The sequence below is a fragment of the Polistes dominula genome, unplaced genomic scaffold (genome assembly GCF_049000335.1).
Source record: "Polistes dominula isolate Pdom_NZ unplaced genomic scaffold, Pdom_raw_medaka contig_269, whole genome shotgun sequence".
NCBI classification, from domain to species: domain Eukaryota; kingdom Metazoa; phylum Arthropoda; class Insecta; order Hymenoptera; family Vespidae; genus Polistes; species Polistes dominula.
This window is the reverse complement of record NW_028300869.1, coordinates 581,143-653,231: the sequence shown is the minus strand read 5'-3', so window position 1 is coordinate 653,231 and position 72,089 is coordinate 581,143. Positions and strand designations below refer to the sequence as shown.

General features: G+C 35.8%; 3 protein-coding genes and 4 pseudogenes across 3 annotated transcripts; 2 read left to right on the top strand and 5 right to left on the bottom strand.

Annotated features, from left to right (window-relative positions):
- LOC149033726 (uncharacterized) overlaps positions 1 to 2,579 on the bottom strand; it is a 5,966-nt pseudogene extending 3,387 nt beyond the window's left edge.
- On the top strand, positions 915 to 1,481 carry LOC149033728 (uncharacterized; annotated as a pseudogene).
- On the top strand, positions 1,483 to 2,133 carry LOC149033727 (uncharacterized; annotated as a pseudogene).
- Positions 2,580 to 7,172: 4,593 nt separating the features above from the next.
- Positions 7,173 to 22,005, bottom strand: LOC149033725 (uncharacterized; annotated as a pseudogene).
- Positions 22,006 to 45,420: 23,415 nt separating this feature from the next.
- Positions 45,421 to 47,244, bottom strand: LOC149033724 (uncharacterized). Its single transcript, XM_089170989.1, has 3 exons — positions 47,236 to 47,244; positions 45,911 to 47,178; positions 45,421 to 45,856 (listed from the first exon to the last, which is right to left on the bottom strand). Exons 1-3 carry the CDS (start codon positions 47,242 to 47,244, stop codon positions 45,421 to 45,423), a joined length of 1,713 nt encoding a protein of 570 aa, XP_089027115.1.
- LOC149033723 (uncharacterized) lies at positions 46,610 to 49,723 on the bottom strand. The gene is made up of 2 exons (XM_089171024.1): positions 47,708 to 49,723; positions 46,610 to 47,571 (listed from the first exon to the last, which is right to left on the bottom strand). The coding sequence occupies exons 1-2, from the start codon at positions 49,009 to 49,011 to the stop codon at positions 47,292 to 47,294; spliced, it is 1,584 nt and encodes a 527-aa protein (XP_089027150.1). The 5' UTR covers positions 49,012 to 49,723; the 3' UTR covers positions 46,610 to 47,291.
- A 2,036-nt stretch (positions 49,724 to 51,759) lies between these two features.
- LOC149033722 (uncharacterized) lies at positions 51,760 to 54,523 on the bottom strand. The gene is made up of 5 exons (XM_089170984.1): positions 53,951 to 54,523; positions 53,664 to 53,832; positions 52,254 to 53,589; positions 51,938 to 52,187; positions 51,760 to 51,825 (listed from the first exon to the last, which is right to left on the bottom strand). The coding sequence occupies exons 1-5, from the start codon at positions 54,521 to 54,523 to the stop codon at positions 51,760 to 51,762; spliced, it is 2,394 nt and encodes a 797-aa protein (XP_089027110.1).
- Between the last annotated feature and the right edge of the window lie 17,566 nt (positions 54,524 to 72,089).

Genomic DNA, 72,089 nt, shown 5'->3' with positions numbered 1-72,089 from the left:
TATTTATAATCCGTATATATATATATACGGAAAGAAAAGTTGTTATTATTGGATGCAGATAGGGAAATGGACGTGAAAACAAACACTACATTAATAACAATAGGATTGCTTGAAGATATAAGAGATGGGATAGAGAAAGAGAAAATAACAGATAGAATTGGTTTTTTGTTGTATAGAAATACGAAAATTAGAAAGCATTGTATGTAATGAGGACAAACACAAGAACAAGGGAAAATAAATGAATGAAATGAATGAAAAAAGAATAATGAGGATAAGAAACCATGCAAGATATGCGAGAAAATGAAAAATGGCACCAGATATCATCCCGAAGACAAATGTTGGTACAAGATAAATGAAAGTGAAAAAGAAAAGGGTAAGTATCCAATGGTATCCAAAAAACAACAACTCAATAATAGAAGTAGATTTAAACGCAGAACAAAATACCTAATAATCACACCATTGATTAAACAAAAAATGTTAATAGAAAATACTTTAGAAATAGAAGGGACTTACGATCCAGGATCACAAGTCTCTTTAATAAATTCAAAATGAATAAAAATTAGAAATAAAGGAAAAGATATGAATAAAACATTTTTTAAAATAGTCAATGGTATGACACAAACAAGAGGTTTAATAACAATTAAGATACAAATTTTTCAATTGGAAAAAGAAATAGATGTATATTAATAGAAAAAGATTTGGACTCTCTCTCTCTGGATGAAAACCTAAAAATATCACAAAAGACAAATTTAAAAGATAGAGAAATAAAGGAAAAGATTTTTCAAAATAGTGAACAAGACTAACAATACGTCGCAATAAGTTTCACATTTTATCTTTTATTCATTTTTTTATCTATTTTGATTTACATTTTCATATTTTAGTTTTTATTTTCTCCGTTGAATATTTACCTCAAAATGTCAAGACGTTTGAGGAGTGCGAATGTATTATTAGAGAGAATAAATGATATCGATGCAGAATGTTTTGAAGATGATCAGGAAATTCTGGATATGGAGAATGACAATACGGAAAATTATGATCCACTTGAAACCAACTCGAACACCGATGAGAACGAAGAGAATACTTCGAACGTACGTAAACGACGAAATAGAAGGAAATTTTTAGTTAGTTCTGATAGTAAGAATGAGGAATAGGCAAGCGAAATTGCGATGGACGGAACTGTTTGGCAGAAAGTAAAAATAGGGTCTAATCCTGGAAGAGTACCTGGTCATAATATTTTTAGGAAAACATCAGGCCCGACTGGGTACAGTAAACGTCATATTATGAAAGGCGAAGTTAGGATGGCATTTTCTGTGATAATTGATAAGAATATAATCGAACATATAAGAAAGTGCACAGAGGCAGAGGCGGCAATTAGAATGTTGGGATATAAATGGGAACTGTCTACTGCAAAGTTATATGCATTTTTTGCAATTCTGTATGCACGCGACGCATATGAGGCTAAGAATATAGATATAGCACTTATTATTAGAGAGAATAAATGATATCGATGCAGAATGTTTTGAAGATGATCAGGAAATTCTGGATATGGAGAATGACAATACGGAAAATTATGATCCACTTGAAACCAACTCGAACACCGATGAGAACGAAGAGAATACTTCGAACGTACGTAAACGACGAAATAGAAGGAAATTTTTAGTTAGTTCTGATAGTAAGAATGAGGAATAGGCAAGCGAAATTGCGATGGACGGAACTGTTTGGCAGAAAGTAAAAATAGGGTCTAATCCTGGAAGAGTACCTGGTCATAATATTTTTAGGAAAACATCAGGCCCGACTGGGTACAGTAAACGTCATATTATGAAAGGCGAAGTTAGGATGGCATTTTCTGTGATAATTGATAAGAATATAATCGAACATATAAGAAAGTGCACAGAGGCAGAGGCGGCAATTAGAATGTTGGGATATAAATGGGAACTGTCTACTGCAAAGTTATATGCATTTTTTGCAATTCTGTATGCACGCGACGCATATGAGGCTAAGAATATAGATATAGCACTTCTATGGAATAAAAAGTTGGGCCCGCCTTTTTTCTCAAATACTATAAGTAGACATGACTTTACGAAGATTATGAGATTTATTCGATTTGACTTTTTTCGACTTCATATAATTTAAATGGACAAAGCTAGAAACAAAGATACCTATACAACATAATAAAAAGAAATGCATACGGCGCCGGTTGCAATATAGGAAAACAATCGAAACAATACTTATTTTTTAACTATATTACTATAAAATATGATATTTATTAGTTTACAAGAGATGAAAAAGTGAACTTACCTTTTTGCATGTGGAATACATAAAAAAGTAGCAGTCTCGTTTATTTTGACTGTGCTCCATTTCTAAGAAACGATGAAACGATTAGTAATCCTATTCTTTACTAGACAAAAAATCTAAATCTAATCGTTATTTCTATTGTCTGCTAACAAAGAATCAAATTAAGAAATCAAAATTAGGATTTCAATGTTATCGGATGGAATAATTTTGCAATTATCACGCAAGTGTCACGCACTTCGATATTACGAATATAATATCACTACTGTCGATTCTTGAACCACCATAATGGAGAGCTAGAAAAAACGACCGGAGCGCCCTTTGACCATCATGGCGTTGCCCTATTACTACTTGTTCATCCGTTATTTATGTTTCCCATAAATTGCACGTTTCGTGCAAATTGAACAGTTTTAACGTATCTTATTTTTAATAATAAAGACTAAAATGTTATTGTTGAAAGTAAAGAAGCTTATTATTGCATGCAAATACAAATAAAATAACATTTTTTAAAGTTTTTTTTACTTTTCACTTATGTATTTTGTAAATAACTATCATAACTACATAAACGTAAGATTTTTTATATTTGGCTATAAACAGTAAATTATTTATTTAATAAATTTCAATTCTTTATCGTTTTTATTGATTTTGACAATTTAATTTACAATTAGTATAGAAAAGTAGACATATATTTTATTTTGAGCTTATACAACTTGTGCATCTGCAAACGATTCTCTGAATAATATCATTCTACGATCTCTATCATTATTATTATTTTGATATTGTTCTTCATAACCATGTTACTCTAAATTTATCCCTACATGTATATTATCCTCTTCAAAGTTATCAAAATTATCATGTTAATCGATGCAATATTTATGCAAAATACATGCTGCTGTAACAAGCTCCGATACAAATGATAATTCTCTGTACATAGTATAGAATTTAATTGGTCGAAAACGGCTTTTTAATAGTCCAAAAACATTTTCAACTAACATTCGTGTAGATGATTGTAAATAATTAAATACTTTTTGTTGAGGAATTAAGTGATCATTATCTCGAAATGATGGAACAAGCCATGATAGCGATGGATATGCAGAATCTCAATTAAAAAAAGTATTATTTGGAAATACGTTTTCATTATTATTGTGAGATTCTTCATATAAAGGTGATCTTCGTAAAACTCGAACATCATGTAAAGATCCTGGCTCACCACAATAAATATTAGTAAACTTCTTACTAGAATCAACTACTGCTTGAAAATTTATAGAGAAATATTTTTTCCGATTACAATAATATGCAGTAATAATTACTGCATCCTCAGAAGGCTTTGCAATCCTTATATGTGTACTACAATCGATTGCCCCTAAGATATTTAATATATTTTTGTGTGTGTAAAAACCTTCACATGTATTGATTATTACATGATTAGTCTAAAGCCAATTGATAACATCATCTAATTTCGTTAGAATCCAAGTTATGACAAGGCGAATAACTCGGAATATTGATGAAATTGAAACATCAAATTTATTCGATATAGTCTGCAATGGTTCTGTATTTGCCATAAACCTCAAAAATATTAAAAAGCTTATTTCAACGCATATGGGTTTTATTATTTAGTAACAGCTTTTTTAAATGGAAACGTTAGGTCAGAAGTATATGTGAAACAACCAATCGGATACGATGATGGAACAGATAGGGAAAGTCCGAGAGCCTGGTATGAGTGTTTTGACGAATATATAAAAAGATTGAAATTTGAAAGAAGTGAAAGTGATTATTGTCTATATATGAGGTATGAAGTAAGTGAAACAATTTACTAAATATTGTTTTTGGATGATCTATTGATCTGCGGAAAAAAACGAAAAAAGACTAAATGAGATAAAAGTTGAATTATCTAACAGATTTGCTATGAAAGATTTGGGAGAGATAGACCCTTACTAAGGTATTAAGATTGAATGTGATCGTTTATATGGTAGTATGACATTAGATCAAAGTGATTATATTAACTCGTTGGCAAGGAGATACAATATTTTAAATGCGAAGCTTTATTGTACTCCAATGGAACAAAATTTAAGTTTGGAGCCGGCACAGGCAGCATCAAGTAATTTAAAATATAGAAACTTAATTAAAGCATTATTATATATTGGTTCGGGAACAAGATTAGATGTGAGTTATAGTGTAAATTATCTAAATAGATTTCAAAATGCATATGATGAGACTCACTATAGATATACTTTAAGGGTATTAAAATACTTATATTTAACAAGGGATCTCAAGTTAACTTATAAGAGAAACATAAATGATGATATAATGAATTGTTTTGTTGATGCTGACTGGGCGGAAGATAAAAGTGATAGAAAATCTACTACGGGATATGTAATATGAATATATGGAAAAGTAGTATACTGGAAATCTAAGAAGCAGGGAAGTGTAACTAAATCATCAACAGCTGCTAAATATGTAGCATTATTAGAATCTGTAAGCGAGATTAAAGTTATTAAAAATTTATTAAAAGATTTCAGGGTTGATACTAAAAACCCGATAAATATTTACGAGAATAACTCTGGAACGATCGCGATAGAAAAATTGGGAAATCTTACAATAAATTCGAAATATATAGAGGTTAACTATTACTTTGTAAATGAATGTTATGAACAGGGAATAATAGAAATTGTAAAGGAAGAATAGGAAGAAAATATTGCCGATATTTTAACTAATGCGTTAGCACGAAATAAGTTTGAAAAATTCAGAAAAAAACTTGGAATTATTTAGGTGATTGTTAAGCAAAAATTTAAGGAGGTATGTTGGAATATTAGTCAAAAGATAATTTTATGCTTATTGTTTCCAGTGTCTGTTACGTCTATCGGTATTCCGGTGTGCCTTACTCTGCGGTACTGGGAATGCTGATGTAATCAGGGTTACTGAGAATCCTGACGGAAATGTGTCAGCGACTTTGTTGTGTGTATGGGATATATAGGCTGCAGGGTGTCGGCAGCAGCCAGTCGTATGGTATAATGTAACATAAGTAGATTGCTTGGAGTGTAACCGGCGCGTGATAAAGAATGTAACCGTAATTATGTGTAACCATTATTAAATAATAAAACTCTTTTAAAACCATTTTTCCACCCCTTTTTTATTAACAATTATATTTAAGATTCAGATCGTGACTAGTCACACTTTCATAAATTTCTCGGTAAGATATCAGAAATATTTGATAAATGGTTAGCTCATAAACGTGTAGTTTTTATGATTGTATATGATCAAAAACTACAGTGGTTACTTAGTTGTCCACAACTTTGGAATAATGATTGGTACTTTACAAGAAAATAAAAAATAGTCGATAAGGTGGAAGTGAGCATCCCTTTCTTTACGATTATTAAGCGCATTGACGATGAGAGAATAATTTTCCATGTCTTTGTGAATCGTTACAAAACGTACCATCATTTTATATCAACAAAATATACATATAATATATATATACATATATAATTATATATGAATTATTATATAATATGTAAGAGAGTATATTATTATAGTATATATATAGGCCACAATATACTGTGGTTTTTTTTTTTTTTTTTATAAAATGTTTTTTTTTAATATATATCTAAATTATTATTTAGAAATTATAATAACACACAAAGTAATACCACACATAACAATACATAAAATACATAATAAACGAAAAAAAATACAAAAAGTAATATACAATGTATAAATATGTGTATACTTTGTTGTATATCTCTTTGACTTTTTCTTAATACTTTCACTGATGAAATTAAAAGAAACAATTCTAGTAAGAGAAGAAAATTTGATTTAATCGAATCATAAGGATGAAAATTAATCGTGTTGACTTTTTTAGGAAACTAATATGATATTTTCCGTTAATCAGTTATTAACATACATGTTCGATTACTATGAACAAAAAGATGAGATTATAAAAATAATTTTTTTTTTTAATTGATTGTAAATTGAACAAAAAATATTTCAACTTTTTGAATACTTCTTAATATCTTTTTTAACATAAGAAATCATTAAATTATATTATTAAACCTTTGCATTGTTATTAGCGCCATTTGTTTTCAGTGCAGCTAAAAAACAGTTATAAAAGTGTCGCTTGTGTTCAATGACTAGAATCTGTGATTTAAATTTATTATTTTATAATATATAATATATGTTAAGAATAGCGTAAGAATAGCGTAAGAATAGCGTATATACAGGACGTTATGTCTTCTCACTCTAACTTCCGCTACTCCTTATCCCTACTTCTTCTGCGGGCCGTAAAATCGCATATTTTGTACAGGGCGCTTGTACGCCTACGATCTATTTGTATCCGATCTAGCTCTGGGCTAGATGTGCAGTACATTCCTTTTCACTGTTTCTTATAATAAATATTACATTATATTTTTCTATCATAGCTCTGCGTTATTATTTGTCAGTTTGTCATTTTTAGTTACACAACTTACAAAGAACTGACCACTATTTCAACTATCGGAATTTCTTTATTTCGACTATCCGTGTTTTTTTTTCCTTTATTCTTTCGTCGCCAAACCGCTTAATACTCTCCTACATGTATATATGTATACGTATATTTTTTTTATACGTGTTTATTAGACTAGAAATATATTTTGTTCAATATCAACGCATGCTTTCTTTTTAGTCGATTATTATCACCTTAGTAAATAATCGATACTTACCTTTTTGTCTTCAGGTGAAATCTTTTTTCAAATCTTTCAGATTTACTAAAAGGATAATATTTCAAAAAAAAAAAAAAACAAAAAAAAATAGTTTGACAAAATGAAAAGAAAAGAAAAGAAAAGAAAAGAAAATTTTTCTCTAACGTATATATTTACATGTATATACATCCAAGAATATAAAATTTACATAGTTTATGTACATATATAATATAAAAAGATACAAAGTAAGAGAAAAATGATAAAACAAAGAAGATGAAAATAAAAAATGAGAAGATAAAAAAGATGAACGCGCGATGAATAAGAATAAGTAGTAAGTACTAAAAATGATTTTTTCGTCCGAGCTAATCCAATTGCACCTGATAATCTTCGGAATAATTAATCAAAGTAATTATTCATAATCTGTGAGTAGAGCATCTATTTCCTTGATAATATCATCAGAGGAAATATCAATAATATTGGATAATTCGTCTTCGTTAATGTTTTGCAAACTATCATAGAAAAACTGGCTATCTTTTGAATCTTTCATAGTAGTGTCTATTAACATGGATTTTGCTTGTTCATTTTTAACATAATTATTATATGCTTTAAGCTCGTCCTCGATTATCATTCTTTTCTCGTTCATACTGCTATCGCATAAAGGTACCTGAACTTCTTTTGTTTTATTATTGGAATCATCTCTCATGTTAAGTCTGACGTCAAAATTTGAGTCAAAGTTAAGACTCGAAGTTAAATTTTGTTTAATCCTTTCATTGACTGCACCAATCTCGTTCATTTTTTTATTGTCAATTAAGACAGACGTTTGATCAGACGTTAACAACAAATAGTTATCGTTTATAATCGTAGGAATTGTTGTAGGAATATTACTTTCCTGTTGTTCCTTGAAAATGATGTATTTGTTAGTTGCGATATTATTGAGATTTCTCTTTGCTGATCTTCGTAATCTTAAAGGTGGTACTTTGGTCAGACTTTCGGTATTATTGTTATTTAATTTAGCTTTAACCCTACGTTTATTTTCATCAGATTCTGTCGTTCCTTTATCCGTTCCTAAGACTCCCTTAACGCCTTGATTGTTAACGGATGTTAACGTAACGTTGGATGTTCGAAGGATATTCGAAGTTAAGTTGTTTGTTTTAGTAGAATTTGCCGAGAGATCATTGGTTGGAGCAGTTGAAGAAGTCTTTTCATCGAACAATTTGGACAAATTAGATTTAACGTTTTCTAACAATTTAACGTCTTTCTCCATTGTTTTCAATTTCTTGCGTCTACGTATTTCCTCCAATGATAAAATACCAAAGTTCAATTCATCGGTAATATTATCTTTCTTTTTATCGTTATTATTAAGCTTCATTCTTTTCTTCTGTGGCATCATAGATTCGTCTTCCTCGACGTTATTATATTGTAAATTTTTAATCTTGACCGTTCCGACGATTGTTATATCAGCTCGAGTTTTTCTTCCAATATCTCGAGTTGGTACAATACGTTTGTTTATTTTTGTTTTATTATAAGCAACCTTGCGATATCGATATTGAATTTGCTCATCATAGTTGTAATAAGCCGAAATTTCCGCTTGTATCTTCTCAAGCCTGATCATATCGTAGGTATTGCGGTAGTTCATCCTTTGCTTTGGTTGAGTCTTTACTGGCGAGGGTATGCTCTCATTGTCCGAATCTGAAATAAAGAATATTAAAGAACAATAATGTTAAAGTACTTGAAAATTCAATTGTTAACAATGGACCGCGTAGTTTCGCTTTTTTTTCCCTAACAGCCACTACAATATGTAGGACTTATATGACTTCTAGATGATCTCTGATCTATTTATATTATTTACTTTTTAAATATATAAAAATAAAAATTTGTTTTTCTAATTTGTTTGTTAGTCACGTAACGAGACATACAATAAAGAATAAATATATAAATATATAATAACTTTATAATAAAGAAATACTATTTAAATTAATTACTTTATAATAATAAAAACATTATAGTTAAAAAAATAAGAATAAGTTTATAAAAAGAAAGTGGATAAAGATTTACCAGAAGAATGAGAATGTAAAAATGAGATGTCGATAAGTTAACGCTTGATGACAAAAATAAGGTATCAAGTTCTCTACTGATGTTTGTTTGTACATTTAGATTAATTTTTTTTTATAGTAATGTTACTAGGAATTCTAAGTCTATTAGAAACGTTGTTCAGAATTTGTAGATTGTTTAAAATGCTGATGCGTTTTCTAAATGCATTCAGGAGATTCAAATTTGTCAGTCTGCAGGCTGGATGGAAGGGTGAGGGTAGCCGGTGTATTATAATATACATTGAAAGATAAATGTAAAGACTCATACCTTCTCCTAATTTGATGATAAGAGGAGCGATGGCTGGTTTAGCTATGGTACTGCCAATTTTTCTTCTGTTTCGAACGGACTCAGTCTCATCTGTAAAAGTTAATTTATATTTTCAAAATAAACTTAATCCACATTAATAACCTATAAAAATAATAAGTACCATCAATATTTTTAAGACATTAAACTCACCTGGACGATTTACACAATCCTGATTTATGTGCTTTGTCGTAATATCAGTTGCTATGACTGGATTAATCGGATTATGTATAGTTCGAACATTCTTGTGAAAAAAAGAACAATGCGTTTTCCTGCATCCACTTGGTTGCGTCTCCCAATAGCATGGAATTAATTTACGGTTTTTCTAATTATCAAACAAAAACAAAAAATTAATAATATTCTATATGGGGTATAAAAGTACTACTTTCTACGTACGATTAACACGTTGATTGCTTAGCTTAGATAGTTCTCAAGATAATCTTCGTCATGCCCACGCGCGTTGCTATACTCTACTACACAACAATGCCGGTGTATAATTATACTGTATCAATAGTTATTTTCCCGTCGGATGCATTATCAAATTTTTTGGATTTATCTTATGTACGGGACTTGTAAGAGAAAATCCTATATCTAATTATTGGTCGAAAAGCAAAGTGTATAATTTTTATTAAGCACGTAATATTATGTCATGAAGCAGATTTGAACTACTACTTAGTAATTTTAATTTTTATGATAATATGTCCATAATATGTCCCTGAGAATCGATTTAGAAAAATACTTCCAATACGTGTCGACAAACTTTAGAAAAAATATCAAGAAACATGCATACCTGGGGAAAACATTGTCATCAATGTAAAGTCATATTAAATGGTTCATGGCGCGGAGGACCAATATTAATACAATATATACCGAATATAGCACATAAATACGAGAACAAATTATTTAAATTATGCTCAAGCGAAGAGATAAGCTATATATGGCTGACATGGCAGTCAACGTGTTAATGAAACAATTAAAATTTTAAAATAATATATGCTTACATTCAATTCCATATGTTTAAAGCTACAACGTTCGTTATGGCAATTTCCCTGCTGCCAATCGGAGCACATTGTTTCGCAACCCAAAGCAGATGGTTCATGTCTAAAAGGACAGAGTTCACCCTGAAAAATACAAAATAATATGAAATAAATGAAAAAGCTAAATAATTCCTAAATAATAATATATATTGTATATCCCTTATTTATAATCCGTATATATATAGTTATACGGCTAAAGAAAAGTTGTTATTATTTGAAGAAGGGAAATGGACGTGAAAACAAACACTACGTTAACTAACAAAGGATTGCTGACAGTGGTGTTCACACGATAGAGGATGGGAAGAGAACACATAGAATTGGTTTTTTGTTCCATGGTATAGTAATACGAAAATTAGAATTGCATTGTATGTTCTCTGGAAAAAAAATCCACCATTTTGAACAGTAACAGAATGGTACTCATAGAATAAACTACGAATCGTTAAGCATTCCTAGTTACAGAATTTATTTGAGAATAAATGAAAGAATCGTAATAAAGGATCTTACGTTAATTTTATGGTATAAAATAAACTCGAGAATTAATAACAACAATTAAGTTAGAATTTGGAAACAGAAATAATTAGTTTTCTAGTTGAAGTGCGACTTTGAAAAAAAAAAAACAAAAAAAAAAAGAAAAAAAACGTTATCAAAATAAACAATTAAATGTAACTATAGTTTAGACATTAAAATCTTGTATTAGTTATTTTAGACTTTCATTTATTTTTTTCAATCCCAAACAAGCTTTGAGGGTCGATGTATTATAGGAATAATGATTCGAGCGATGTTTTGAAGTGATCGGATCTGGATTGGAGATGACATCGGAAATGCCTGAAACAAGAAGGAAGTCGACTACGTACGACGAATAGGATTTTTATATTTGATATAATGGGTCCGATTCGGCGGAATGTTTGGCAAAGAAAGTTAAACCTTGGAGTCCCAGGGCATAACATAAATTTAGGATGGCATGTGATAAAAAGAATATATTGAATCAAAAGTGCATCAGAAACAATTGGAAATATGAGAACAAGCATACTAATGTAAGATGAAGTAATTTACATATGCAGAACGACAATATCGTAAATTATCCCCCCCCCCACCGAACGTACGTAAACGACGACATAGAAGAAATTTTAGTTAGTTCTGATAGAAAGAATGAAGAGTACAAGCGAAAATTCGATACGGAACTTGTCAGAAAGTATCTTTCAAAATAGGGTCTAAAAAAAAAAAAAAAAAAAAAAAAAAAAAAAAAAATGAACACAAGAGGAACTCTTAGCTATTATTGATTCACTACAAAAAAAACAAAATAATCTATTAATCTAATGTTAGTTCTAGCTCTCAAGGAAGCAAATTAGGGAAATCAAGAATTACGATTTCAATGTTATCGGATGGAAATTTTGGCAATTTCCCCCCAAGTTTCCCGCCCTTCGATATTACGAATATAATATCACTACTGTCGATTTTTGAACCCCCATAATGGAGAGCTAAAAAAAACCACCGGAGCGCCCTTTGACCATCATGGCGTTGCCCTATTACTACTTGTTCATCCGTTATTTATGTTTCCCATAAATTGCACGTTTCGTGCAAATTGAACAGTTTTAACGTATCTTATTTTTAATAATAAAGACTAAAATGTTATTGTTGAAAGTAAAGAAGTTTATTATTGCATGCAAATACAAATAAAATAACATTTTTTAAAGTTTTTTTTACTTTTCACTTATGTATTTTGTAAATAACTATCATAACTACATAAACGTAAGATTTTTTAAAATTTGGCTATAAACAGTAAATTATTTATTTAATAAATTTCAATTCTTTATCGTTTTTATTGATTTTGACAATTTAATTTACAATTTAATTTTGACAATTTTTTTTGTAATTAGTATAGAAAAGTAGACATATATTTTATTTTGAGCTTATACAACTTGTGCATCTGCAAACAATTCTCTGAATAATATCATTCTACGATCTCTATCATTATTATTATTTTGATATTGTTCTTCATAACCATGTTACTCTAAATTTATCCCTACATGTATTGGAGAGGATGAGGTGAGGTCTCCAACAGTGCGTAGATCAGTATCGTAAAACAAGAGTAAGCCGTTTAGGTATGCCAGGTCAGATATAAGTCTTTATTGTTTCTTTCTACAGTCAATTACTTTCTTTCGTCTAGTCGCTTTCTAAGTCGGATTCGAACTGAACGTCGTACGGCAAACTCCGGCCCGGGGAGATCGGGCCCCCGGCGCGGTGCCAGTCTCGGACGACCGCGGCGCTGCTGAGCGCGCATCGCCACATGTATATTATCCTCTTCAAAGTTATCAAAATTATCATGTTAATCGATGCAATATTTATGCAAAATACATGCTGCTGTAACAAGCTCCGATACAAATGATAATTCTCTGTACATAGTATAGAATTTAATTGGTCGAAAACGGCTTTTTAATAGTCCAAAAACATTTTCAACTAACATTCGTGTAGATGATTGTAAATAATTAAATACTTTTTGTTGAGGAATTAAGTGATCATTATCTTGAAATGATGGAACAAGCAATGATAGCGATGGATATGCAGAATCTCAATTAAAAAAGTATTATTTGGAAATACGTTTTCATTATTATTGTGAGATTCTTCATATAAAGGTGATCTTCGTAAAACTCGAACATCATGTAAAGATCCTGGCTCACCACAATAAATATTAGTAAACTTCTTACTAGAATCAACTACTGCTTGAAAATTTATAGAGAAATATTTTTTCCGATTACAATAATATGCAGTAATAATTACTGCATCCTCAGAAGGCTTTGCAATCCTTATATGTGTACTACAATCGATTGCCCCTAAGATATTTAATATATTTTTGTGTGTGTAAAAACCTTCACATGTATTGATTATTACATGATTAGTCTAAAGCCAATTGATAACATCATCTAATTTCGTTAGAATCCTAGTTATGACAAGGCGAATAACTCGGAATATTGATGAAATTGAAACATCAAATTTATTCGATATAGTCTGCAATGGTTCAGTATTTGCAATAAACCTCAAAAATATTAAAAAGCTTATTTCAACGCTTGTAGGTATCATCCCAAAAGAATTTTTGAGAATAAAAGTCGATGTTTCAAGTTCATCTACAAAAAAAGGTTTCAGTAATATATTATATAGTATTGTGACGTCCCAGAAGGGGATGTCAACGAACAAGAACAATTTCAAAGATAATTTCTTTTGACTCGGTCACGCCACCGGCGTTTACTCGGTCAAAGGAAGATGTGGCCTTTTTTGGGTCAATCTGTAAAGCCAGACTTTACCCGGGATCTGGGCTAAAAGAGAGAGTAACCCACCAAACGAGTAAATGATAGTGTTTTACCCGATGTTACTATTGCTTTAAGATGTTTAAGATTTCCTGGAAGATGGCCCTTCCTTGGTCGTTTGATCGTCAGACCCCTGAAGCTGCTCGGGTTCCGTAGTGCTAGCGCCGTGTAGGTAGGCAACAGGATTGGTGTATGATGAGGAAATTAATTCAACTTTGCACAAACACTTCCAATTTTACGAAAATAACAGTATATTACTAAATAAAGTTAAAATTACACAAGATCTTTATTAACAGTAAAGCAAAATAAAGTACTAATATGGCTAAGTTAGAAGTTAAGTTTAGTCGCGAAGAGTAAGTAAACGATAGATGCTGTAAATCGCTAACAAAGTAAAGGCTAATTTTAATGCGAACTCTACTGCGGAATATGGTAGACTGCCGGCAGGGAAGAACACAGTTTTTCCCGTCAGGCCCAATCCGAAAGGGTGGGAACACCTCCCACTTGCGCAAAATACCTCCCTCACTACCCACTTTCATTCGGTAAACTGCAAATTTTGGGATATTACATGCTGCTGACTACGATTCCTCGAAATGGAAAAATATCAGTTTCTATCGACTGTGGATTATGTTAATTTAGAAAAATATCGTTTTTCGTCTAAACAGATATCAGTTACGGTTACCCGTAGATTTTACAAAAAGTCACGCGCGTTCTATCTTTGAAGCGTGATCTCAACTATAATCAGCAAGAAAGTGGATACTGTAGGACTGCAAAAGTCTACCCTTTACTTACTTTTTCACGATCATGAACGACAATGGATCCTTGCCATCACATTTACGTGTGATCAACTAATGCCAATATCGATGGTCGTTCATGAAAGTGGTTATAAGACAAAATTAGGAGTACAATTTTACAAGGTACGAATATAGCTAAATAGTAATCGACTAACGACTTACAAATAGGACACTCGCATAATTGGCGCAGCAAAGTTCGAAATTAGTCGTCACTGGGACGTGACAGTATAAATAGTTAAAACTCAAAAATATGAATTCTTAAAATACGAACTTATCAGATGATATGCAGTGATGATTCGCGATAATCGAAAATTTTCTTTAAATTCAGCATCCGTCCAAGACTTTACTACATTGAGATAATTTTCTATTCTTTGCTTTCGACAAGCTGTTATCAAATATTCTATCAATGGCTTAAATAACTCATCTGTTTCATTTTCATAAATATTTTCAATCAATATATCATTTAATAATGAACTAATTGATTGACTTAAACTGGAAGTACTAGATAAATCATCATCATCACTATCATCTGGGTAAGGTGATTCAATAAAAAAGTATATAATTCTTTTAAAACTCATTTAAAAAAATACTCAAAACATAAAAAAATGTTATAGAAATAATCAAAATCCAAATTACTTATAATATCCGTAAATTGTTTTCGACCAATTATTATTTTATACCACTTTATTTATACAATTATGAGGCTGCTAGGTCTATGTATATATTTTTTATTCAACAGTAAACTTAGCGCACTCTGCTGGTGCACTTAAAACTAATTTACGTTCCAATTAAGCATTAGCACGATACGATACTGTGCGTCACTGAGTCGCATTATGCTGTGTAATTGGAAAACTACCATTTAATACAATATTTTTCACATAAACTGAAAATTGCCAAAACCTGTAATCATATGCATGATCGACTTTTACGTTAAAGTTTAAATTGCTGTAATTACTTATTCGTTTTTTTGATACTGTTTTGCCTACTGCTAACATGAAAAATGTCGATACCGTCGAATAAACAATTTCCATTTTCAAATTCTCTTAATTCGTGTCGTATAAGTAGACGTTTCTATGTACTTCTAAACTGAAAGGCATTCCGATTATTATTGAACCCACCGCAGCTACGAATAACTCTAAAAAAGGTCTCTAAGTAATCTTGTGATAGCTTGTAAGTCAATAAATAATCAAAACCTAATTTTTTCAATTGATAAAATAGTGGGAATATATTATTTAGGCATATAATCATACCAATGAAGCCTGTTTTTCGATTAGTTTGTATAATTTTTTTATTATCGACGGCTTGTAAACAATTAATATATTCTTCAAATTTTTTCGCTGCATTTTTTAACTTGTCAATGTTTGCATCATTTAGTGGAACATTCATGGTGTCTTTGGCGAATTTATTTTTACAATTTAACATGTCACTCATGTCATTAAATGTGTTCTGACCAAAGGACTCTTCAATGAAAATTCCTCTGATCATTGATTGTATGCTATGAAGTGGAGAATAAGGGATTAGGTTAAGGTGTAAAATAAAACACGTGATTGAGCCAAACAAAGAAACAATGCTTTTTTTATTGGCTCGTCAGGGAAAAAGCCTTGCGGCATAAAAACCCTGGATGTTGTTTAATTATAAAAATGAGAGTCTACCACGTGGTATTACCACGCGGGAAAATACCGTCAATATAAAATGTATATAATGGAAAGATCTCACCTCTCGCTCGCTTCGCTTACGTTCCTTAACTAATTTAACTTAACTCCTTTGATTTCGATGTATATTCACAGGCTTCCGATAATAGACTGTAAGAATGTTCTTTTTTACTGGCCCAGCAGGGTGTACCGACTGGGAGTGAGAAGTGGGGAGGCGAGAGGTGGGGGTAACTAGAGGGGCGCTTCGGTAGTTACGAGTAGTTGATCGATGCTCACAATGAGTATCGATCGAGAGTTTTAATCGATGGAGGTGGATGCGCGCGAATTTTGAATACTGTTAATTACCGTATGATCCTTTCGGATCGTACATACTCCCCCCGTTGAGAGTGTAACGATCAATGATATTCCTAATACATGTGTTGTGTTGTGCGCTTGTTATCATCGATTTACAATACTTTCGACCTAGGTCATTGAATCAGTTAAGTATATCGCTAGTTGTATAAGTTATTGAACATGTTCATTTGATTGCTTATGATATAACGCTGGACGTATTCGCTGAATCACTCAGCGTATCTCTGCTGACTTGGTCAGCATTCTCGGTTAATCGCTGGCCAGGCGACCTTCTCGTACGTACAAGGAAATAGTTGTGTCTTAAAGACAATATAAAAATAAGAATGGTTTAACAATGGACCAATAGTTGTCGCGTTGTGCTTGACAATTCTATGAACCGTCTTCACGGTCATCTCGTGTGTAGTTGAATTTTGTCAATGAGCATGACGGTTGTATTCCTCTGATTTTATGCTGGGGTTGGGTTTATTTCTAGCGTTTTTTTTTTTGGAATGTGTTTCCATGAAGACAATCGATTAGCTGGAGTCTTAATATGATTCTCCTTCGACAATGTCGTAAACGTTCCTTTAATCTAAAAGAAATGCTCAGGCGTTAGTATGGTTGCGTCATTTAAATCTGACGAAATAAGGCTTAACGGGCGTTAATTTAAAATAGCTTCGATTTCGATAATGAAGGTGGTCTACTTCTTCATATGCGAAAAGCAGTTCGCCCACGTTTCGTCTAAAATGATGTTTGAAAGATTTGACTGCAATTTCCCCCAGACCTCTGAAATAAGGTAACAGGGAATGATTGAAAGATCATGAGATTTTACAATCTACAGCGAAATCATGGATCTTCGCCTTATACTCGTCCGACTCGAGCAAGGCATACAGTTTCTTTAACTGGTTATTAGCCCGGACGAAGTTGGTTCCATTATCAGAATAAACGTGAGTTGGAATAGTTTTCGACTTACAAACCGCTGGAAAGCGGCCAAAAAGGCATCTGTAGTCAGATCGCTGACTAGTTCGATGTGTACAGTCTGGATGGTCATGCAGAGGAAGATGCACCCGTATATTTTAACGCGACCTTTATTACGGTACTTCTTTTCTTTCGCGTAGATTGGACCGAAGAAATCTACTCCGACGTGGGAGAACGCAGTTGCTTCCTGCACTCGCGGGCTTGGTGAATTCCCCATTTTATACTGGATGCCGGATGCACGGAATCGAATGCCATGTACGCAATGACATACGATTCTTCGCACTTGATTCTTACCGTCGAGGAGTCAAAAACGTTGTCGAAGGGCATAGAGGGTAGTCTGTATACCGGCGTGAAAGTTTTGTTCATGGAGCTTTCGGATGAGATCGGTGACGTGGTGATGTGAGGGTAATAATACCTGATATTTTTCGTGGAAACTTAAATTTGCGTTCCGCACTCGACCCCCCCCCCCACTAAAATTAAACCTTCTTCGTCAAGAATCGGATTTAACGCAGCGAGCCTTGCGCTCTTGACTCCCCCGCTGTTTTCACCTTTCTCTTTCGGCGTGACATTGTAATTCTTGCACGATTTTAAAAAACGCGTTGTTCCGTTTCTGTTATTTCTGCGGTAGACAATTCTCCCTTATATGAGTTAGTTTTAAGCCATCGTCAGCATCGAGTTACAATTTTTAATAATCACGTGTAACTAGAGAATCGCTGAAATATGCTTCTTGATTCAATTCACGTCGTTAATACCGATAATCTCTTTACGTCCGGCAATTAGAAAAATTCCCTTTCTATGCATCGTTCTTTTAGGAAATCGCGCGGAAGCATTATCGGATCGTACAAAATATTTTATAAAATATAGCAGTAGTCTGAGATTTCGCAAACACTTGTTGTACCTCGTCATTATCGATTTTTTTTTAAAAAAGTAGAGAACAGTATACACTGTTACTCAATGTTTGTATCGCCAGTTTTACATTCATTTTGAAATTGTAATAATTGATAAATTTATTTGTTAATTTATTGGCCAATCTCAAGCCTTCTTTCGTCAGTAATTTCAATAATTTTTTTATATAACGCCAGGCTATTTCTTAACTAATTTGATCAAATAGCACAAATCGTAAAATATATAACATGTTTCGTTGGAGAATGGATTAGTAAAATAAGTTTGAAAACTTGGGCCATATATTAAATTAGCACCTAAGCAATCACACATATTAATGTTTAAGGCAGCTCCATCAAACGTTATTGAATAAACTGTACAATCAATTTCATGCAATTCTTTCGACGCTAACTTTATTAGATTCGCTCTTTACTTACTATCAAATAAACGAAATAAAAAATACTCTATCGGGACCTTCCAACTATCATTCAAGGAAACAGCCATAAAGACTATGCTTTGGTTGAGTAAAAATGCAGAGTCATCGCGAAACTCCGGATCTCAGGAGAAAATTCTCCTTTAAGGGGTTATACCTAGTTACGAGGCTCAAAAAAGACGACTTTTTATGAATTTTTTGTAGAAACAGTTTTCAGTTATCTATTACAAGTGATGGTAATTCAAATAGATCCTTCTTTTAAGAATACAATAGCGCGTCGATCATGAAAAAAAATATTGATGTGCATCGCTCCTGCAGATGACCTCCCGAAGGACCTCCAAAAAAAAGTGTTTGACGGTGTGCACCATTTCAGCAGTTTGGATTACTTGAAATCAAAAAATCTAGTAAATTCTTTTAAAGTATAGATTATTGCAGGTATTAAACGGAAGGAATAATAAAAATTTTGATTTTTGACAAAATGGCGTCTATTTGAAAAAATCTTTCGTCTTTGACTAAAGTTTTCGCTCCAAATTGATAAAAAAATATATAGTAATAAGTTTAAAAAATTTTTTTTTCTTTCCGCTTAATACCTTAGAGCTTATCTAAGAAGATTGTTTAAAAATTGGAGACCTATCTGATAAGTCATTTCTGAGAAATCGTGTTCACCGACTTTGAAACAACGTTTTGAAAAAAACGCGTTAAAAGTTTCAGAAGTAGTTTACACATAGTTAAAAAATTTTTTTTTAATTTACATAGTATCATCTATTGCAGAGCAATAAGAGAGACCTTTCGCTGTATCGGTAGCTTTTAATAAGTCCTGCTGGTGTTGTCATCGAGCAATTTTTCCTTCTCGCGTGCTCCCATGCGCTCTCGCGTCGGAGATCATCACACGCTCTGCGTCCTCTTTTTCGACATAAACATGAGCTGCGGTGACTAATGAAAGTTCTAATGCACTCATAAAACACAATAATGATTTTGAACCTTTATTAAACATTCCAGCTACAATGTAAGCCGCTATTTCAACAACTTTAGAGTTACATGGGAAAATTTTTGGAGTTATTTTCCATATTAACTGATTATAACTGTAAGATTTATTTAAGTTTAAAATATATGTATGTATTATAATAGAACAAATGTTTAATTATTAAGGTTTAATATAGTAATAAAGAGATAGAAAAGGAAAGTAAGTAACAATAGTTAGAAATCTTAAGTACACTCGTATTACACTCTTTCACTCACAAATAGTCGCACCGAATCAAGAAGGCGAAGATCGCATTCTTCGCCGCGCTTATATACTCATTCACCCCACCAATGGTCCCAATCACTTCCGTCAATCATTCTCGAAATCTCCAGACTATTCCCGACCGATTAAACAAAAGACCTTTTCCCGATTTCCGGTTCGGGAATATTCGAGAGACTTCGGGGTGCACGCTCGCTTTTCTTTCTTACTAGCCACACTCATATTCATACTGCTGCATGCACTCACACTTATACCCATATCGCTGCGCGCACTCACACTCATATCCATATCGCTGCGCGCACTCACACTTATACCCATATCGCTGCGTGCACTCACACTTATACCGATATCGCTGCATACTCTTACACATCTTTCATATTCATCAATTGTTTTCACGCACACCATACACTCGCACTCTTCGTCTTTCTCTCACTCTCACATAACTCTCATTATTGTTTTGTGTAAATCCACCAACACACCTTTTCCATAATTTTACGTTGCTAAGGTCTTCATAAATTGGATATATAGCTTCAGCAACATTAGCTGGAAAAGTTGGATAATCATGGGACAAACAATACATAAAGAGACGTGATATAGAATATCGGAATGTTATTTCTTTTTATGGTATCGTACGTTATTAGATATAAATTAGATTTTTAGTTAGAAAAACTTATCACATTCTGCATTTCAAAAAAAAAAATTTTTTTTGGTAAATAGACAATATTTTTATATTTTATTATTTTCGGTAAATAAATGATAGGCCCTTTGGAATTTCTTAATATTTTGGGAAACAATACGTTGTGTCTGTTACCTATCGTATTTCATGATATTTTATTTCATTAGCTTATAGTAGGATCTGTTTTAAAGAAATTAAATATTAAAAAAAAATAACAAGTTTATTGTCTACAAAATATTTGGTACTGAACAGAACTGAACGCACGACCTTACACTCTGACGTGGCCTTACAATTTCAGTTATATCACCGAAAATATTTATCGGATTGGCTTCAAATTTTCAGAGAATCAACTTAAATATATGTACATTTCGAAAATGCCAAAATATCGATTTTTTATAAATTCTAACTAGGTATAACCCCTTGACTTTAACCGTGGATAAAGCCTCATTGTTACCGGTTGATATAGTCTGTAAAACATAAATATTTCAATTTCAGTTTTATAGTTTTTGTATTGAATATAAGTACAATTACAAAAGTCAAAATAATCTTGCTACCCATAGTTACACTTTAGCATCTCCAGTTCAATTAGTCACCATGTTTTTCTTTTTAAATGTTCAACGATTTTTTCTAACGAACATATTCGTTTCTGTAACTTGCAATTTTTTTCCCTTAGCGCCTTGATCATTTTTGATTTCTTTTTATCAGTATTACGAACGAAACTTAAAATTCTTTTAGTTCGTCTCGGTGTTTTAAAGTCAGGTGTTCTGATGTCATAAATATACCGCGGTTCAAAGACTCTTCTCTTCGGCGTAGTTTACCAGCTTACTTTAGCTGCAAAAAGATAATTTTTTTTGAATGAATAAGACATGAAATCAAGAACATTGAATGATCATTACATTGTAATTATTATTACGTCGTTTTTTTATTATACTTACATTGTGCAAAGATATAATATATTTTACTGTCTAGTTTAGCATTTGTAATAACCAAACGACGTCGTTTTATAACATCATTAAACAGTTCGGGAGCTAAAAGATTTTATAATATTATAGTCATTTACAAAAAATGCTTTGTGTGCATATGTAGAAATCGTAAGAATATTAATACTCACATTTATTTTCTTCGTTGAATGCATGTAAAGGTAATGATAATTCTTGCACATCTTTTGTTTCAAGTACATCATGAAATGTTCCAACATTAGCAATTGCATCATGAACATTATTCATCACGGTTTCAATTGAATTAACATGAACAATTACATTGCCAGATGTGTTAACATTTACTACTACATTATTTGATTCACTGACATTTTCAATCGCACAGATCATGTTGAATGTATCATTTGGTACTTACGTATTAACACCACCGCAGCAAAAATTCCGCTAATGCGCCAACAAAGAGCAATCTTGTTGTTCGCACACAACAACCTTGTTGTTAGCACACAGTAACCGTTAGGGTTGCGTCAGGGTTTCGTCAGGGTTTCATTAGGGTCCTCCTCGAAGGTCTACCACCTTGTCGTGGTGAGGAGGCTTAGGTGCTTCCGCGGCCTTTGTGAGGGATTATTCCTTCACTCTGGCGGGGAGCACTGACCAAGAGTAGACCAAGGTAGCGGTCATCATTGTCCTGTGGTCCAGGCAGGACAATGCTCTGGCTCAAGGTTCCGCCCTTGCCTTCGCTAGGCATGCTTAACACTCACTCCTTTTGCTGAGTGTAGCATGATCCTGAACCCTTGTTCCTTTCCTCGTAATAGCTCATCCCCTCCTCTCCTACTCTCAACTTTGGAGTCTGACTCCATCCTATATCAAACATGAATATGGAAGTGAAAAATATGATTAAAAAACGGAGCGGGAGGGATACCCGATCCACGGCGGCTTTAGGGGGTGGTCTGACAGGCCCCCGGTCGTCGTCAGCCTACGACTGTCATGAGTTTGAGGCAGGCAACCCGGCCTCAACTCTGGAAAAGGCGACGGGAAGGCCTCTGCAGGTAGGTAACCTGGCCTGCAGTGGCAGCTATACTACAGGAAACTTAGCTGGCGATGATGGCACTGATATCGAAGAGTGGCAGAAGGCCACTCAAGCCATCAAGAAACTTGGTCTGAGTGGTGCGGTTACTATAACTGCCTCTCAGGGCCAGAAAAGGAGAAGACAAATTACTATGTCTGACGAGGAGGAGGACTTGATGACGGAATCATCCAAATCTGAGATACCATTCTCGAAGACGTCGGTTCGTTTACTAGAACCGGGTCGATTGGCGGAAAAGGCCAAAAATCTAATCTCTGCTGCGGAAGAAGAGAGAAAGAAATCTAAGAATATGAAGGGAGAGGTCTCAGGGCGTATGAAGAATAACCTTATGGGTGCCTTGAGCCTCGTTACAGAGATGGAGAGACGTCTCATTCAGGGGGAAGAAACCCTCTCCGAGAGCGTGGCGATCAGCTCTCTGAGAAGAGAACTGAAAGAGCTTGAAGCCCGCCACGAAGCGGCTCTTGAAAAAATTAAGTCGCTGGAGCGGAGCCAGAGAGCGAAAAAGTATACGCTGCCCCCCTCCACTGATAACATAAGTGACAAGGTCCTTGCGGAGGTGCGGGCCCTTGCCAAATCGGTGGCAGACTTGCAGCGGTCGAAAAAGGAGGTGCCAGCCCCGGCTACGGTTGTACCTGCGGCCCCGCCCGCAATTAAATTTAACTTTGGACGCAAGACGGATGGTGCATTCGGGTTTGGAGCGGGAGCGGGTTCGCGCCCTGTACTCTTCACACCGCGCACAAGTGGAGTATCATGCCCGACCGAGGGTAGTCAGCGCCCTAAGCCTGGGGTTGCGCCGGAACCAGCGTCCAAGAAGGACGAGTTCTTCACGGTGGCGCTGGGCAAAAAGAAACGCAGGACAATGGCTAAACTTGCCAAACCTGCATCTTACCAGGGTACCGTCCCCACGGTTGGAGGAGCCCCCACAAAAGGGAGAAGTAACACTGAAGGTGTTAAAAACGCTCCCACCAGGGCTAGTAACAAAAAGAAACGTGTAAGGGGAGTGGAGCGATCCGCAGCTGTCTCCCTCACGTGCCCGGGGGAGTTATCGTACCGGGATGCCGTACTCCGAGCAACGGAGAAAATAAACCTCAAGGAGCTCGGGGTTACGGACATGCGGTATAGGAGGGGCCTCACAGGCTCCTTAATATGGCAAGTCCGGGGTGCCAATGCGGACAAAAAAGCCGACAGTGTTGCTGAGGCCCTCAAGGGAATCCTCCCAGAGGCAAAGGTAGCAAGACCTCAGCGTATGATCGATGTGCGGCTCACTGGGCTTGATATCGCCGCAACAAGCACGTCGATTAGATGCTCTCTTATGGAGATTAAATCGGGCATAGACCCAAACACAATAAAAGTCGGAGAGATTCGCGCGGGCCGTGGGAGAGCAGGGGAGGCAACAGTTTCAGTCCCTGCTGCCATGGCTCAGGCTGCACTTAAAAAAGGGAAGTTAGTGGTCGGGCTCTCGACTGTAAGGGTCAGAGAACTCAAACAAAGACCCTTAAAATGCTATAAGTGCTGGGCCAGAGGGCACGTGGCAGCCGGCTGTCCATCAACATCTAACAGGGATGGCCTATGTTTCACGTGTGACAAGCCGGGGCACAAGGCCAAGGGTTGCATGGAGAAGAAACCCTGTTGCCCGGTTTGCTTGTCTGCGGGGCGCCCTCAGACAAACCACCGGGCTGGATCCTGGGACTGCCCAGTCGTCCCTCCCAGAAGGGAGGGGAAGGCAGTACCCTCTCTGGAAGAGAGTACACATGATATAAATAACGTGTCCGGTAACTCAGCCGCAGTGTTGGAGGAGGTGGAAATGGCGGTCAACACCTCTGACACTGAGGGAGTTGAAGAGGACAATACGTCCAAAGAAGACCCGGAAGGCCAGATGGCTGTAGGCGAAAATATTGATAAAGAATGATAGAACAAATCATTCAAATAAATTTGAATCATGCGCGCCAGGCACAACATCTCCTGGCTCAACGCATGACTGAATTAAAAGCCAGCATTGCGGTTATCTCTGAGCCGTGGTGGGTTCCTGAGGAGAATGGAAACTGGTTCTCGTCCAAGGGAGATGACCCGCTCTCTGCAGTGTTGGTCAACCAAAGCAGAAGGGCCTGCAGCTTAGTACGCCAGGGCGTTTATTATGTGGCGGTTAAGTGGGGGGACTCGCTGTTGATATCGGTGTATTTCCCCCCCAGCGAGGACATCGCGCTTTTTAAAGAGCTCCTTGTAGAGCTCCAACGGCTTATGGAGGACTTCCCTGCCCTCCCGGTACTGCTGGCCGGGGACTTCAATGCCCGGTCTCCTGGTTGGGACCCAAACGGCAGGGGTAATCGCAGGGGTACCTTACTTAAGGATTGGGCTAACCGGCTGAACCTACGACTGGCGAACCAGGCTGGTCACCCCACGTGCATTCGACCGTCTGGGTCGAGTGTTATAGACCTCACGTGGGGCTCAGCAATGGCTAGTGCCCGCCTCTCGGGCTGGAAAGTCGATGAGGTCGAGTCCCTCTCGGACCACCTCTATGTTAGTTTCTACTACGATCAGAGGACCGCAGGGCCCGGGAACTTCTGTTCATCAAGTAGGAAACTTCCCCGATGGGCCATTGGCACCTTAGACGGAGATAAGCTCTCCGCGGCACTCCTGACGGGGAGCCTGGTCCTACCTGACACTGGGGCGATGGAAGACTCCAGAAGCCTTGTTGGGTGGGTCCGGGATACCCTGAGGCAGACATGCGACACGGCCATGTCTAGGTCAAGAACTGGGTCTGGTTGGAGGAAGAATGTTCCCTGGTGGTCAAATGAGATCGCTGACCTCAGGGCAACTGCGACGGCCGCTAGGAGACGGCTAACCAGGGCACGCAGAAGAAACGATGCGGTGCAGATAGACCATTACCTGGAAGTTCGGCGGGCAGCAAGGGGAGCTCTTGCCAAGGCAATTAAAAAGGCCAAGAAGAACGCTTGGCAAGACTTCCTGAGCCTTATTGAGGATGACCCTTGGGGCAAACCGTACAAAATGGTTATGGGGAAACTAAGGCCCTTTGCTCCACCTATCACCGAGACAATGGAGGAGGCGGATCTAGAGCGGGTCCTGGCGGGGCTGTTTCCAAACCAACCGGAATATGCCCCGCCGCCCGTGACTGTCGTCGGTGAAATAAACATCACGGAGGAAGAGGTCATCGCCGCTGCCAAGAAGATTGCGGGAGGGAAAGCTCCTGGCCCTGATGGGGTACCGGGTTGTGTCGTGCGCCAAGCAGCGACGCTCTGTTGTCGTGGCCTTGCGAGATGCTTCTCGGCGTGTATAACTAACGGCACATTTCCGACCGATTGGAAGGAAACAAGATTGGTTCTTATAAAAAAGGGCAGAGACAGGCCCCTGGATCAACCCGGGTCATTCAGGCCAATCTGCCTCATTAATGAGGTAGCGAAGTTATACGAAAGAGTCCTTGTCAACCGGATAAATAACTTCCTGGAGAGAAATGAGGCCTTGTCCCCGGCACAATATGGATTTCGGACGGGCCGGTCAACAATCGACGCCATATTGTCGGTAAGGGAGTTTGTTGGCGCGGCATTGCGAGATGGCAAGGTGGTAATTTTGGTCAGCCTTGATGTCCAAAATGCCTTCAACTCGCTGCCGTGGCCAATAATTATCGAGGCAATTGAACGAAAGGGTCTCCCGCCACACTTACTTGGCGTTTTGCGGGATTATTTCCGAGACCGCAAGTTAGTTTATCTCACTAAGGACGGTGGACTGGTGACCAGGGCCGTGAGATGCGGTGTGCCACAGGGGTCAGTCCTGGGCCCTACTCTGTGGAATGTGGCATACGATAGTGTCCTCCGTGTCCCGCTGACTAGCGGTTCCCGTGTGGTCTGCTATGCGGACGACACGGCCCTCTTGTCAGTGGGGCGGGACCTGTCGTCGGCCACTAAGAATGCTGAACAAGACCTCCAGCGCATCGTTGACGCGATCAAAGGTTTGGGCCTTACGGTTGCGGCACAAAAATCAGAGGCTATGGTTTTCCCCGCCTCTGCCCTCCGTAGACACAGGGGTGCTGCCCCTCTTGAAGTTCGAATAGGGGGATCCTCTATCCCAGTAGGATTTAAGGTTAAATATCTTGGGGTAGTGTTAGACTCGGATCTAACATTTAGGCCCCACTTCGAATCCTTGATCCCGAGGGTTGATAAAACCTTTCGGGCCATTCAAAAGATCCTCCCGAATTCACATGGGCCAAGGGAGAAGAGGCGGCGCCTCTATAGTGGGGTAGTTCATTCAATGCTCCTATATGGGGCCCCCGTGTGGTGGCGCACGGTGGTAGAGGACCAAAGGGTGAAGAGAGCCGTTCGGGCTGTGCAGCGCAGAATCGCCATCCGTGTGTGCTGTGCGTACCGGACGGTCTCCTTCCACGCAGCCATGATGGTTGCGGGGATTATCCCCCTCGACCATCTGGCTCCTCGACTGGCAGAATCCTATGACGTCCTTAGGAGTATGGAGGGACCCGTCCTTCCAGGCACTAGGGCCAGGCTGGGGGTTCTTGCCAGGCGTGGTGCAATTGCGGCGTGGAGGGAAGAAGAAATTGGGCTGCTGGGTTCCCCAGGCTCAACGGGAGTACGTGTAAGGGAGGCACTGGCCGATAGGTTGGCTGAGTGGGTCGAGAGGCCGCACTCTATTGAGTCGACCTTTCGCACCACCCAGCTGATGACCGGTCATGGATGCTTCTCGGCATATGTGCATTGGATTAAGAGGAGAGAGTCCACGCAGTGCTTCCACTGCGAGGCACCGTGCGACGATGCGGAGCACACACTGCTCGACTGCCCAGCATGGGGTGACGCCAGAGACAATCTGGTCGCTGCAGTAGGAGCGGGAAGGCCCACACTCCCTGAAATAATCAGGGCCTCCCTGGATACTCCGGGAGGGTGGTCCGCCTTCCAATTCTTCGCGGAATACGTCATGAAGACGAAGGAGGGAGAAGAGAGAAGGAGAGAAAGGAGTAGAGTGCCTGGGAGGACGCATGCGGAACCGCAGGAGAGAATGCCTCCAATGCGGCCGCCGCGGGCGAGGCTTCGGCCAACCCCGGCAGCGTCTGGCTTAGCCTAGCGCGCTGCCACACTCCCATCGCTTGGTGTTCATGACTTAACTCCAGGGAAAATCCCCGTGGAGTAACTACTAAATTTGGCGATTTCCTGGTACATTAGTACCAGCTGACTAGAGATCGGGGAAATACCGCCCCAGATCGTACGGGGTGGACGTAGGGCAAAGTAATCTGCAAAAGTGGAGTTTCTGCCTGTCCACACCCAACTGGTGCAAGTAATCAGGAGGTTTTTTAGTCGGTAGGCGATGTTTCTTACATCGAATCCGACACTCCCCTGGGTACCGGGCCCAGGGAGTCTTTGGAAGATTTTTCCTCCTGACGAAAAAAAAAAAAAAAAAAAAAGGGTTTCATTAGGGTTATGGCGACAGCATCAGGTAAAAAGAAAATAGAGATTGTTTTGAATCTATGTTAAATTTTATATCGGCCCATTTTCCACCGAAACCCGATTGACTACTTTTTATAAATAGAAGGTTTTTAATTTTGAAAGTGTTTTGATTTTAAATAGCTTTATATTCTATGATTTGTTTCAACAATATAAGGTGTCTATTGGCGCATTAGCGGAATTTTTCTGCGTACCTATCATTTTTTACAATTTTTTTGCTCTCAATATTTAGAGTATTTTTATTTTGAGCATCCATATTCATATTATTCGTATTTTTCTTATTGTTATACGAAATTGTATTTGGCACACTAATTGATGGGACTGCGTTTGATCTTAAGGTACATCTTGTTTGAAATTGATTCCCTCTATCTATACCATCAGCATTGAAATGTAATGAGCACATGTAAATATATGTTAGATTATCGGAGGGCGATAAATCACAAGTTGTTATCAACTTATTTCTCAGTATCGGATATTTAGAAACCTATTTGAAAATAATACGTAACATTGAATATCTCAATAAGATATATATGTATATATTATTAGTTCATGGGCCAACCATAAGGGCTGTAGTCGAATTAAACTTACTTGTGCAATGAAATTCTATCAACTTTTGATGCTTTACGTCGGCATATATAGCATGTTAAGCTCATTTTTTTAATTTGATGCTCAAGATTACACTCACCGAAACTTATTATTCGAATTATATATCAAAGATTTGTATAAACGAATAACGAAATTAGTATGTGGTTAAAAATAAAGTTTTAATAACCTCTTAATAAATACACTTCACGTACACGTGAGCTACATGGGAGTTAAATGATACTCGTAAACACCTAATATTTTCATTCTTACTAATTATTAATGTTTAACGTACAGAATAAAAATTAAATATTAACTTGTATTAAATAAATTAATCAAAATATTGAAAGAAAACTGAAACTTGCAAATAAAACTGACGCTATTTTATATGGAAATGACACTATTTTATTTGCAAAGTGACGCTATTATTTCATCTATGAATTGAAACTCTAACTGGTTGCTTTCCAATTACACAAAAAGCGACACTGTGTAACGCAATGTTCGAAAAAGCGCTTTCCATCAACGACAGTCAAAAACAGATGTACTCTGTTCGACACTCAAAAAAGTCGCGTTTGACAGTGTTTTACCAAGGACTACAAACAAAAAAGAGAAGAATTCTTTTCTCTGCCTATGATTATTAATTATTCAGATTGGTATTAAAAAAACCAAAATAAACTGTTTGAAGAAACAGGTAATAATAACAACATTACTTAACCTCGTAATTTATTTACGGCATATTTTATTAGTATCGTTATTACATAAAAAACATTGGTATTTTACTTATAAAGTAAGTTGAATTGAGATATTCTTATATAATTATTACTTACCAATTTATTATTGTTTCAGTACAGTAAATAAATTAAATTCTTTGGGAGCTTGTGTCTTTAACTGCTAATTATTATTTTATAAAAATGTTTAAATGCAAACATAGCAATATTCAAGTGAGCTCGGATAATGCCGCGAGACACGATTGTATTAAAAAGGTGATACAATATTCTTAGATGATAATAACAATTTCTTTTACGACGGTAATAATAAATTTTCTTAATGTAAATGAAGTATTGCAAATTATTTTAAATTCCTATAAAGTTTTTTTTAGTAGATAACGTCTCAAAAGATCCAAGAGCTGTTATCGATGAAAGTACAGATTATGAAGATTATGAGATTGTTGAAGAAAGTTAGTACAATTAGATCACGTATTTAAAGATACAAATAATTTCAGCGAAATTAAAGAAAAATTACATATTCACATGAGTCTTTAACAAATAGATGCCTTACAATTAGGAAAGAAATTTTTTTAGATAATTGTTTATATCTTTACTCGTACACAATTTTTTATTGTAAGATATAAAAATTGTTTTAATTGTTTATAGGTAATTTAGAAGAAGAATACAAAGAGCGTGATTCTCGTAATTTTACGGAAAGTATAAAAAAATCAAGTACGTATTATAACACAATATAGTATTGAAAAAGGCTATGTTATGTATTTAAAATTCTAAACTTAATATCTATGCATGTGCAGGTGCAGTATGGACCAAACATGCAACTTTATCGCTTTTGAGTTTATATGAAGTGAATATTGGCAAACTAGACTGTTATGGCCTAAATTCCTCAATTAAGAGTCCTCTGGCCGTTTCGTATATGCTATAATGTGGAGAATAAAGGGTTAGGTTTAGGTGTAAAATAAAACACGTGATTGAGCTAAACCAAGATGCAATGCTTTTTTGGCTCGTCAGGGAAAAGTCTTGCGGCATAAAAACCCTAGACGTTTAGAATATAACAATAAGAATCCACCACATGGCGTTAACACGCGGGAAAATACCGTCAACGTGAATTGAATATAATGGAAAGATCTCACCTCTCGTAACGACTTAAACTCCCTCGTCATAACTACCTCAACTTAGATGTATATTCACAGGTGTCCAGCAAAAGAATAGGAATAATGTCCTTTTTGTACTGGCCCAGCAGGGCGTATGCGCTAGGGGTGTGAGAAGTGGGGATGCGAGAGGTGGGGGTAACTATAGGAGCGCTTTGATAGTCGCTGGTAGTTGATCGATACTCGCAATGAGTATTGATCTAGAATCCTAATCGATAGAATCGGACGCTCGAGTCATATAACTCGGCCACCGGGCCTCTGGAATGCCCGAGCGGCCGGCCCCGTTATCAGCATGAGTAGACTAAACATCCTCCTGGTGCTCGAGTACGATGGAAGGGCAAGGGAAGGTGCTATCCATCGCTGCCTTCGCGTCAGCGACGATCATTCTCTGTCGGGTTTCTTAATTGTAAAGACGTAAATAAATCGGAAGTATTTTAATCAACGCTTCTAGTTCGATTATTTACTTGCCTATCCGAACCAAACAAATCCGTTATCGTTATTTTCTCGCGTATTCGTAATTCTCTATTTCGGACGCTTGTAACATAACTGGCGCAGCCGGTAGGATACTGTGAGGCTGACAAATCTGGATTCTCCGCCAGATCCTTGACGGAAATCATCAAAGAGGAGGCAGCTGGTGTTTTAACCCCATCGTCACAGTCCACTACGTCAAGATTTGGAGTCCACTTGCAAGCAGAGTCTCACTTGGAATCGTCAAAGAAATTAGTAAGTCTTTGAAATTCCTTTCATTCCATTTCATTATAACCCTATTCCCAAATACGATTGTTGGAAAATATACAAAATGGCTCAGAATATACAAAGTGGTTTAGAACAATTTAAATTAAGATTAGCAATATGGCGCGACGCGATTCCCATTTATGAAGGGGGAACTAGATTTTTGTCGCACTTTCTACAAACGTGTGACAAGTTTGTCGAGAATTTGGCAACCAATGATGATGCCATAAATATATCATTATTTGCACTCATAAAATCGAAAATACAAGGAGAAGCATTAGATTTGGTAGTTGCGAATAACCCGCCGAATTGGGCCGCATGTAAAACACTCCTAATAAATAGATATAGTGATCCTAGCTCCGAGGAGTTATTATTTAATAAGCTCAGTACGTGTTACCAATTGACTAACCAAAACTATGAAAACTATGCAGACGAGGTCAAGTTGCGGTTAAACAAACTAAAAGCGCATGTACAGTTGAATGTTCAGGATGCGCCATCAGTCGTTTTAAAATGTTCATTTTACGAAAATGTCGCAAAAAATGTATTTATTAATGGTATTAAGGAACCTTATCATACATATCTGACACACTTCGAACTGGAGGATATCGAAGCCTGCCTAATGAAATGTAGGAAACTTGATAATCATGAGCAACAGGCGGCATTCCTCAGTTTTGCAAGGCAACGGGAAAATAAATCAAAATCTAACATTTTTAGTTCGAGTAATTCAAGAAACACAGATCCATTTGTAAGAGGAAATTTAAGAAATTTTAATCAATTCAGCACACCTGGAACATCAGGAAATGGAAACTCATTCCAACGATTTCAATCGCGGCCAATAATTGCACATACACAGCCTAGATTCGCAATGGCAAATTTTGGGGGTAATTCTGGAAGAAACTTTGGAAATAATTTTGGAAGCGGTGTCAATAACCAGCCTAGACAACAAAGTTATCGACCTACACACATGTCGGTGGATACCGGAAATACTAGTAGACCAAATGGAAATCTAGTTGATAAATCGAATAATTTATCTGCGACGCCAAGTAATTTTGTACCAAGAGCGAATAATTTCTTTAGAAGCACAGGACCCCCGAATTTCATTTCAGAGGAACTGCATAATCAGGAGGAGCGCGAAGAGACACCAGAATGTCAGAGGGAATTGCATTTTATCGATGATAACGTCGACAATTACGGAAGGGAAGAAATGTGTGATGCTGAAAATTTTCAAAGAGACCCCAATCTCACCGAAAAGATATAGTCAATTTAAATAATATTGGAAGCTCACCTGAATTGCCACACCTCATAACTAACAACCCACCGTTGAAAATTCTCATAGACACTGGAGCATCATCATCTGTCATAAATCCAGAAATAGCGTATAAACTATTTTCAAAAAATATTTTCCCATATAAATTTGAAATAAGGTCAGTGCATAAGGTAACACAGGGTACGCATGCTCTCACGTTTCCGATTTTACAGGAATTTGGAGACGACACGCCTATCACATTTCTAATAGCGAGATGGCACTCAACATATGATTGTTTAATCGGAAATAAAGACTTACAACACTTGAAAGCAAGTATAAATTATAAAACCAGGACATTCAGCACAGGAAGTTTTGAAATAGATTATTTGAATAATATACCGGAGCAATGTAAGCCCGTCGTTATGAATCACCATCAGGATACGAAGACGATGATAAGGACGGATCATATGAACAGCGAGGAGAAAGAAAGAATCGTAACACTATGCTGTAAATATCGGGATTGCTTTTACAGCGATAACGAAAGGCTATCAGCAACCACTGCAGTAACACACAACATTAGAACGAAGGATGACCATCCAATCTACGTCAAGGGTTTTAGATATCCGTATCACCTGAAAGAAATTATACAGGAACAAATAAGAAAATTGCTAAACGATAAAATTATTCGGCCAAGTAACTCACTTTATTCGTCACCGGTTTGGGTCGTCCCGAAAAAATCAGATGCTAGCGGAAAAAGGAAATGGCGTATGGTCATCGACTATAGAAAATTAAATGATAAAACTATCGAAGATAAATATCCGTTACCAAGGATGGAAGAAATCTTAGAAAACTTGGGTAAATGTACTTACTTTAGCACGTTGGATCTAGCGCAGGGATTTCACCAAATACCTGTAGACGAGAGCTCAATAGAGAAAACGGCTTTTTCAGTCGAAAACGGACACTACGAATATGTCCGAATGCCTTTCGGTCTGAAGAACGCTCCTGCCAAATTCCAACGAATGATGGACAGAATATTGGGAAAATATTTACACCGATTTTGTTTCGTATATATGGATGACATAGTAATATTCTCCAAATCACTGCAGGAACACCTACAACATTTGAAGCTCATATTGGAAGAATTAAGGAAGTACGAATTAAAGATTCAGATAGATAAAAGTGAATTTTTAAGAAAGAAGGTTCCATTCTTAGGACACATAATAACACCCGAGGGGATAAGGACCAATCCTGACAAGATCGATGCTATAGTCAGGTATCCCATTCCGAAAACGCAAAAAGAGGTGAAATCGTTTCTGGGACTCACCGGATATTATCGAAAATTTATAAAAGACTATGCTACAATATCCAGGCCACTTACAAAGGTACTTACTAAAGGTGAACAGATAGATTGTCAAAATTCAGATTACATGGGGGCGTTTAACAAGTTAAAAGAGTTAATTACGAATGCGCCCGTACTAGCATACCCTGATTTCTCCAAGCCTTTCATTATTACTACAGACGCGTCGAATGTTGGAATAGGGGCTGAATTATCCCAGGAGAAACACCTCATATCATGCTATTCGAGAACCTTAAATTCTGCGGAACAAAATTATTCCACTATAGAAAAGGAACTATTGGCCATCGTGGAAGCATGTAGGCATTTTCGGCCATACATTTATGGGAGAAGATTTACTATTGAGACAGATCATAAGCCGCTTACCTGGCTTTGGTCCTTAAAGACACCCAACACTCGCCTAATTCGATGGAGAATTAAATTAGAAGAATATGATTTCGACATTAAATATAGGAAGGGTCGTGAAAATGGTGTGGCAGATGCCTTAAGCAGGATAGAACTCAATGCTCAGGATAAGGATGACGATATGGCAACCGTTCGTGCATCAGATGAAAATCTAGACTTCTCTTTGCCCATAACGGAAAAAAACATTCACATGTTTAATTACGGTGTAATAATCAAATCAGGAAGAGACTATGAGGTGAAAACGATCAAAGATAAACTCAAAATACTATACACGGTCAAAATTAATAAAGATGATGCGGAGACACAATTACTAAAATTTTTAAGAGAAAACATCAACCCTGATAAACAATATGGAATTTACTTTGCAGACGAGAATTTGGAAACCCTTATGTATAAAATACTCAAGGAACATTTCAAAGAAAGATTGAAATTGATTAAAACTAACATCTACACACCTGTAATAGATCGAAAAAACTTTGTGAAAAAATTAGAGGAGTATCATAACCAAAACCATAACGGCATACAGGAAACTATAACTCACTTTAAAAGAAAATTTTACACTTTAAACATGGACCGTATCATTCAAAATTTTATAAACCAATGCGAACTATGCCTAGAGAATAAATATGAAAGAAGACCTTATACAACGGAGTCTTATGGCCCTATAATTGCTAATAAACCGCTGCAACACATACACATGGATATTTTTCATATTGGTAAAGAAAAATTCTTAACGATCATAGACATATTTTCCAAATACGCTCAAGCCTATCACCTAATGGACGGAAACGCCACAACCATTTTAAATAAATTAAGACATTTTGCCTCACATCATAATTTTCCAGACAAAATCACTACGGATAACGGCAGTGAATTTAATTCGGCTGTATTTAGGGAGTTTTGCCGCATACACAAGATAGATTATCACCAAACCACCATCAATCGCCATACGTCAAATGGACCGATAGAACGTTTACATTCCACTCTAAGAGAGAAATTAAGTATCCTTATGGAACAAAATCCTGGAGAAACGATCAAAAACCATATGACTACAGCAATTTTAATTTATAATCAAAGTATTCATTCAACCACAAACTTTGCACCTTTTACCCTTTTATATGGACCGTACGAAGATTTACATAAACACGTAATCGAACCGGAGGCCGACACGATCGAGAAATATAATGAGATACGGAAAAATGAAATTTTACCTTTCTATAACACTTTATATAATAAGCAAATAAATAAGCAAAAATTACCTAACGACTCCGATAAAACATTAGAAAATAAAGAAATCTATATTAAAACACATAAACAACAGCGTGACAAAACGGCAGCACGATATCAGAAGGTACTTGTAAACGAACAGAAGGGTCCCGCGTTAGAGTGTTATATACATGGTCAACCCCGACGCTATAATTTACGAAGCGCCAAGAAATTAAGAAAGATCTCTTCTTCACAGGACGATGAGGATTGCACTGATCCTGTTACTCACGGCAATGCTCGCTAGGGGTGACAATGAGGGGGACATTGGTTCGGCCCATTATGATTATCGGCAAGGAGTTGGAAGAATCATAGCAGAGTATCACCACATACACTTCAACATAAACCTTCATAATCTAAGAAGTATATATACTCAAATTCTCACTAATTACCATATGTTATCTCTAAAACAAGAACTTAAAGAATCAGGATTATTAAAACAAGTTGCAATCATTTGTGAAGAAATACGTCAAAATTTACAACAGATAGCACTTTTCAATGAAAGGAGTAGGAAAGGCTTGGTGGATGGATTGGGCACTGCGATTAAATATTTTTTTGGGAACCCGGATGCGGAAGATTTGAGAAAAATCAATAGTAATTTAGAACTACTTAACTATCAACAGCAAGAGGATATAGTCATGATAAATAAATCAATAAGTGTAATATATAAGGTCGGCAAGGATATAAACGCTAACATAGGAATTATAAACGGAAGTTTGTTAAATATGGCAAAAACTTTGAATGACCAAAACATCAAATTTAATCTCTTCGAAGGAATAACCACGCTTATTATACAGGGACAAAATTTTCTCGATTTGTTAGGCAAAATAAAAAGATCTTTCATCTTTTCGGAACAATTATTCGATTTGGAAATACTTACATACGAACAAATGTCAAATATTCGTGCACACCTTTTGGGTATTTATTCTTATAAGGAGCTTATGTTACATTATCATAGCTTGTTAGATTTTCGCTTTACTAGGGGAACAATCGTATTTACCCAAGACTCTATCATATATGCCCTTAAAATTCCTATCCTAAATCCCATTGAATTCGCCTTAATTCAAAGACTTGCTATTATCAATAATAATAATCAAACGGAAATTATTACCACACCTTGGACTTTAATTGGACCTACAATCAAGCTATATGCAAAGGAATGTCGGCTCGTTGATAAAGAAGTACACTTATGTCAACAAATAACGGCCGTCGGAACGGGGCCGATCATTGTGGGTGTGGGCTCTTCACTGGTGCTCGTTTACAAACTAACCGAGAATTCAACGTTAATATCAAGCAACTACTATATAAAGATTAAGTATGGTAACAACGAGACCATGATCAGGGGGACACATTTGGTACAGGGGGGTAACCTACAAATCCAAGGGTACGAACTCGACAAAGATTTCGGAGAAGCAAAGCAAATTAATCTTTTACAACCTCTCATAATCAGGAATCATCAACTGAATTTCGAACCGCTGAAAAGTTTGGTAATACCCACAATAACTACCCCAAAATTCATAACTCCTAATAAATCATTCGGATTGGAATTTCATACATCGGTAACCTCGATTGTACTGGTGTTGTTGCTGATATCGGTCATGCTTGTTTACTTGTTGTATAAATGTAAGAATAGGGGGAGGCAGCATGGGGGGAGGCAACATACCACGGACGTCAAGGACGAGGACGTCCTCGAACTTCGGCAGGGAGGAGTCATATAACTCGGCCACCGGGCCTCTGGAATGCCCGAGCGGCCGGCCCCGTTATCAGCATGAGTAGACTAAACATCCTCCTGGTGCTCGAGTACGATGGAAGGGCAAGGGAAGGTGCTATCCATCGCTGCCTTCGCGTCAGCGACGATCATTCTCTGTCGGGTTTCTTAATTGTAAAGACGTAAATAAATCGGAAGTATTTTAATCAACGCTTCTAGTTCGATTATTTACTTGCCTATCCGAACCAAACAAATCCGTTATCGTTATTTTCTCGCGTATTCGTAATTCTCTATTTCGGACGCTTGTAACATAACTCTCGCGATTTCCGAATAATTACCGTAAGATCATTTCGGATAGTACATAGACCATACAAATAAAAACAAATTAATTATGAAATGCAATTTCTCTTGATTTGAAATCACTTGATTTACTAGTAACATATTTAATGAAAAACTAAATCTATTCATTACGAATAAATAACAACATTCATTATTTTTATATTGATTAATTGTTGCAGTATTCTTCAGATCAAGTTAAATGAAAGATAAACGCTCTTTATTCTAAATATAAATCATGTTTCGACAATAATTCTAGAAGCGGACGTGAATATCAAACCTTTGATTATTATGATGTTATAGATCAGATAATGCAAAAAAAAATAAATTAACAGCTACTTCTTCCATTAGATCATCAAATCCGTTAAAATCTATAAAAAATAGTCCGCTTACTAATTTATCTCCTAAAACTGATTCTATTAACCTAACTAATGTAGGTAAATCTGTTAAAAAAGAAAGAGTAAATGAAAACGAAGAAAATATATCTGACACACCAATTAGTAACAGTTCAAAAGACAAGGAAAAAGTAATGCCATGAGGAACTGGTTCGAAACTTAGCAAGGCAAACAATAGCTTTAGAAAAAGAATGGGTCAAACATCTTGAAATGAATGAAATGAAAGCAAAAGCAGATGCTGAATTTCGACAAAAATATTTAATTCAGAAAAGTGAAGAAAATCAACCTAAAAAACGATACTTACAGTTACGAACAAAAGAATTAGAACAAAATAGAGAAATAGAGATGAAAAAATTAAAATCAAAACATCGACGTCATGAAGATATTTTAGATATGATTAAATCATTACTTCAGAATAATGCAAAGGGACAAAAAGAAAATGCTTATGATTCTGAATAATAGATTTCTTTTTAATGTAAGCAATACTTTCATATCTTAAAGCAAAATTTAAATATTGAATATTTTACAGTTAATTAAGTTATAAGTTATAAAATTATTTTCATAAGTCTCCTTATACGAAAAATTTGATTTTTCATAAATCGTTTCATAAATCATCCCAAATAATTTAAAAATTAATTATAACAATAATTATTATTATCATAATAATTATTTAGTAAAACTGTAATATTATCTTATTTAAATAGAAAGTATGTGAGTAATTTTAACAGATTAATCACTGTTCTCTTAATATTAAAGATTTTATGGTAGATTGAGTATGATAAGAACTGTTGACAAATGATATTTAAAAATATTGTTAATTATAAGCATTGAAGTATTTTAGAAATATTTTTTACTTTTGTATTTATTACAATTTTACAAAAGATGTACAAATTATAATAAAAATATAAACAAATTACAACAATTGTTATTATGTTTTTATAGCTAAAATTATTGTACATTTTTTAAATTGGTTTTTTATACATTATATTTATTTACAACTGAATAAACCAACATTCTTCCTTTTCTCAAATTGATGAATTTCAGAAAAAATATCTATAACTTATAATAAAATTTTTAACAATTCCACCAAGATTGTATCTTTGTGGATTGTATCATCATACAATTGAATTTTACTATTGTTAATGTCTAACAATTGTTCAGAGAATCCTGACGCTAATGGATCATTTTGAAGTTGAACGCGCATATTAAGAGTAATGCATAATTTACTGACACTTAGCCACAGATAAGATTCTTTCATGCATGCGTTTATTTCATCCGCATATGTCGCACGTGGAATGACGGGTAATGTTTGTCTAAAATCACCAGACAGCAGCAGTAAAACACCACAAAAAAGCCAAGTATTATCTTTGATATCTTTCTGAGACCTGTCGAGAGCTTCAAGCCAATGCTTGTCGGCCATTGTACATTCATCCTAGATAATAATTTTGCATTTTCTCAAAACTTTAGCTATGCCTAAATGCTTCTTCATGTTACACATTGCTTCGGGATTAGTATGAATATTCAAAGATAATTTAAGTGCTGAATGTACAGTCCGTCTACTATTCAGTAAGGTTGCTGCAATGCCGGATGAAGCAATTGCCAATGCAATATGATTTTGTGATCGAATGCACGCAAGTATCAGTGAGATAAGGAATGTTTTACCAGTGCTACCTGGTGCGTCAAAAAAAAAAAGAATCAACCTTGTTGTGCTGCAATTGATACGTTAATTTGATCATATACATTTTGTTGCTCAGCAGTAAGCAATCGTTCATTATTAGCAACACAAGTAGCCAAAGAAGTCATATCGAACTGGTGTTCACGTTGAACATCGCTGTTGATGATATCTGCTGCTAGGCGGTTCGGCGCTGACATGCCGAAATGGATGAGCGGCATTTTCGAAATAAGAATACAAATATCCTCAATCATTATTAATGCTTCGTTATATATTTCTTCGGAGAATTCAATATTGATATTCTGATTAGTAATTCTAATCCGATGCAAAATATCCTCACTCATTGAGTCTTTATATTTGTTCCACAGAGCAGAGCGTCCTTCAGACAAAAAACACGTTGTCAATATTATTAAAAATAATTGACGAATTTGCTGTGAAGATGAGCTCAGTGCTGCATCTGCAAGTGTGAGGACTCAATGGTTATCATTCTCCAATAAATGTAACTCACGACACGCATCGAAGAAGGTGGCGTATAAAGTACCATTGATATTTGGCAAATATGGGAAGGATGTCGGTCTAGGAACGTTAACCAATAACAAACGCAGAAAAATTCATTCGCGTTGCTGAGGATGAACTGTATATAATTGGCCTAAAATATTTGTCATAAATATGTCAGCGAATCATGGGTCTGAAATGCCTCGTTTCCGTGGTTCCAAACTTTTATATTGTTTATTCTATGTAAAAAATTTAAGAACATTAGTATACATTAATGTCTTTGCGAATTGACCAACAACATCTTGTCGATTACAAAGGGGGAAAAATTCAGTAAGAGTTTTCTTTGGAGCTGTTAAAGATAGTTGTAGTGCAGTATGTTCTGTTAAATAAACACGCTGTCAATTTTCAAGATGCACAACCAAATGTACAACAGACGGATCCCTTTCATATATAGGAAACGGAAAAATGGTCCAAATAGCTTCTTTATTACTTATGTATCGGCCCATTTAGTAACGTGTTATCTCGTCATTGTCGTTTATATTTGCAAATATAGCTTTATCACTGCCCCTATGAACGTACTTACAAATGTACTTGATAGATTTCACCGAACTGCATAACTTATCGTTTATGTGTGCTTTATAGGTTTTGAACAGCAATGGTGAATATAGAACCCCCCCAGCGATTATCAATGTTTACTCTTACACCGTTTGACAGACGCAATTCATATGATTGACCGCCATTGTCTATGTCTCTACGACGGTAAGCTGGATAACCGTCGATATAGGTGATAGTATCAGTTTGACTTGGTTTTGGAAAATGTTTCGTACATTTTCCATTATCCATGCATAGTGATACCATGTTTAAAATACCACATGGACCATGGATCATATTAGTAGTAAAAATGTCAAACAATTCTTGATCAACATTCAAATTCACAATTTCCTCTGAAATAATTTTGTCAATTTCTTCTGGGCGTACTTTATCCACTAACCCAATCCAGATATGCGCATGAGATAAACCTCGTTTTTGCCATTCAACAAAGTAAAGCCAACATCGTGTTTCACCAAATACCGAGTGATGTGTAATCAAATTTATTAAAGATTATAATTTTCGTTTGAACACACGTGCAGTGATATCATGGCGATGCATCGATGTTTGACCTGACAACAGCAAATTTCTAATTTCATCCTAGTTTGGATTAAACGTAAATGTGATAAAAAGATTTAGTCGGCCGTATGCACGTACGTAAGTCATGGCGTCTTTAATATATTCTTGCATATGACGCGGACTACCAATGTATGATGATGGATGAATATATGCGCTACCTGTGTTGTTGATGTCATTCGTTGCATCTAAGTTACCGATTATGGAGTCACGCAAATGAATGTACTCTTCAGAACGAAGTTATGCTTGATTAAATTTTATATATCGTAATCTCTCACTTTTGATTGTCACATACATATCGACAATGTACTGATGAAATAGCCGTCTGCATCGGAGAATGTTATTATCTTCGTTAGCACGATTCATTAACCGGTATGCGTAGAAGTTCATCGCATTAACTTTCTTGATCAGTTCTTCACCTGCAAATAAAAATATATATAAGATAAACAAAAATTATTGGTTTAAAAAAAAAAGATTTTTAACATAATCTATAAGTTGTTCCTGTAGTTGGATTCCTTTGTTTAATATTTAAATGATATCCATCTTCTCCTTCCCAAAAGGACTAAGGACCCTTATTAGTAAGGTCCTTACATGGTTAAAAAAAAAAAAGCAAATTACTAATATGCCCTTAGACACCTTTAAGAGAGTCTTTATTAGACGACATTACCTCTATATTAGACTATATTATCTCTTAAACTACGTTATCTCTATATTAGAATACATTTTCTCTATAGTCGACAAAATTATCTTTATATAAGACTATATTATCTCTATATTAGAATACATTATCTCTATAGTCGAATAAATTATCTTTATATAAGACTACATTATATCTATCATATAGGACTTATTAACATTATTGATATTAAGACATTATCTTTATATAAGACTACATCATCTTTATATAAGACTACATTATCTCTATATATTTCACTACATTATCTCGATATTAGAATACATCATTTCTTTATTAGACTACATTATCTCTATAGTCGACAAAATTATCTTTACATAAGACTAAATTTTCACTATCATATAAGACTTATTAACATTATTGATATTAAGACATTATCTTTATATAAGACTACATTATCTCTATATTAGACTACATTATCTCGATATTTGAATACATCATCTCTTCATTAGACTACATTATCTCTATATTAGGCTACAATATCTCTATAGTCGACAACATTATCTTTGTATAAGACTATGTCATCTCTATATAAGACATTTTCTTAATATTAGATTAAATTATCTCTATATTAGACTACGTTATTTCTATATTAGACTACGCTGAATTGAATAGACTCTATGTTTTGAAAAAGAAAGAAAAATATTTAGAAATTTAAGAAGAGTAGAGTTGTGTAAAACACCTTAGGAACTCGTGATGATTGAAGGTAAACAACAAAAAACAGCTTTATTTTAACAAGTAAGCACAATACGAATATTACAGTATGTAGAAATGTTACAAATATACGAATAATATAAAATAAGACGAATAATACTAATAACACGAATAAGACGCATAAAACGAATAAGACTAATAACTTCTAATAACACGAATAAGACGAGTGGAACGAATAAGACGAATAATGACGAACACTCGACTCCCGATCCTTAGTAACAGTAACTCTAATAGTTCTAATAACAGTCACCCACAGTCTCCCTCTTTCCACGCATTTATAGTCTAATAAGTAACACCCCTTTTGGAAAGAGTAGGAGATTCTTAGTTCGATTGACCAATAGCACAAGGGTGCAAGGTCCAAGCAAAGTCCAAGGTCTACATATGTTTTTCGTTAGAAGGAACAGTGTACAAGGAGATCTTTATCGGAAACATAAAACCTAAACAAATATTTACAATTGCTCGCCGGGTCCGATGAAACATGTGGAATTTTATTACCCTCACATGTTATTGATACCTTAGGTTTTATGACCGAATAACCCTTTCCAATATTTCCTTTTTTAACAATAGATCTTCCTAGACACATGTCCGTATACGATGCAGGTGAGAGTTCTTCACATCCTCCCACCTGGAGTTATCAACTCCACATACACGTTATTATACTAATTTTCAGAGTAAAATAAAAATACAAATTACGCAGAGATTACGCTTTATAAAAACAAGGTTTCTTACTGATACGTCCACTTCGCGTTTTTACTATGTCTGTCATATCGCATTCCGTCTTAGGTTTACACTCTTTTCCTCTGGCATTGGTAGGAGTAATTTTCTCATTCATTGTCACACTTTCGTCCTCTACATTCATACTATCTATATCGCTCTCGACTTCCAGCGGATAAATACGTTGTAACGGTCTCTTTAAACTTCCTTCTTTGGTTCGCAGAATCGCGACCCTCGCTGTACCGTCACGACCCATTATCAGCCTTTCGATTCTAGCCAAAGGCAACCCGATACGTTTTCGACTGTCGTCGCCTATCATGACGACATCACCTGGTCTCAAGATACGAGATTCTTTTACGTCGCCTTTTAAAACTAGTTGACTAAGATATTCTTTTCGAAAGCGTTCCCGTAAATGTTTTATAAGTTCTTGCTTATATCGAATAGCTTTATCAAAATTGATTCTTCTACTAATATCTACATCTGGACATTCAGATTCTCTAAGATCTTGCAGAAACATGGCCGGGGTAAGAGGCCTTAAGTCATCCGGCGAATCCGACACGTACGTCAAAGGACGCGAATTTATGGTGCGCTCGTAGTTAACTAATACAGTATACATTTGCTCGTATGTGAGGCACGCTTTTCCTAGAATTTTTCGCAGAATGACTTTTACCATACCTATTAGGCTCTCCCACCAACCTCCCCACCATGCTGCAGTCGGTGGATTAAAGATCCAATTTATTTGTTTTGCGGAGCTATACTTAGCGATTGCATTCCAATTTAATCTTTCGAACATGTTATTAGCTCCAAGAAAATTCGTGCCATTGTCACTATAAATGACCGATGGTCGACCGCGGCGACTAATAAACTTATCTAACGCATCTAGAAATGCCGCCGTCGACATAGCGGTTACGAGTTCTAAATGTACGGCTCGATAGACCGCGCAAGTAAATAAACAGATCTAGGCCTTCTGTCGCCCGCGTAAATATAATAGCCCTGCGAAATCTACACCCGTTATTTGAAACGCAGCGACGTCTTTGACTCGATTCAGCGGCAGAGGGGCGGGATTTACTCTCATTGGCTTAGCACCCTGTCTTTTGCAAATAACGCATTTTGAGATTATCTCCCGCACAGTTTTTCTCATACGTAATATCCAATATTTTTCTCTCAATTGACACATCACAGTCTGTACACCAGCATGATTCATACTCTCATGCGTTTCGCGAACTAGCAGTTCCACAACTATATGTCTGCTATCTAATAATATTGGACACAAAAAAGAGAAATTATCATTTCGCTGTATTATCTTCGTTTTTAATCGTAGTAACCCATCAGTAAGCTTGAACACTTTAATCGCTGAAAATTTCGGATCGTTTTTCGGTAAGAACATATCGTGTTGCAAACATTTTAATAATTTTATTTCTGTTTCTTGAATCTCTTTGTGTTGAGGAAATGAGTGGTATAAATGAGAAGAACGCCGAGCATTTGCAGTGAGTGGTCAGATTTATTAAAAATACGTACGAGTACACCTCGTGTCGGTTTAGATTTGAACTGAGTGGCCGTTGAGCGGACTACGTTCCGAACTTTCACTGATAATGTTATACTGAGTGGACTTGAGACGGCGTGATTATATTAATCACTTATGAATCGAACGATGCAGATTATATTAATCCCACCGAACCTATGACTTTGTGAGAAGACGTAGACAAAGCCGAGAAAACACGTGTGAATGGAACGAGTCGAAGAGAACTAAAGAACAATGGCTGCCTGAGAAGCCGGCGTCACGGCGCTTCTTCACCGCCGAGATGAGTTATGGCGAGTCTTCATTGAGCGACAACTGTTGAGCATTCTGATTGGGCAGATTAATTCCCAAACATTTCCGCCCGCCATCAGCAACGAAGTTGATGATGAGTTATGCTGCCTTCTGAGCGGCTACTGGAAGGACTGCGAGCTTGGTGATCGGCCTGGTGAGTGTTGTGGTAGCCGTCTTTAGCGATACCACCCTGGTGAGTCCATCCTCCCCTGGCAGCAATTTGAGTACCCTAGCCATGGGCCATTTTCCTGGAGGCAAACGCTCATCAGTAAGGAGAACGAGAGAACCTACCTTAATTTGATTGTGAGCGTGATGCCATTTTGAGATGGCTTGTAGTTGTTGCAGATATTGAGTTGACCACATGCGCCAGAAATGCTGAACTCGTTGCTGGATGAATTGCCATCTGGAGAGCCGGCTTGCTGAGATATCCAAGAGTGAGCCTTCAGGAACAGCATTGAGTGCCGTTCCGATGAGAAAGTGCCCTGGAGTGAGCACTGAGATGTCTTCTGGATCTTCACTGAGCGGTTCGAGTGGTCTAGAGTTGAGAATGGCTTCAACTTAAGCTAGGAGTGTGGAAGTCTCCTCATACGTAAGCAGTGTGTCTCCGACTGATCTTCTGAGATGGAACTTCAGAGACTTGACTACTGCTTCCCATTTCCCACCCATGTGGGGAGCTGCAGGCGGGTTGAAATGCCACTGTGTGTTGTCTTGAGCTAGCAGAGAAGAGATCTCCCGATGTCCTGAAGAGCTTTCTGAGAAACATTGCTTGAGCTTAGCTTCAGCGCCCAAGAAGTTGGTGCCACAATCAGCGTAAATGTCTGACGGGACACCCCGTCTTGAGGTGAAGCGTCTGTACGTTGCAATGAAACCCTCTGCTGAGTAATCCTTATGAGTTTTGGAGCCACGTCCCTTCCAAGTCTTGAGCGTGAGCGGTCCAGCGTAGTCAATGCCTGTGTGAGAAAACGGGCGTGATGGAGTGACTCGCGCCAGAGGTAGTTGGCCCATCAGTTGCTGAGCACGGATCCCCCTGTAACGAGCACACACCACACACCTGAGAACATATGACTTCACTGGAGCTCTTCCTCCGATGATCCAGTAGAGTTGTCTGATGAGTGCCAGAGTCGACTGAGTGCCTCCATGCATCGTTTTCTTGTGAGCATGGGCGATGATAAGTTCTGAAAGCCTGGAGCTACGAGGGAGGATAGCTGGATGTTTTGCCTCGTACATGAGTTCGGACTTTGAGAGGCGACCGCCCACCCTGAGCACACCGCAGGCATCAATGAATGCGGTGAGTCTAGAGAGTGGATGCGAACTTGGCAGCTGAGATCGTCTTGAGAGCACTGAGATTTCTTCTGAGTAGTACGCCGATTGAGTGGCCTTGACCCAAAAGAGTCGTGAGTCTTCCATTCTTTTAGCTGAGATACAGGCTGCTGGTGTCGAGTCAAGCTCTCCTGAGAGCCTCTTGAGAAATCTATTGCAGAGAGCTGTAACTCGAAGCAACCTGTTGAGCGATGAGTATCGATGAATGAGATCCCAATGATAACTCGGAGAAGATCGTACCGCGTGATGTGCAACACGAGCACGAGCTTCTTCTGCACATGAGTCATCAGGAGTTGTATCGATCTGAGCCGGCCATGATGCCACTGATTGAGTGAGCCATGGTGGTCCCGTCCACCATAGAGAGTGCTTTTCCAACTGATCTGTGGTTATCCCACGCGATGCACAGTCAGCTGGGTTTGATGTGCCAGGCACATACCTCCAATGAGCGTTCCTTGAGAGTTCCTGAATTTTGATCACGCGGTTGCGTACGTAATCTTTCCATCTTGATGGATGAGCTTTGATCCATGTGAGAGTTACCTGAGAGTCCGTTCACAAGGTTGTCTTATTTATGATCATGTTTAGAGTAGCGCAAACATGATTCATGAGCGTTGAGAGTAGCAGCGCTGCTGAAAGTTCTAACCTCGGGATGGTTAGCCGCTTGAGCGGTGAGACCTTCGTTTTTGAGCAAATAAGAGAGACCTTGGCGCCAGTGGACGACGAGTTAACAATGAGATACACAACGGCTGCCATTGCGAATTGCGATGCATCAGAGAAGCCATGTAGTTCAACAGCTGAATTAGAGAGAGTGTTGAACCAACGTGGGATAGAGAGCCTGGCCAGGCTAATGAGATCTTGTCTGATGCTGAGCCATTGTGAGATGAGCTGTTCCGAGAGTGGTTCGTCCCAGTCGAGATTATGCAACCAGAGAGCCTGAAGAAAAATCTTAGCCTTAATTATGACTGGAGATGCGAAGCCTAATGGATCAAAAATTTGTGCTACTTCTGAGAGGACAAGACGTTTCGAGTATCGTTTGGAGGGAGAAGCCGAGATTGTTGAAAAGTCAAACCTGTCCTGTTGAGGTGACCATCGAATACCAAGGATTTTGGTATCGCAGTCGTTGAATGAGATGCCTGAGGTCTCGCCAAGCTCAGACGAGACCTCTCTCAACAGTTCCTGAGAAGTAGAGTGCCACTTAGCCAGCGGGAATCCGCCCGCATGGCAGAGCCGTATGAGTTGTTGAGCAGTCTCCACGAGCTGTTCCACTGTGTCGGATCCTCCGAAGATGTCGTCAACATAACGCCCATGAGTGATCGGTTTGACAGCAAGAGGATACTGAGAGCCTTCGTCTTCAGCAAGCTGAAGGAGCGTTCGTACAGCCCGGAACGGTGCTGATTTGGTTCCATACGTGACTGTAGTGAGCTGAAAATGAGATTCCTCCTGCTGTTCATTCACCCACACGATGCGTTGCAGATCCTGGTCATCTGGATGTATCTTGATTTGCCGGTACATCTTAGTGATGTCAGTCGCAAAGAGATACTTGAGTTGACGTATCCAAATGAGCAAGTCAAAGATGTTGAGCATCAGATTAGGACAAGCGTGCATGATATCATTGAGCGAGTGACCAGTGGAGCTGGCACTTGAACCGTTGAAAACAACCCTGAGCTTCGTGGTGGAGCTGTCTGGCTTAATTACCCCATGATGAGGCAAATAGTAATGTGGCCTTCTACCAACTGAGATGTCATCGAGCTTGAGCATGTGCTGAGATTGTTCATACTCTCGCATGAACTGAGTGTACAATCGGTCGTACTGAGTGTCTCTGCCAAGTCGCCTGAGAATTCGTTGGAGCGATCGATGAGCTGTCTGATAAGAATCTCCCAGGACTGTTGGGGGCGATTTGAGAGAAATCCTGACGATGTAACGCCCTGTTGAGTCCCTTGAGTGAGTGGTCTTGAAGTGGAGCTCACACTCTTGCTCCTCAGGAGTAAGCGATGAGTTGTCCGATGATGGAGGTTCTTCTTGGACCCAGAACCGTGTCAACAACTCTCGCAAGGACGAGTTTGATACCTGAGAGCTGCCGAGATGAGTTGTCCTTGCAAGCGTGACCGGTGCCTGAATTGGGCCTATGACCAACCACCCAAATATTGATAATTGAGCAATGGGAGTTCCTGCTGAGTACCTAATGATATTAGGCCTAATGAGTTGGCCGTAGAAGTCTGCTCCGATTATGACATCTACTGCCCTTGGAACGAGAAATTCTGGATCAGCTAGAGGTAAACCCTTCAGGTGTGGCCATTCGGGTTCCTGTTGAGTCTTTATGGCCGGCAGGATGGTGGTAACTGTCTTTAACACGTGAGCTGAAATTGTCACCATGAGTAGTCTATACCTTGATTGAAGGTTAAGCGTGACAATTCCTCTTGTTTGAGACGTCCGTGTTCCACCGACACCATAAACGTCCAGCCTTGAGTGCCTACGTTGTAACTTGAGCTGCTGGGTGAGCTTTTCTGAGATGAATGAGATTTCTGATCCAGGGTCGATGAGCAGACGAACTTGAGTTGAAGAAGCGGCTGAGACGACTATTGCTGTTGCTGTGGCCAGCAATGTGAGATGACTGAGATGGGCTGAGTTAGACGTGAGATGATCGCAACTCTCAAAGAGCTGCTCTGAGCTTCATGCTTGAGAGGACTTGGATGAAGGAGCGGGTGTGCTAGACACCTCCTGAGCGGTCTGATAGTCATCTCCAGATGGTTCGAAAACGATTGAGAGGTCTGCACCATGCAACAGGGTATGATGGTAGTTGTTGCATGATTTGCAATGCATTCGGCTATTGCACCTCCTTAAGTTATGCCTGCCTAGGCAATTGCAACACAGACTTCTGTCCCTGATCAACCGTACCCATTGGTTGACCGAATAGCTTCGCATCCTTGGGCAGACTGCGATGTAGTGGTCTTGCCCACAACAGTCACACGGATATGCAGCTCGTGACTGAGCAGGACGAGAAGTCTGATGAGTAACAGGCTTTGATGAGCTGACTGGGGGCTGCTGAGAGGCCTGATGTGAGCTTGTCCGAGTAGTCTTAGCCCCTTTTGGCACATTGGGTTGAGCAGGCGTGGATAAGGATTCTATAGTCTCCAATGTGCGAGCACGAGCGATCAGAAATTCGGTGAGCTGGCTGAGTGTCGGGAATTCGTCTGTAGATGCAAGAGATGTCTCCCACCTCTCGCGAGTGTCCTGATCGAGCAGTCCACTGAGCAGAGTGACCATGAGGCAATCATTATTGCTCTCCACTGTGAGTGTTCTGAGTGCCTGAGTAGTCTCGTTAATAATATTGACCATTTTAGTCAGCGATGTGGCTTGGCGTCTCTGCATTGGTTTGAGGTTGAGCAGTCTTTCCAGGTGTGATTTTATAATGAGGCGTTTGTTCTCAAACCTTGATGTGAGCAAGGTCCAAGCCGAGTCGAACGATGAATTGTCAGGCGTGATGTTGGCAACGATCTCATAGGCCTCACCCTGCATCGCTGATTTTAAATACTGGAACTTTTCCAGATCACTGAGATCCGAGCGGTCTGCTATCACTGAGCTGAACATGGCCTTGAAATCAGGCCATTTCCGGCAGTCTCCACTGAATGTTGGCACTGTCAATTCAGGGAGCCGGGAGCGGGCACGAGCACTATCGTCGGGTGAAGTAGTGGGCTGAGTGTTCTGAGTGAGTCGTTCCTTAATTCGACCAAGCAGTCGTTTTGTCTTGATCATCAATTTTGTCTCACTGATGTTGACCGTCTCCGTGAGGTGAGGATGGCTCATCTGGTTGGGAGGCCAACTACATACCAGTTGAGCGTGCTCTTGGCCGAACGATCCATGGAGCTCATCTAGCTGCTCGAGCAACATGGTCACCTCTGTCAGGGTGATCGATTCGGATGCGTCACTAACCTGACTAAATATATCCTCTATCGACACGAGGATCTCCCTTTGTGCCTGCACCCGTAACGTGAATTCTGTCGTGAGTGCCGCAGGCGATTGGCTTCTTGACCGGGTGCCTTGGCCATGAGTGGACGTCGAGGGTACCGTCAGGCTGGTCGGTTGAGCTGTCTGAGAGATCGGTTGATCATCACCACTGCTTGTGGTCTTGGCCTTTTTCTCTTCATCCCGCACAAGCACCATTGTGATAATTAAATGAGAAGTCTGTAGAGATGGTCACTGTTTAATTGAGATTGTACTGAGAGTCACTGATAATAAGTAGTGCCAATGAGAGAACAATGTCGCAAGAGGTAACGGCACTATTTGGTAAACATCGCGAACGAGATGACAATAGCCCGCTACTCGGGAGTGAGAGTGGGAGTAGTATTCGCGGGTCGCGCGAAGCGAGTGAGACGACACGTACTCGCAAGAGAGATGGCTATATCCCACCCTACTCGAGAGTGAGAGAGGGGGTGCTCACGCGTCACACTAACGCGAGCGTGGGACTATTTCTCGTGACGTAAGAGCGGGCGTGAGACGGCACTACGTCACGCGTAGCCACACAACTTGAGATGGCACTATCTCGCGCGAAACAAAGCGACTGAGATGGCACTACTTTTCCGAGTAACAGAGATGGCGTGACACGGCACTACGTCACGCGTAAGAGCACCACTTGAGCTAGCACTACTTTCCCGAACAAAGGAAATGAGATGACGAAATATACCGCACACAATGAACTTTACCGAATTTTTACAAATCTGCACTGCAAATGCTCGATCCGGCTCGAAGGACCAAATGTTGAGGAAATGAGTGGTATAAATGAGAAGAACGCCGAGCATTTGCAGTGAGTGGTCAGATTTATTAAAAATACGTACGAGTACACCGCGTGTCGGTTTAGATTTGAACTGAGTGGCCGTTGAGCGGACTACGTTCCGAACTTTCACTGATAATGTTATACTGAGTGGACTTGAGACGGCGTGATTATATTAATCACTTATGAATCGAACGATGCAGATTATATTCATCCCACCGAACCTATGACTTTGTGAGAAGACGTAGACAAAGCCGAGAAAACACGTGTGAATGGAACGAGTCGAAGAGAACTAAAGAACAATGGCTGCCTGAGAAGCCGGCGTCACGGCGCTTCTTCACCGCCGAGATGAGTTATGGCGAGTCTTCATTGAGCGACAACTGTTGAGCATTCTGATTGGGCAGATTAATTCCCAAACACTTTGTAAGTCAAATATTTGGTTCTTACATCTTTCTTTATCAAAAAATTCTTGAATCTAATCATAATACATAAAAATCTTAGATATTTACTATATGAGAAGAACCTGTTTACCAAGTTCACATCTACACATTTCACATTAAGCATCGTGAGCTCAGCTGACTTCTTGAGCTCGCTATTTACCTCACTTTCGTCAACGACACCTTTCGCACACGGCCAGGTGTCCCGATTCCCGTACAACCAATCCGGTCCCTCCCACCAGTGCGAATCGTACAATTGTTTTGCTTGACAGCCGCGCGACGGTAGATCGGCTGGATTTTGAGGACTGGGTACATATTGCCAAGTCCACGACTTTGACAAATGTCTAATTTCGCGTACGCGATTCCACACAAATACGCCCTATTGACTATCACGATTTATCCATGTTAACACAGTAGTCGAATCGGACCAACAAAAAACGGGTATATCTTTACAACTAATGGCCTGTAGAACATCTTCAGTTTGTCGACTACCTATGCAAGCGGCTAAGAGTTCAAGACGCGGTATAGTCGAATTATCTGGTGCGATTCGCGCCTTCGCCGCCAAAAAATGCAATTTTACTTCGTTCTCGTTCTCTATACGTAAAAATGTTACCGCAGCGTACGCTGATTGGCTCGCATCACAAAAGGTATGTAGAGAGAAAACGTCTTCACCGAAACTTCTCGGTAATTCTATTTTATTTAAGTAATGTAGCTGATTATACCACGTAAAAAATTCCTTATGTGATTTCTCATCTACTGGTGAATCCCAATCGTATCCCGATTTACACAATCTTTTCAATATTAATCTCGGAATTATCATCACCGGTGCTGTGAACCCGATTGGATCAAATATCTTATGTGAAATCGAAAGAATCTTACGTTTTGTCATCTCGTCACTAATCTCGTCAATCAACACAGTGTTAACCGATATCGTATCGCGGGCTTTATTAAACAAAATCTCGAGCACCCGAGTTTCTTCTCTCTCCGAGTTATCATGGGTATACTCCCACCCTCGTAATTCGAAACCGCCTTTTTTCATTATCGATGTTGCCTGTTCAATAAAGGTCTCCAACTCCGCTGGTGATTTAACACTGGTGACGCAATTGTCTACATAAAAGGATTTCGATAACTTTTCAGTAATATATTTTGGTACCCCTTTTATCTTAGAAATGTGATACTCTAATACTGCACCTAATAAAAATGGACTACTAGTGAGACCGAAAACAACGCGTCGGTGACGTAAGGCGATAAGTTTTCCTTTCGCGAACCATAAAAATCTTAAATAGTCACGATCTTTCGGATTAATTTCAATTTGAAGAAAGGCCTTGCGAATATCTGCAATTACCGCTATATTGTCTTCTCGAAATTTTAATAAAATTGCAGGAATTACCTCTATAAGATTTGGCCCTTTTTCAAGACACTGATTTAGAGAAGGAAAACCCTTCTCGCTCGCAGAAGCATCAAACACCGGCCGCAGTGGAGTAGTACTTCCAGACTTTATGACGTGACGATGAGGTAAATAGTGAGCTCGATCATTCAACTCGTTGTCCGGTACAACTTCAATTATACCCTGTTCGAGCCACTCCGAGAATACTCTATCATATTTTTCCAGATACCCATCTTTATTTAATTTTCTCACCGTATTACTTAATCTACTTTTTGCCATTTCTAAATTACGCGAAAGAGGCGCGTGGTCATCGACCCAGGGTAAATCAACCGTGTAACGTCCGTTTTCGGTTATAGAGACTGTGCTTAAAAATTTTCTTTTACTTTTTGTTCATTCATTAGCCGATTATTTTTCTCAATGGGATCTCGTATACCTATAACATCCAATTTCCAGAGATCCGAAATGTTTGCTTCACTCACGAACATTGACAACTCACTAATCACATCATCCTCCTTGGTTACCTTAGGTGTTTTACCCATGATAACCCAACCTAATCTTGTTTTAAATGCCGACAAACTCTTATCTACATCGAGTTTTTCTTCCTGTAAAAAGCTTACCAGCTACGTCCGCACCTATTAAAACATCGATTGTCTCGCTCGAATCATCGACATTTCTTTGTAATTCTGTGAGATTAATATTATTTTTTCTTCAATTTTTTACCTTTCTCTCACCCGAATATAATGCGCTCGCACTCGGTTGCATCACCGACGAACTAACTTTGTCCTTACTCTTGTACTCGTCCTTTCTCCCCGTCGCAACCTGAGACTTGAAGCCGTTGATCGCCATGCTGATTCTTTCTTCATTTGCAACCTCTGCCTTCAGGAATTGTAGAAGTCTCGACAGACGGTCTGTAGTAGAACCACCCTCGGCTGCGTCGTCATACGCCCCTGAACTCAACGGCGAGCGTTGCCACGTCCTCAGGATCTCTTCTGGCAGCGAGGACTCGACGAGCGGATAGAGCATCGTTGCACAATTATTTGTTTTGACACCAAGCGTCTCGAGAGCGCGGATTTGCGCCGATATCTTATCATACATGGTCGAAACACTTACTTGTCTTCCTTTATTGGTCGCATTCTGTAATGCTAATGAGAGCAATTCCCGTGTATAAAATTCGATTAGTAGATCTTCTCTCCCAAAGCGATTTTTAATGCTCTCGAAAGCTTTATCATAATTTTCAGCTGTGGTAGGAAATCCATTTACTATATCTTCAGCCTTTGAGCCTTCTTCCATCATTTGTTACAAATATTCTAATTTATCCTCTTTGGAAACAGACTCATCTTCATGAATTTTTCGAAAATGCGACCAAAACTGAAGCCACGTGCTCACGCCACCACCATACTTTACCACTTTTAAGAGTGGGCGTTTGAACGGCTTCCCACTTTGTGCTGCTGTCTGGACCGAATTCGCTTCCCGTCCAATTTGAGTACCATTACAGGTCTGAAATTTTAACCTCCCTTCCAGAAACTTCTGTTTGTACGCATCATGAGCTTCCATTTCAGCTTCAATCGCTGCCTCCTCCGCCACTTCTGATAACAGCTCGATATATTTCGTATTAGCTAGTTCCAACTCCTGCATTTTTGATTCAAGCAGTTGCCAGGCCACGAGCCGTTCACTTTGGGAAACAGTCGCATTACCACATTTCATGGAGAAGGCGTTCAAGCTCCTCGTAAAAAGCGTACGTTGAACCGTTCTTTGTTTCTTCGCTGCTTCCATTTTTGAGGTTAAATAACACTTACTATCAGCACAATTCTTCAATCACCACCGAAAGGTCCTGTCACGGTTGCCAGAAAATGTGTAAAACACCTTAGGAACTCGTGATGATTGAAGGTAAACAACAAAAAACAGCTTTATTTTAACAAGTAAGCACAATACGAATATTACAGTATGTAGAAATGTTACAAATATACGAATAATATAAAATAAGACGAATAATACTAATAACACGAATAAGACGAGTAAAACGAATAAGACTAATAATTTCTAATAACACGAATAAGACGAGTGGAACGAATAAGACGAATAATGACGAACACTCGACTCCCGATCCTTAGTAACAGTAACTCTAGTAGTTCTAATAACAGTCACCCACAGTCTCCCTCTTTCCACGCATTTATAGTCTAATAAGTAACACCCCTTTTGGAAAGAGTAGGAGATTCTTAGTTCGATTGACCAATAGCACAAGGGTGCAAGGTCCAAGCAAAGTCCAAGGTCTACATATGTTTTTCGTTAGAAGGAACAGTGTACAAGGAGATCTTTATCGGAAACATAAAACCTAAACAAATATTTACAATTGCTCGCCGGGTCCGATGAAACATGTGGAATTTTATTACCCTCACATGTTATTGATACCTTAGGTTTTATGACCGAATAACCCTTTCCAATATTTCCTTTTTTAACAATAGATCTTCCTAGACACATGTCCGTATACGATGCAGGTGAGAGTTCTTCACAAGAGTCATTATTGTTGGAATATTAGTCAAAAGATAAATTTATGCTTATTGTATCGGGTGTCTGTTGCGTCTATCGGTATTCCGGTGTGCCTTACTCGGGTGTACTGGGAATGCTGATGTAATCAGGGTTACTGAGAATGCTGACGGAAATGTGTCAGCGACTTTGTTGTAAGTATGGGATATATAGGCTGCAGGGTGTTGGCAGCAGCCAGTCGTATGGTATAATGTAACAGAAGTAGATTGCTTATAGTATAGCCGGCAGACAGATAAGAATGTAACCGTAATTATGTAACCATCATAAAGAATAAAGCTCTTTAAAATCATTTTTCCATCTTTTTTCTTAACAATTATATTTAAGATTCAGATCGTTACTAGTCACACTTTCATAAATTTCTCGGTAAGATATCAGAAATATTTGATTAATGGTTAGCTCATAAACGTGTAGTTTTTATGATTGTATATGATCAAAAACTACAGTGGTTACTTAGTTGTCCACAACTTTGGAATAATGATTGGTACTTTACAAAAAAATAAAAAATAGTCGATGAGGTGGAAGTAAATCCTCCCTTTCTTTACGATTATTATGCGCATTGACGATAAGAGAATAATTTTCTATGTCTTTGTGAATTGTTACAAAACGTACCATCATTTTATATCAACAAAATATACATACAATATATATATATATATAGGCCACTATTTGCTGTGGTTTTTTTAAATAAAATGTTGTTTTAATATATTTCTAAATTATTATGTGTATTTAAAATTAAATATATGTCTTATTATTTTCGATTTTCTATCGATTAAGTATAATTTCGTTCATTTTCTAGAGTTACAGGTCACGATCTTCCCTAGTGACAATATACATCAGTTTTTTTAGCAGTTCTCAATGCCTTTATGAAATCACTGTAGGTAGAATATTCATCATATTGCAAACGTTCCATTACATCAAACTAAGGCATATATTGTTCAGTATGTAATGAATCAACAGATTCTAACAAGTTATAACTGTCAATGTCAAGATCATTGTCTTCGATAGATGGTGGTCTTCTGGGATCAATCGGTAATAATGAAAGAAAATATTTTACCATGTACATATCGATTACAATTTGCAGATAGACGCGTTTTATATGCGACAAATTTTATTCAATTCTTTCTCGAGTTAGACGTTTAAACTATAAAACGAAAGTTATTAAATTTTTGTAATAGATATATTAATCGCATAAATAAGTCATATTTTAAATATATTTAACTTACCTTTTGCGTTTACTGTATATATATATGTATATATATATTTGTTTAATATATCATTTATATATGTAAATATTGTAAAACGACAAAGTTAAAAAATGATTACTAATTAGTTAATTATGATTAAACTCTTTTTTTTAAATAATAAGAAACAACCAATTCTTGTTCCATATTTCAAAAGATTTTCTATCTTAAATAAAACAAGTAATCTACTTAGTCTTATTATTAGCACTAGACTGAAAATCTAAATACATATATTGTTATATTATATAATAGTAATTTTCGCGCGATGGGTAAATATAAATATCTCTAACAGCTTGATACATACTTATTATTCTAAATTATACTTACACATACATAATATAAACATAATCATTAAATTCTTAAAAGCAGTATAAAAGGAAAATATTGTAATCCGTTATCGTAGTTTGAAATATAATTGTTTATCAACGCGCTCGATTAGTATAATTTATTAATTATTAATAAAAATACTATTGTAAATTAATTATATTAAATATTTATTATTATTATATATATGTTGGAAAGTTTTAGGCGTAGCAAATGTAGACGAAAAACTAGTATTTAGTCCTTTTCTTTATTTATTATTTTTTGGAAAGGAAAACTCTATTCAGAGACTAAAAGAAAAGATTAGAAAGGCTATAAAACCATAAACAAACCTAAGGATTATCGGGATATATTGGTGCAATAAAAACCCTTTGTGCAGTGTTAAGACCATTTGAGAAATTTCGGATTCCTATGTAAACATATGCAATACCATAAAAATAGATAATATTTTGATGTTCCAGATCAAGTTTCTTTATGCATAGTTCCCACTACCGAAAACCATAGGCTGTACCCGTCGGGGGACTATGGGGTGGATCCTTATGCTATTAGTCAATAAGATTCGTTAGTTCCTTCTCTCTCCAAAGGGGTATAGGTTGTTTCTGATATAAAATACGTGGAAAAAAATAAGAAGTAAGCAGCAGTAGTCGCGGCAGTAAGTCATCAGTCGTAACAGTCGCAGTTGTATTATAAGTCGTTATTAGTTGTCAGAATACAGTCGCTCAACTAAGTTGTAACCGTAAGATTGTGAAACTAATATTGTACTTTTTCTAATACCTGTTTTAAATAAATCTTATTAGTAGGATTAAACTGGGTGTATGTTCACCTCGCACCTCTCACCCTAAATAATATTCCCTACATATAATACATAATACAGGTTGCTTTCCTACAACACGGAACCTTATAACAGGGTTTCACTATATCACGATTCATAAATTGCGGGAACCCTACCACAACACGACATCCTAAAACACGGGTTTCTTTCAAAAACATAAAATAAAACACTGTATTTCTACAGCCACGGCGAGGCTTGCCATCTTAAAGATACAGTGTTACGGAAAGAATTTTTTTTACATCTCCGTGGCCTGAAAACAAAAGTCTCATACAACACGGCATTTTCAAGGAATTTATCTACCGTGTTATAGAAGGGTTATCTGTATATACGATTTATATATATAAAAACTCTCTCTACACACATTATATATTATATATAATAAGTAATATATAATAATTACTATATTATAATAAAATTTAGTATAATTGTATAATTAGAAAATAGAAAAAAAATACACAACAAAATATATTTAAATTTTGTTAATATTTATAATCATGAAAAATATTTGCAACATCAAACAAAAAAAATTAGTTAGACAAAAAGAAGTGTCAAAAATCGTTAAGTATTACAAACAATATTTGTTGTAGTCAATTTATAATTAATTTCGTTTAAGCGTTTCTGAAATTAATTTTTACAAACGTGCCAATATGATTGACGATACAATTATTATTTAAAAACTGTTTATGTTATAAAAAAAGAATAAAGAAAAATATGCCATCATTACATTCAAGAAGTTGGTTTTTCAATCAATAAATTATACAAAAATTCGGAATAAGTAATAAACAAAATAATTTATATAAAAGTTAGAAAAGTTTGAGTATGGTGATAAAAATTAAAGATATGGAATACAAATATAATAAATTTGTATTGAAAATATTGTATTTTGATCACCAATAATCATACTTTTTATAATTGTTTTCAAACATTCGTCTAATATATGCTATAAAAAAGAATCTATTTTTCTACTTGGGACATATGTTAGTTTTAATTTGTTAAGTTTCAAAATAAATTTACTAATTGAAATATACATTTAATTAAATATGATCCGTGTCTAATGAAGGATGAATAAATCTTCATTTTAATAATGTTCATTTGATTTTTTTTCTATTTCATATTGAAACTTCCTCCAGCTGCTTCTCAAATTGTTTGTTTTTCTTTATTCTTCCATTTCCTTTTCTTTCTCTTTTATTCGAATATCTGAAAACAATATTACTAAAAACAATATGAGGGAAAACGTGTTAAATTATTAATTTTAACAAAATTTTGTAAAACTTATTTAAAATATGTAAAAGATGGTAATTACCTTCACGCGTGTAATCATTTCTATTTATACTTCACACTCACACCTGTCGATTATTTTGTCTTACAAACTATTTCGAAAAAAAAGATCACCACAATTAAGTGAGGGAGAATAAATGCTCGGGTAAATAGGATATTTTTCTTTTTTTTATCGTTTTTTATCATACCTAATAAATTTCGTTTTATATTAAAATTAATTAATGATAAACCTAAATAAAAGTAAGACCCTTTTATAAAAATTTAAAATGGAAATATGTTTTGCAAATAATTAAAAAAAAAAAATACTAAAAATAAAAATATTCTCTATTCGACTAAACAATAAAATCCTCAATAATATTATAAGTATAAAGTAATAATAATAATATAATAATAATTTTATCATCAAAACAAATCCATATAAATGCTAGCTTAAATTATTATGGAACGTAATATAGTAGTATAATTCGAAAAAAAAAATAAATAAAACAAAAATTTATATTGATTAAATTTTTCGTAAGCTTTCATGTTATTTTTGTAATAAAAACTTTTTTCACAAATTTTTCTTTTCCAAATAAAAACTAACGGGTTAACATTTAAGAATGGTTGAAACCCTACTGCAATTTTTATAGACGTTGCAATAATTCGACATGTGTCGTTTTGAATAATCCGGAAAACGAAAGAATTTTTTATAATACGGTTAAATAAAATTCTTATCGTTTTTACCATAAACTAAACGTTGATGTTTCAATAATAAACATTTCCGTTTGTACTTTTTGCCGCATACGAAGGTGTAAGGAGGCATCGATGATTTCTCATCTGGCCCGTAAATCAAATTTTCATCCACGTTGTTCGATATGATTGGATTTGCAACACGAAAAAAATTCTAAGAAAAAAAAAATGAAAAAAGGAACTCGGAAATAGAAAAGACAAAAGGATCAGTTGGAAATTCTCATTATCAATTTTGATTGGTTTATTTTGTCGGGTTGTGTGTCGGTGTAATAATCTATTTTGTCCCTGTTTTTTTTTCTTTCTCAAAGGGAGAAGGATGTAAGTTGTGGAGACACATTGTAAGTTAGTTATACTATTCATTTTGATCAATTATTAAAATATACAGACGTGTAATTTGCAAATGATCAATGAAAATTCATTAGTTTACACTTTGACATTATTACAAAATTGTTTCATTACCTTTAAGAAAGAGGGTGGGGAGATCTTAGATTTACATTGTTCTAAGGGGTTAAACACAAAAAAATAAACAATAATGAGATTAAGTACAATTGTGTTAAAAATTCTTGTTTTTCTTTGTTTTATTTTTATTTTTGTTTTTCCTTAATAATAATTCAAATTTCGAATAATTTAATATTGCAATTGTTCGTTAAATATAATTAAATATTTTCATTCACTTTTACTTCATCATCGTCATAGTCATCGCAGTTATATAATTCCATTACTATCTTTGTGTTCCATTTGTTGAAGTTTTTCTTGAATAAACGACGACCATAATGTTCTCACGGACACCAGAAAATTGAAGTAAACGTTCAAGAGTTATATTTATTTCCAAAAGAAAAAGAAAATTTGAAAACAAACAAACAATTGTAACAAGATTCACGTAAAGAAGACGTCGCTCGGCATTATCCTGAAATAAAAAAAAAGAAATTAAAAATTAATAGAAACTAATAATTTTATTATCGAAATTAATCAAATCAAATAAATAAATAGTTGTGATGGAAACAAAATAAAAATAGGATCATTGAAAAAAAATGATTATCTTAAAAAATGAATATTAAAAAATGATTATATGTTATATTATTATTAATTTTTTTGTGTTTTTTCTTTATATTTTCAAATAGAAGAAAATTATCTTTAATTGTATGAATTTATTTGAATAATCAAATATAATTTTTTATTGATTTATTTATTTATATATTATATCCAGTTATCCTCGTCTAAACACAATTCAATACGCATAGAGAAAGTCAATGGAAAATAATAGCAATCACATAATTTCGAACCCGCATAATAATTACATATTTAAAACGTAAGTTAATATTTTATAATATGCATGTATTGAATATGCTTAATTTAATACGAGGCAGTAGCAATCGCATGCGTTTTTTATTCCAATTGCAATTATATATCTTCTGTAGGAGATTGGTCATATAGAGGGAAACACTTTTATACACAACAAATAAATTTCATTTATTCAAAAGGTAATATTAGATTATATAATAATTTAGAAAAAGGTAGGTGAAACACACACGACGCTTTGTTCGATACCCTTCTTCTCGTCTTCTCGCGATAAAAGTCTCTTATCCGTTTCTCTTACTCTTGTCTATTTGAGATACCTTCAAAGCGTTCGTAAACACGTTAACTCTCATAACGATAACTTGGAAGTATATATTTATATTTTAAATTCTAAATGTTATCATCTACCGTTGAAAAAATGTAAACAGATAACCGTTGAGGGAAAGTATTTCCTAATACGGAGAATTTTTAGTTGTATCGTATTGTATTTACAGTTTCTTTTGAAAGGGTATAGCCGGATAAGTATGGGAAATCTGCCCCCGTGGCGTTTCTGACTCGCACTTGGTGGATCGATTTGGTGTCGAATAAAAATAATTCACCCCAAATTTTAGCTCTTTTACTCAATCGGTTCTCGAGATTTTCGAAAAAAAACCTGTTTTTTTGATTTTATATTTTTTTTTATAGTAAAATTCAAAACTAATCAATGATGATTTTTTTTCTAGTTCTTAGGAGTCTAAGACATAGAAAAAAAATATGACCATAATATATTAACAAAAAGCCGATTTTTGGCGGACGAAAGAAAATTAAATTTTTTTTTTGATTTTTTAAAATATGTCACTCACTAAATTTTTTCAGAAAATTTCTTTTATACTCCTTTACACTCAGGAATTTTCTTGTATTTTCTGAAGTGGTGGAACAATATGAAAACAATTAAAAACGCATTTTTTTTTCTAAAATCTCAAGTTTTAAATAACTTATATTTTGTTTCAGTTAAAAAAAAATGAAAAAAAATATTTTTTTACTTAAAATACACTTTGCCAGAAATAAACATAAAGATTATTATAAAACAATTAAGATATATTCCGTCTAACATAATTAGAAGAGTTATTGATTATTGAAAATACACTTAAAGATAGCACTAATATATTCTTTATACGGTTAGATATTATTCTAAATCTTATGCAACAAAAATAAAAATTATAATAAAATATGTAACTATATTAGTAACTATATTAGTCTTCTACTACGACACTAATTTTTTCATCGATGAACAGGCGACTCAGGATCTCAGCAGGTCTTACAATTTTCGCCAAATATCGAACGTAAGATAAATAATATATGATAGCAGCAATGTGAGAGCAACATCCAACAGTGCGTCTACCATTCGCACAATCACAACAATATCGAGTTATTCCGGAAATATCGTTCTTATCTGGCTGATATTCAATAAAACAACGATATGTCTTCGAATTAATATGTCGAGATCTGACACTTCAAACTTTATAATATCAGGTGTAATTTTTAAACAATGGAATGTGATTATTCCATTATCCATCATCTCAGCTAAATTCGATACAGCTTGAGACATTTGATATGATCCAGTGAAAAGAATTTTGAGTTCTTGCTCTGATAATTCTGGAAAGTCAGTTAATTGCTCTGAAGTTATTATTGCAAAGAGAACTTTTCTTCTGGCCCAACGATTAGTTTCTATCTCCAAGGCTAAAGTATTCTCTTGATCTTTTTTTGAATTCATGACAGCAATTATTTTTTCTGTAAGATCAAGATCAGAATCAAGTCTTGTTCCAAATTCATTGTGCAAAAAACAAGCAATTCGACAAAAAACACTAGTTTTTGGAAGCAATTTGTTATCCAGTTTATGATCTAATAGCTTAAACTTCTGTTCAATATTGCCATGTACTGCTTCAACAACCCAACGAATTTTGGTAACGAAACGGAATTTATTCGATTCATCTGTGGTCAACTCATTGCGTTTTCCTTTGAGAGCAGGCATTAGCACTTTGAACCCTAATTCTTCTAAGTATACAATCACATCACGAAAGCTACGATCAACCACAATGATGTCATCTTTTTTCAGCAATTTAATCAGACCATTGGGGTCATTTAAGATCACTCTCATAATTTCAGCATCGTTCATATTAGCTGTATATGGCCCAAGCATATCTATAACGAAACCATTCGTAGTGCATATCGTGAATGGTTTACACAATGGGACTTTTTTTGACCAGAATATGATTTCCTCTGGTATTCATTATTTGCACTTTTTTCATGACGAATATATGTTCAATCGCAAATGAATATCAACTGGTCATTTTCTACTTAATACAATTTTTTAGCAGTGTTTGACGTATTAGTGAGTAATGTCTCCCTACTGATAGCATCAATTCCAAAATGCTGATGTAAAACATCTTTTTCAATCGAAGATATAACTTCATCACAGTAGTCAGATACAATTTGTTCCCGAACTAAACCAAAAACGGAAAATGTTACTGCATTCGAATTTCCGGTTCGTAATTTAAATAAAAAAATAGCAAGAGTTTGAACGATATTACGACTCAAGGAGTTTCTTATCGATGTTGACATTTCACGAAGTCTTATCAATTTTTCCCAGTTAAGACTAGTAAATGACTCTAACTGTATTTCTGAAAACGAGTGATTTCCAATTTTATCAATTATGGACGAGTTAGTACCAATAGCGAGCTGCCCCAGTAATTTTTCCAAATCACGAACTTCAAATACACTGGTGTTCAAATAAATTCGAAAATTGCTAATGTCTTCATCGTAGAACCGCCTTTTTATAAGATGGTCTTTACAACACCGATTTCCTTCGGGAATAAGGAGTTGTATTTTGAAAAACACTTGTTTGCGTGCTTCAAATGGAACAAATTTGATATTTGATGATGATCCACAAATGCAACAGTATTTGTGAGTAGCAACAATTCGAGGAAAACCCAACTCCAATAATTCTAATTCTTCTTCCATTTTATCTTCAGTAACATATGAAGGATCTTCAGTTTACGATACAGATGAAATAGTAGTGGATGAGGATTAAGATGAAATTGGCTGACTTTCGATACTTACTTGATCTGCAAATGAATCCTCAGTGTTCTTAAGAATAGAAGGTGGTCTTGTTAAAATAACTCGACACTTACAACAAAAGGTATCATTAATAAAGACTCTCTTTTCAATTTTTTCTGTCGCAATATTAGCCTCATCAATTGTCATAATAACTTTTTTATATCCAAATGTTTTTCGCAAATATCTGTTACAATTAATGCATTTTTTTCAAAATTCATTTTGAAATAAAGATTTGAATTATGTATTGTGGGGTTATCAGACAGAGAGAGAAATATAAAACTGAAGATGACTAACTAAGGACTGACTAAGAAGGGCAGAGAGAGACGGACTAACTGAGGACTGAAGACTAAGGACACTTTCTTACTTCATTCCACATATTTATATCAGAAATGAGCTACACCCCTTTGGAGAGGGAAGGAGATTATAAATCTTATTGACCAATATCATAAGGATCCACCCCATAGTCCACCAATGGGTACAGCCTATAGTTTTTGGTAGTGGAAACTATGCATACAGAAACTTGATCTGGAACATCGGAATGTTATCTCTTTTATGGTATACCGCATATGTTTACATAGGAGTCCGAAATTCTTTAAAGGGTCCCGACACTGCACAAAGGGTTTTTATTGCACCAAAATATCTCGATAATTCTTAGGTTTGTTTATGATTTTATGGCCCTCTTAAACTTTCCCTTTAGTTTTTGAATAAAGTTTTCCTTTCCAGAAAATAAAATATAACAAAAAAACTGAATACTAGATTTTTTCCCTACAGTATAGGGAATTGCATCTATTTTAATAAGACAAAGTTAATCAATAAATCTCAAAAAAGACTCAACTTAGCAAAAAATACTAATGTCATATTTTGTAGTCCTCAATTTTTTATGCAAATTTTTTCGTATCCACTTTTCTTCTACTATCATACTTTAAGAGTTATTCCGGTTTTAAAAGCTAATGAATAATCTTGTATATAGAAAAATAATTACAACAAAATATATTTAACTTTCAAATATAATTATCATATTTATAGAATTGAATATGACTTTCTAAATTATACAGGTAAATTATCAAGCAAATCTAAATATATACACAAAAATTATAATTTATTTACCTTATTATTATGAATTAATAAAATATTTCATTATAAATGTTGCGATTTTTTCTTGAGTTACTGTATTGTATTATAAATACTGTATTTTTTTTTTGGACTACTATGAATAAAAAAGTTCAAAAAAGTTCAGATTTTAGTATATTGATGAAAGTTGTTTTTAAAAACAAGAATAAAAACAAGAATTTTCGAAAACAGTATACAAGATAGTCTCAAGTCCAGTTTCTTAAATGTGCTGTGTCTACTCTAGGAAACTCTGTCATACCTTAGGCAACATACTAGATAGGATAGTACCGTATGCGGACGAGATAATAGAAAATCACCAATGCGGTTTTAGGAGAAATAGATCGACTACAGACCAAATCTTTGCTATTCGGCAGATCTTAGAGAAAAAGGGGAATTTAACCACACGGTACATTAATTTTATAAGAATTTTCAAAAATGGTACGAATTGGTAAAACAAAAAAAATGCTCGAAATTCAAATACAACAGGGGATACCAAGAAAATTGGTCAAACTTTTACAACTTTGCCTAAAGGAAACTAGGGGTAAAGTGAGGATAGGTAACAAAATATTCGTCAGGCCAGAGGCATTACATTGTATTAAGAGGGGGGGGAGTAAGGTTAATTCGATAAAAAAAGGCATGTTTTTACTAATTATTTTTGGCGATATAAGTAGGGCAAAATAATTTGTTTAAAGTACATATAATAATACATGGTTTGAACTAAATTTTCAAAAAATTTCATGCAAAAATATTAAGAATTAACAAAATGGCGGCCAATCTCCGGAGACGTTTCAAATCAATCTTGAATTGCGGTCTTCAACGAAACTCTCAGAAAACTCTTTTAAAACAAAAAAATCAAAATGCATTAATTTAAATGAATGTTCTCCCAAGAATCCCTGGGAGAATTTTTTTTTTGAGCACTTTGAAGTGAAAACATCAATTTTTACCAAAAAAGTCGGTCTATTTGTTACTGTAAAATTGACAATTTTCCAAAAAAAAAAAGAAAAGCTCTCAGGATTACCTGGGGAATCATATCATGAAGTACTGTGCCAAATTTCAAAACGATCGGTTGAGTAAATTTTGAGGGAGGTTGAACACGGACTTTAAAAATGACAAGTTTCAGAAAAACAGTTTAGAGTTTTGCACTCTAAAAAATACAAAATGAATCTCGATAGTTGTGTTATACTCACACAGAGTCATCAATGCCAGGTCCATAGAGTAAAAAGCTTTCATCGAGAAGGTCCAAAGCATCTTTCTGTCCTTGTCTACGCAAAACTCTTTCTGCTTTACTGTCGTGCGACGCTTGCTGCTCTGCTCTTGTAATTCGCTACTCAAAAACTTGTCGCATCCATTCGTGAGAACTTAGCCCTGTTCCGATGTGCATCTCTTGCATAAATGCCAACAAAGCAAAAGAACCTTCATTAAAAGTGCATGCAGCTATATTAGCTGCAATTTCAACAACCGTAGAGGTGCCTCTGAGTGACTTAGAAGAAATCTTTTAAATAAGTTGGTTCAAACTTTCGTTGTTGGTTGTTCTGGGTGAAACCACCCAGACAACGCTGCAGAAGTTCATCCTTGCTCGAACCTTCATAAATGGGTTTCATAGCTTGTAAAATATCAGTAGGAAGAGATGTGTAGAGCAGCTGCCGGCCGCTGACCAGCAGGTATAAAAAAAAACGGTCTAGAGGAGCGGTCGTTCAAATTCTCATAACTTTGTCAATTTTTCTCCGATCGACTTAAAATTTGGACACAGTATTCTTGAAATGTTATACATTCATTTAAAAAAATATAAAAAAATGCAAAAAAAAAATTTTTAATACCTTACCCTACCCCCTTAACCCTTTGACTACGGCAGACTTTGACAAGCACTGACCGTACGGTACGGTACGAATTCACTCGCGACGTCCACTAGGTACGGCAAAATTTTTCGTTAGATATGCATTTCTGAGGAAGTATATTAAAATATTTAAAATACTAAAATTTATTATATTAAACAAATATTACTTAAAGTGAACATTAATTTTAAGCTTTTTTTAAATAACAATATTTATTTTTTTTAAATAAAAATGTTTAATAATAAAATTTGATAATATAATAACGTATGATATATTTCAAAACACGGATGAATACATAATCCTACATTGCACTTTTTACATTCGTAATGCGTATCTTTTCTCTTATCATTTTCTGCACACATTGCACATCTACGCCTTGCACTTTTCCGAATCGCTGTATTGTTTTCATATGGAGACGGAAAACTCTTTTGCGTCAAACGAAAAGGCTCATTGTTAGTATATCTACCTCTTAATTTTTATCCATTAGTTTCATCTAAGTATTTTTTAAATATTTGTTTTATTAAATTTTAATGAATCAAAATAAATTAATCGAAATAGGTAATCTACATTACCGTTAGAGGTCTACATTACCATAAGACCAATTAAAAAATTTTAAAACCGGCAAAACAAGCGAAATTTGATTTGGACGCCAATAGGCGATAACAGTACCGGGAAGTCAACATGTGTCGCACGCTAATAGGCATCAACAGTACCGGGAAGGCAACATGTGTCGGACGCCAATGGACGCCAACAGTAGTCAAAGGGTTAAAAAACAATTAAACGTGTCAGTCACCGGTTTCGGACGTGGCCTAAACGTAAAGTTTAATGTCAGTCACATTTGACTGACATGCCCCTAAACGTGTTAAATTATTTCTGGTAATAATACAAATTATATTTTACTTACAATTAGAGGTTATGTTTTTCGAACGTAGTAGTAATTGACTTTGAGTGCATTGAAGAGTAGAGATAAATCTTATAACATAATTAACCTACCCTAAAAAATAGAAAAATTTAATTATTATATAATAAATTATTTCTAATATATATATATACAAATGTTAAAATCTAATATTAAATAGAAAATATAATAATTTAATCTTAATGAAATAAAATAAAACTGATTAAATAAAGCAAATACATTATTATATTTTATATTAATGAAATAAAATTTAGGTTAAGAAGAAAATAACACGCTTGTCAAAATGCTTAATTGTTCTTCAATAGTTTATTTATACATATGTATGTATGTACAGGTAACCTTCCTATAACACGGTAGATTGGTATCAAGAAAATGCAGTGTTGTGTTAAACCGTGTGGTATGAGACCTAGAGTTAATACAAAAAAGGGGGTTATGTTCCGAATACTTATTAAAAACATATAATTTTTTTATTAAATAAAAAATTTAATTTAATTATAAATATAAAAAAATGTACAATACAAAACAAAAATATAGATTTATCACAACATTATATTTAATTTATTTCTTCCTCGTCACTGCTCAATTAATTAAACCGAGAACGTTTTTTTGGTGGAATAATATCGCCTTTATTTTCATAATGTTTTTCAATTTTTTTTTAAGTTCTTGCATCTTCTTCCCTCTTTACAAAATCTGTAATTTTACTTTGCTTGTTTTATCTTACCAGGTCATTCTTAATTTCTCGGTATGGAGCTAGAGAGTTTTGCATCTCCCTTTTGAATTTTCTGCTTCTTTCTGCTTCTTTCTGAATTTAAGATAAAAAACTCGAGATTTTTCACTAAACTTAGGCGCTCTTGTAATTTTTTTAATGATAAATTTCTAACTGCACAATCTTCATTATTGCGAAAGTCCTCAGGATCGATTTAATTTAAAGTTCCGGATGCAATTTCCATCATATCCGCTTCGTTAACTATTTTTTTTAGTAATAAACATTAAACATTCTCAAGAGCTATATACAAAAGATTTTCGATTTCGACTGACTCACAAAGTACAGTATTGAACAAAGGTTATTTGAAAAAAAAAACCGTTTTATAGGAATCCGTGGTGTAGGAGGGTTCCCGCAATATTATAAATCGTGTAATAGCGACACCGTGTTATAAGATACCGTGTTGTATGAGGGCTACCTTCTTTAATTACATACAACAAGGAAAAAAATTTTTCAATACTACGATATTTTTATTCTTACTGTAGCCAATGTGTTAAAGTTTTTGCAATAATAATTGCTTTACATTTGTTTCATTACAAAAGCTGTAATATAATAAACCGTAATTAGTATTGTAATCAATTCATTAAATATATATCTTATCTCTATAAAATTCCCCTGTCACAGTGTTTGTTATTCTTATTCTCTGAAACGACATGACCGATTTATATGAAATTTTTTGTGTATATTCGGTAGGTATGAGAATAGTTTTTTGTATATTTCTTATACCCCTGAGTGATAAGGGTAACCCACCATAATTATTTTTCCTTTAAAGGGATATTAAAAAAAAAAAAGAAAAAAAAGACAAATGATATGTGCCTATATTCAGACAATGTAAAATTATATGATGTAAAGTAAGTGGTGATCTTATGTTACCGCTCATGCGCAGTTGGTTCGATATTAAGAAAAAAGGGAAAAAGAAGACAAATGTTATGTGCGTAGATTCAGATCTATCTACATATTTATTAGCCACAGCAACGCGTGGCCGGGTCACCAGTAGTATATATATATATATATATATATATATATATATATATATATTTAGGGTGGGTCAAAAAAATTACTTATTTTTTTTTTCAAGTGCTACGCAAAAATGAGTTCCTAGACACCTTAAAAGAATTCTCACCCAAAATGAGCTCTTAATTTTAATAGGAAGATCCTCCGCATCGCAGTTTTTTATTTTTTTTTTCAGTCCAATAGATTAAAATTCATACCTCATTATTTATTGATTGTACAGAAAAATGTTTTTCTCGAATTTTGTAGGAAATATAATGCTCTACAAAAAAGGTATTTTATACTTTTTCCGTAAACCTCACCATTTGAATGATATTGAAGATTTATTTTGATAATTTTTAGACAAATCTCATTTTTGTTATGAATTTTACAACTCGACAATAAATGACTATCAAAAAGTGCACAATAAAAATTTTTGTAGGAAATTACCTGCTCTATAAAAATAGTTTATTATTTTTTGGCGATTAAGTTAAGCGTTTAAAAGATATTCATCATCCAATTTTCAGCAACCAATTTTTCAGTGTGTCTTGTAGAAAGAAAATAATTGATTTTTTTGACCCTCCCTACTATATATATATATAGAATATGAAATCCTTAAATAAAACTGAAAATTGATATAATAATTGATGTAATAATTAATAAATAATGATATAATAATGATATATTGATATAATATCAATTATTGAAATTAATAAAATTGGTCATTTATAATATAAACAATATTTATATTACAAATCACAATTATTGTTATTTTTCTCTCAAATTATTAAAAACATTTTTTATCCTTCCTCAAATAAATTAAAAGTTACCTATTTTATGTTTTATGTTTTATGGTTTATTTGTATGATACAAGAAACAGATAAAATTCTTTATCATGTCATAGTATACGAACCATTGATTAAAAATAGAAAGAGAATAAGAAGAATATGAAGAAGAGAAGAAGGAAATAAAGAAAAAAAAATAAATAACGACTTTCTAGAGAGAGAGAGAGAGAGAGAGAGAGAGAGAGAGAGAGGAGAGAGAGAGAGAGAGTGAGTGATAAGGGGGAGAAATCCCCTTCTTTCCTCACCTACACCATGCAAGTTCATGCTCGATCATGCTCGATCATGCTTGAGAAGGAGGTGTCTCCGACTTCCTTACGTCATCGTCGTATCTTCATAGTAATAAAGAAAAAAAAAGGATAGATTAGACGGATAGATAAAGATGGAAGATAGAAACGTCATTTTTTTAATGACGTAGTAGCCTAACTACGACAAAAATGACGACTGTTCACGGACTTTAAGAGAGTACTCAACCCTCTAAAAATATTTGCACATCTTGTGTGCCTGCCTGTGTGTGTCTATGTATGTGTTTTGGAAGATATAATTTTTCTACGAAACCGTATAAAACAACTATAAATTTATCAAAAAGAAAAGAAAGATTAGAAATAGGATTCAAAAGATTTGACTAACAAACAAAGTTTTTTTTTTTTGCTATAATTGGAAGAATAAATTTTACGTGTTCGGTTATAAATATAACTATGACTTTATAATGTCTTATTAGGTTATCTAATATACGTCATATTCGTCATTTGACCTACTAAGATTCATCATACGGATCCATTCTTAAGATTTGAATTTTTTTTCTTTCCCCGATTTAAACCATTACGTGTCAATAGCCTTTTTTGGGACTCATTTTTAATTTGTTGTTTCTTTTTTAAATAACTGCAACTTCAGAAATAAATTATAAATATTATAAATTATAATGTAATATAATATAGTTATACTACATATATATACCGGCAACTCAAATATTATAAATAAATAAATAAATATATTATTTATTTAAAATAATGATTCTCTTTCGGGATACATGAGGTGCGTCGACCCGTTTTAATATAATACATCT

Excerpts from the sequence above, each read along its gene's own strand:
- LOC149033724 (XM_089170989.1), bottom strand. Across the intron at positions 45,857-45,910 it reads GTCGGAGACACACTGCTTAC|ACCACTCGAACCGCTCAGTG; the intron begins GTATGAGGAGAC and ends TCTCAACTCTAG.
- LOC149033723 (XM_089171024.1), bottom strand. The coding sequence starts at position 49,011 with ATGGTGACAATTTCAGCTCACGTGTTAAAGACAGTTACCACCATCCTG. Across the intron at positions 47,572-47,707 it reads TGGTCACCTCAACAGGACAG|GCTCTCTGGTTGCATAATCT; the intron begins GTTTGACTTTTC and ends ATTTTTCTTCAG.
- LOC149033722 (XM_089170984.1), bottom strand. The coding sequence starts at position 54,523 with ATGATGGAAGAAGGCTCAAAGGCTGAAGATATAGTAAATGGATTTCCT. Across the intron at positions 53,590-53,663 it reads CTGGAAATTGGATGTTATAG|TCTCTATAACCGAAAACGGA; the intron begins GTATACGAGATC and ends TTTTAAGCACAG. Across the intron at positions 51,826-51,937 it reads AATGTGTAGATGTGAACTTG|TGTTTGGGAATTAATCTGCC; the intron begins GTAAACAGGTTC and ends TGACTTACAAAG.